This window comes from Manis javanica, chromosome X (assembly GCF_040802235.1).
Source record: "Manis javanica isolate MJ-LG chromosome X, MJ_LKY, whole genome shotgun sequence".
NCBI classification, from domain to species: Eukaryota; Metazoa; Chordata; class Mammalia; order Pholidota; family Manidae; genus Manis; species Manis javanica.
In genome coordinates this window covers 92,112,070-92,181,245 of record NC_133174.1, presented here as the reverse complement: position 1 = coordinate 92,181,245, position 69,176 = coordinate 92,112,070, and the positions used below count along the sequence as shown (strand labels likewise).

At 41.2% G+C, this 69,176-nt stretch overlaps 1 long non-coding RNA gene across 2 annotated transcripts; it reads right to left on the bottom strand.

Moving 5' to 3' along the window:
* Positions 1 to 49,671: 49,671 nt before the first annotated feature.
* Positions 49,672 to 67,687, bottom strand: LOC108408074 (uncharacterized). Of its 2 annotated transcripts, XR_012127328.1 has the most exons (4): positions 66,800 to 67,687; positions 63,660 to 63,694; positions 55,938 to 62,715; positions 49,672 to 51,703 (listed from the first exon to the last, which is right to left on the bottom strand). It is a non-coding gene; the product is annotated as an uncharacterized lncRNA (long non-coding RNA). The 2 variants fall into 2 exon arrangements; XR_005059356.2 differs by lacking the exons at positions 63,660 to 63,694; positions 66,800 to 67,687 and having other exon boundaries at positions 55,938 to 63,646.
* Between the last annotated feature and the right edge of the window lie 1,489 nt (positions 67,688 to 69,176).

The window sequence follows — 69,176 nt, the reverse complement described above, 5'->3', positions numbered from 1 at the left end:
CCAGGCTGGTATACTGTAATAGGGCTTGAGTGAGTCTATCTAAGAACTCAGAGGGGGTTTCGTCTCTCTTTTGAATTATGTCTTGGAGCTTTTGAAAATTGACTACTTTACGAGCTGCCTTTTTTAGACCTGCTATTAAGCAGGAGGCAAAAATATCTCGAGAGTGGAGACCCACAGCGGTGTTATAATCCCAGTGTGGGTCTTGTTCGGGGACAGCAGTGGGACCAGGGGGACAGGTGGTGTCAGTCCTGTGGGTTTCGGTAACATGCATTTGGGCGAAGTCCCAAGCTCGTCTACGCTCCTCAGGGAGGAGAGTATTGGTTAGGAGCATGAAAATGTCATGATGCGTGAGGCTGTAAGACTGGAGGGTCCATTGAAACTCCCTGATGTAGGTCGTGGGATCAGTGGAAAAGGAACCTAGGCGTTTCTCTAGTTGGGCTAAATCTCCTAAGGAGAAAGGGACGTGAACGCGCAAGATGCCTTCAGATCCTGCTACTTCCCGGAGCGGGGTGATAATTTTGGGAGGCCCTCGGGACCGAGTCTGAGGGGGACTGAAGGGTTCTGGCTCAGTCTGTGCAGGGGAAACAGGTGATGGGGGCAAAGCTGCGATAATTTTGGGAGGCTCTCGGGACCGAATCTGAGGGGGCAAAGACGGACGAGGCTCTTGGAACTTAGAGGGGGGCTGAAAGGCTCAGGCTCGATTTGCGGGAGGGGGGAAGGTGAGGGGGATGGAGGAGGAGGTGGTGAGGTGGAGGAGGAGATGGTGGAGGAGGGGGAAGGGAGAGGATGGGAGGCTTCTGCGGGGGTGGAGGCAGCGGCGGCGATAGAGGAAGGGGGAGGGGCTGTTGTAGGAGAAGAAGGGGAAGGGAGAGGATGGGAAGCTTCTGCCGCGGGGAAAGAGGCAACGGTGGCGGCGGTAGAGGAAGGGGGAGGGGCTGTTGTAGGAGGAGAAGGGGAAGGGAGAGGACGGGACGCTTGGGCCGGGGGGAAAGCGGCAGCGGTGGCGGCAATAGAGGAAGGGGGAGGGGCTGTTGTAGGAGAAGAAGGGGAAAGGAGAGGACGGGAGGCTTCTGCCATGGGGAAAGAGGCGGCAGCGGCGGCGGAGGGTGGAGGGGTTGTAGGAGGGGGAGGGGCTGAAGGGGGAAGTCTGTATGGCGGAGGCTCGTCGGCCGGGTCAAAGGTAATTGAAGAGGGACTGGGAGTGTGTGGAGGGGAGGGAGACGGCTTGCAGGCTAGGAGAACTTGGGGCGGGGAGCAGGTGGTGCAGAGGCTGGGTTTTGAGCTAGGAGGCGAAAAGCTTCGATATAGGGAATCTCCTTCCATTTTTTCAGGCGCTGGCAGTAGTTAAAGAGATTGCGAGTGATGTTAGGATCAAGAGTTCCCCCTGCGAGCCATTGGTTGTTGTCGGCCAATACTGTTGGGGGTATGTCGGCCAATCTTGGGAGCAATATTTACGGAGAAGTTTTGGTTTTATATCAGGCGTCAGGGAGAGGGTAGCCAGATGCTTAAGCAGGCATTCAAGAGGTGAACTTTCAGGGAGGGATGAGGAGGCTCCCATGGCTAAAGGACAGAGAAGGAGACAAACAGGGGAAGACAAACGGAGATCCTCGGACTGGAGGCAGACCACAAGGAGACAAAATGGCTAAAGGACAGAGAAGGAGACAAACAGGGGAAGACGAACGGGGATCCTCGGACTGGAGGCAGACCACAAGGAGACAAAGGGCGTCCCCGATGATCCTTGGTGGTCTGCGGAAACTCGTATACGAGTCGGAATTTCTTGGGAAGTGTGGGTCGTCACCCAGACTTCCCTAAGAAGGCAGAGTGCCGGAGTCACGAGGTACCTAGCGCTAGGCGTTTTTGGCAGACCGAACAGATTTCGGCGGACGGAACAGAAGGAGGAGGGGGCGGGAAAGGGAGCGTTCTCATCCGCAAAGGAGTCACCTCATTTATGGCTGTTGGAGGGGGGGGGGGCTGAGAGTCTGCTGCAGCTGTGAAGGCCTGAGGTGGGGGTTTATGGCTTTTGGAGGAGGGGCCTGAGGGTCCGCTGCAGCCGTGAAGGCCTGAGGCGGGGATTTATGGCTGTCGGGGGAGGGGCCTGAGGGTCCGCCGCAGCCGTGAAGGCCTGAGGCGGGGAGCGTTCCCTCCTCGTCCCCAAGCATCAGGGCCTTGCCGGACGATCACGGTCAATGGCACTGCGATAGCTTGGAGAAGAGTGGCCCACCCCGGGGAAATTTTGCTTAAAAAGTTTCAGCTGAGGAGGGGGTTTATGGCTTTTGGAGGAGGGGCCTGAGGGTCCGCCGCAGCCGTGAAGGCCTGAGGCGGGGAGCATTCCCTCCTCGTCCCCGAGCGTCAGGGCCTTGCCGGACGATCACGGTCAATGGCACTGCGATAGCTCAGGGAAGAGTGCCCCACCCGGTGGGGGGGGTGGGGGGGCGGGGAACTTACCTAAAGGCCAGAGAGGAGTGGTGAGTGTGATGAGCCAGCGCCGGAAAAAGAGGACGAGGGCAAGCTGCTGCTGGTGTTAGGGGAAGACGGGGCCCAGTTGGGGAGTCCCATCTCCCGGGTTTCGGCACCAATGAAAGGAAAGGAGCGACATACAACAGCAATTCACCGGAGAGTTCCGCTTTATTAGGGAAAGGTACTGGGTTATATAGGAAGGGGCATAGGGTGATTGTGGTGTTACTTCTACGAGGCTGGTGGCTGTTGGCTAGGTGCTGGGATTGGGAGGGGAGCGAGAGGTGATTGGGCTTCAGGTGGCGCCGGCGGGAACCGAGCACCCCCCCCCCCCCCCGAAAAGAAGCCGGAAGTTTGCCATCATACTGGTGGGGACCCTTCACCATCCTCACCCCCTGTTAGATCTACATGGAGGAAAAAGCTTCAACAATGAGGAAACAAAATGGACCTTGAGTGATTTGAGAAAATCCAGCTCTGCCATGCCTCCCCTCAGCAACTGCCCAGTCACCCTCGCTCCTTTGTCCACACCAGCCCTCACTCCTTTAACTATCGCTCCATTTAAAGAGAAGGAAGCCTGAGCACAAAACACGGGGAGAGGCCTGGGAGAGCCCACTACAGGGGGGAGGGGGTTAATATCCCTCTACAGAGTGCCCAGCTTACAGTAATTTACCTAGGACATATTTGTTTTTGAATGAGTAACTTAAATGGATGACTGGAGAGATGAACAGCAATCAGAAAACCCAGTCCCCATCCTCCTACACGAACATACTCACACTAAAAGCCCTAGTAGCTCCAGGCCAGGACCAAAGAAAAGAGAAGCATTCTTCTTTCCTCCCTCCATTTCTGAGAACAGGTTGTGATGAGAGAAATGGATTTGGGGTGGATTGCTTAACTTCACTGATTTGCCTCTAAAGACTTTAAAAGCTCTGGTGGCACTGGAATTTAGAATGCAAAATACTTCCTGGCCCAAAGGACCCGAGACTAATGGTTACAAAGTGTTTACAAGGACTGAGAATTGTTATTAGCATCATTATGACAATGATGTTGATGGAAAATCCTCAGTTAGGAAATAACTTGTGTGTATGTCTGTGTGTTTTCTTTTGAGATGAAATTTTTAAAACTTAAGCCGCTGGTTTCAGTAAAAGGTTATCAATAAGGCCTGATTGCCCCCTCAAAACAAGCAAACAAAACAGGAACCAATTGCCCCCTCCCCCAAGCTAGGCTTTCAGAGCTACATCAGTGGCCCCTCCTGCCTGGCTCAAGTGGCAGCAGCCAGGCCCCCAGGCATGCACAGAAAGGGCCTTTGATTTCTGAAGGGGCTTTTGCAATTACATCCAGCTTCTCAATCTACATACCGCCAACAAAGCATTTCTTAGCTACCCAGCCTAGCCCAGGCCTGACCCTGAGGCCCAGCCCCAGTCTTAGCCCTGGCAGCTTGCAGGGTGTCCCAACACCATCCAGACCCAGGGCCCCAGGAGTCCTTTACAACTGATTTGGAATGACTTAGAATGGGGAGTTGGCTAGAAGAAAGACCAGAGCAAACATTCAGAGAAATTGTTTGGGCTGGTACAGATGCGGGGTGACTACAACACACACACCAGACACATGGGAGCCTGACTCACAGCTCACCCCCTGGCACCAGCTTGCCAGCACGCCAAACACAACCAGTCTAGGTGTAGAAGGAGGAAGAAGAGTGAGCTAGGTGGGGTACTTGCTCCCCACTTTTGAGACAGCATGGGTGTAGTCAGAGTAGGGGGAGGGCCTCTGGGGAAAAGCAGGGCGGAATATTTACAGTGAGAGCAATGTAACAATGGGCAAAGAAGTCCCCCATTGAAACTCTGTTAAGCATTATGCAAAGTCAAGGTCACACTAATTCTCTAGGGAAAGATACCTAAGACTACAGACATCTTCAGTGAGATCAGTTAAAGGTCAAAAGGCCAGGAGCAACTTGGCCTGGAATGTTTGAGTGTTCTGCAAGGGTATCAGCATAACCCATGACTCCACTGTCAGCCCTAGCAATCAGACTACGACCCAGCCCACCTTGAGGACAGGGCAGGTGATGCAAGTCCACACCCCTAAGTTTTTTTCATGTTCTCAAAAAATCCTCAACTGCCTATAAAACCCCCTAGACAACACACCACTACGGGCTCTCTTGTCCCCTCCTGGCATGAGCCAGGAGCTCTATTCTCTCACTTTATTTATAAATAAAAGCCTGTACCTTGCTCTCCTACCTTGAGTGTTTGTGAAGCTCATTCTTTGGCTTCATGAACAAGAACCCCAGCATCACTTTGACAGCAGTTGAACTTGCCCAGATCACAAGGAGCATTTGGAAAAATCCTTTACTTTATTTTTTCTTCCTTTAGCGGAAACACTCGGGTTGCAGATACAAAAATACGGTAGCAGTGTCCATGAAAAGAAGCCTACAGAGTTTGTTTGAGGGGTGTAAACACAAGGCTTCCCAAAATCTCTCTCCCACTCATGCCGTCATGACAGAAAAGATCTCCCCTCCTTGTTCCTTTGCTTAATAAGGCACTAAGGGCTTCCTGTGAATATGAGAATATTACCTATGAGACAAAAAGACATTAAGCTATTATCAGCTAGCAACAGCGAGATTTAATTATTAGATTAGAATAATAACAATAATACTGGCTAACATTATTGAGCATTTACTACTGGCTATGCACAGGCTGAAGTGCTTTACACACATTATTAGCTCATTTCATCCTCACAGCAAACTTAACTTCTATTAGCAAAAATAGCTTCTGTTTTACAGATAAAGCAATGTAAGGTGATGTTAAATTGTTATGGAAAATACTGAAAAAAGCCTGGACTGGATCACTGATGGAAAAACCAAGCAGCACTCGGAGGTCTTGGAGTGTTGAGGCTTTATTTCACACCAGCGGGCTCAGAGGGGAGTAGTCTTCCAAAAAGTCTGAGCCCTGAACAAAGGCAAAGGGAGCAATTTATACCTTTCTGCTTCCTTATCTGTAACATTCCTACGTGCACAGCGAGCCAGCAGGCAAGGGGGAGGAAGTTTAGGGAGTGAACCTTGGGAACCAGTGCTCGGCAGAGCGGGAAACCAAGGGAGTGTTTTTTTTTGTTTGGGTTGAAGAGGGGGGCTAAGCGGAGGGGAGCCACCTTGTAAATTACTGTCCTTGTAGTGTTGTTTGTGTTGAGGCAGGGGGTGGGGGTGGGGTGGGGGGGCCGAGACAGAGTGGAGTCACCTGCTAGGTTGCTGTCCTTGTAAGTCTTCCCTATCACTCCCCCCTCTGATGCCCCTTCAAACACTTTGTTTTAGGGGACCTCATCTCCTTGGCTTATGACAGGGTCATACTGGCTCCGCATATACATGAGCTGTATGCAGGGAACGCGTTCTTCAATAAAGTTAATGAGCCAGTTAAATATACAGGGTCCCACTAATAGTTTAAGGAACAGCAGAATCGCTGGCCCAGCAAGACCAGTTAGAAGAGTTGTTAGCCATGGATTCTATTCAAACCATCCCTGGAACTAAGACTTTTTATTTTCTAACATTTTATTCCTATGCTGGATGTTTTCTTTTACTTTGGCTAGATAGTTCCTAACTATGCCAGACTTATTTGCATAAAAACAACAATCTTCTTTAAGGGCTGTACATAAGCTTCCCTGTGACATGAACAGGAGGTCCAGTCCTCTACGATTTTGCAACACCACTTCAGCCAGGGAATCAATTTGATCTTGCAGCTGAATCATGGTGGTTTCAAGCTGCTCTAAATCTTGATCAACTTCCTCTGTTAGGGCAGTGAGCCCCAAGTCTTCTTTTATTAGAGCTGCTGTGCCTACTGCAGCTGATCTGGCTCCACTGAGCCTGACTAGAGCAGGGATCAGTAAAGGGGCAGCCTGTTCTGCCTAGGAAACCTCACTGGGGAAACGGAGGTAGCTCTCTTTAGTCCCACTATGCACTTTATAACTTTTGTACAATTAAACATTACAGAGAGGTACTTTGGAAATGCAGGCTGAGACTTGAGTCCAGCTAGGAGAGATGGGTAAGCACAGTAAAACAGCTTAATGATTACCCAATAGACAATAGAAAGGGCAATATTTTTTTGAGTAATAGTCCAGTCCAGGGGTGCAACAGCACAGAGTCCAATGCCCAGAATAAAAGACACCACTCCAAGGAGAGCCAGGATCCACAGCACACAGGTGTCTATTAGTCAGAGGGCAATCGTCAGATGCGGAGGTGGAGAGGATCTGGAGGTCTGGCTGGGCCTCCAGCTGATGTGCTTCCCTGTCAGCATGACAGACCCTTTTCACTCTGGAATGATGGACCCCTGGAGTGATGCCTGCAACCTTGAGGGCAGTAGGAGTGGTTAAAACAACAATGTGGGGGCCAGTCTACTGAGGTTTGAGGGGTTCTTTTTTCCAATCTTTAACTCAGACTGAGTCCCCAGCCTGGAAGGAATGTACTGGGGATCCTAGAGAGATCGGGGCTCTATGGTGTATTGTTATAGTTTATTTAGGGTGTCTTCCAAGGCTTGGAGCTGTTCTCTTGCCCTCTTATCTCTTATTTGGTGTAGGTTCCCTGGGAGGCTTCCTAGACACAGGGGTAATTACTAATATACTAATTCAAAAGGGAAAAAAAAACCCTTGAGTTCCAGGTGTGCAGCGAGCATGTAGGAGAGCCAGGGGCAGTGAATCCGGCCACGGGAGGCCAGTTTCTTGGCAAAACTTAGCTAGGGTTCTTTTGAGGGTGCGATTCATTCACTCTACTTTCCCTGAACTTTGTGGCTTGTACGCAGTGTGAAGTTTCCAGGTAATATTGAGGGATTTAGTTAACATTTGCACTACATCTGCTACAAAGGCAGGCCCATTGTCACTGTGGATTGTGGACGGTAGGCCAAACCAGGGCACAGTTTCTCTCAGGAGGACTTTGGCTACCTCCCAGCTCCATTCTGTCTGGTTGGGAAGGCTTCGACCCAACCAGAGTATGTACACACTATTACTAGGAGGTATCTGAATCCCCTGCTTGGCTGGACATGAGTGAAGTCTATCTCAAGGTCTTCAAAGGGGGTAACTCCCATTCTTTGGACACCAGGTGGGAGTCATGGCACAGATCAAGCATTATTTCTGGCACAAGTTACACACTGTCTACTCACTGCTCGACATAGTGCTGGCAACTGGCTGATGTAGTATTGCTTTTTGAGGAGGGCCTCTAGTGCAATTTTTCCCAGGTGGGTGAGCTGGTGGTATTTGCTGACTAGTTGCTTCCTGGTTGCAGTTGGGACAAAGATACGTCTGTCTGGCAACATCCACCATCCATTTTCAGTTAAAGTGGCTCCTTCAGTTATGGCCCAATCTTTCTCCTTTTCAGTGTACTTGGGTGGAGGGGCCTCTACCGGGGGTGTTAGGGCCATAGTGAGGGAAGGAGCTCTCCCTGTCTCCTTACTGGCTGCTGCTTTGGCAGCTTCATCTGCCATTCGATTCCCCTGTGCTATAGGGTTGTTTTCCTTTTGATGTTCTTTGCAATGCAGAATTGCTACCTTTTTTTATGTATGAAGAGATTGAAGGGCCTTTTTATATCTGGCAGGCCTAGGGCTGGTGCCTGTTCTGAAGCAGTTTTTATTTCCACAAAGGTGGCTCTTGCCTCTTTTGTCCAGACAGGGGCTTTCAGTCTGCCCCCCACCCCCACCAAGGAGGTTGCAGAGGGGCCTTACCATTGCTGAGAATCCTGGAATCCAGATTTTTGCAGAACTCAGCGGCCCCTAGGAATTCTCGCATGCCCCCCCTCGTCCTGGGCTGGGGCAAGGAGTTAACAACCTTTTTCTTCTCTGACCTTAGTGCCCTTTCTCCTGGGGTGAGGAGGAAGCCTAAGTACCGGACTTGCTGTTGGCAGATTTGTGCCTTTTTTAATGAGGTTCGGTATCTTGAGACTGACAGGAGTTGCAAGAGGGCTTTTGTGCCTTTTGCACAATTTTCCTGGGTGTCACTGGCAAAGAGGAGGTTATCTACGTACCACAGGAGGGCGCAGCATGTGGCATCTCTTGGAAAGCTGGCCAAGTCTGCAGCCAATGCCTCTCCAAAGAGAGTGGATGAGTTCTTGAACTCTTGTGGAAGCCACGTCCATGTTAACTGCATCTGCTGCCCCTTATCCAGTTCAGTCCTTTCAAAGGCAAATAACAGCTGGCTTTGCGGGGCCAGCCAGAGGTGCAGAAAGGCATCTTTAAGTCTAGGCAAGTGAACCATTTGGCAGACTCTGGGATCTGGCTGAGAAGGGTGTACAGGTTCGGAACCACTGGGTGTAAAGAAACAGTCACTCTATTAATGGCTCGCAGGTCTTGAACATGCTGGTACTCTATTCCTGACCTTTTGACTGGTAGAAGCAGGATGTTCCAAGGCGACTGACACTCAGTTAGAATGCCTGCCTCTCTGAGTCTGATCAGGTGTTCCTGGATGCCTGCTCTTGCCACTGTGCGAGGGGATACTGCCGCTGTCTTTGTGCCTCCGAGAATAGTTGCAGCCTTTTTCACTGAAAGGGGCAACAGGGAGAGTGACCACAGAGTGTTCTGCCCCTGTGTCAACTACAAAAGTCATGTTTTGGCCCCCCACTTTCATTTTGGCCTTGGGCTCATGGGGACCGAGTGTGAGAGAGCCCATCCTTGTCAATCTGATTCTGCTCCTGCCAGGCCAATGAGCCTTTCCCCATGGGGCTCCTCCCGGCAGCAACTGGGCTTCGGGGCTTTGCCTCATTTGGGGCATTCATTCTTCCAATGCCCCTTTTTTTATAGTAAGTACACTGGTCCCTGGCTAGGGGGGTCCTGGGCTTCCCCCCTCTAGGTGGCTGGCTTCTCTCTGCCTTCTGCCCATCTCTCTCTTTCAGGGCAGCTGCCAGGAGACTTGCCTTTTTCTTTATTTTTCTTTCAGCCTCTCTGTTGACCTGAACTTCTCTGTTTAGATATATTTTGTTGGCAATTTCAGTCACCCCAGTGAAGCCCTCAAGCTTTTGGAGCTTTCATCTGATGTCTGGGGCAGCTTGGGCTATGAATGTGGTGTTTACTATCTGCTGGCTCTCTGGTGACTCAGGGTTGAAAGGGGTGTAGGTGTGATAAGTTTCACACAGTCTCTCATAATAGTCTCTAGGAGACTCTTCTGGTTGTTGAGTGACTGAAGAAACTTTGTTCATGTTCACAGTCTTGTTGTACAGTCCAGCTTTGATCCCCTGGAGGTGGACGTCCTGATATTGGTGGATCTGGTGCTGGCCCTCAGGGGTGGTGAAGTCCCTCTTGGGATGCTCCTCGGGGACAGCGATTTCAGCAGATGTACCCCACCCAAGGACCCCAGCTGCCTCTTCTCTTCCATTGTGAACAGGGTGTGGAGAAGGTGTTGACAGTTTTTCTTTAGGTTGGCTGATGGATTTGGAAGAGGGATTATATAAGATCAACCAGGGCTTGTGGCTTTTCTGACGGGGTTTCAGTTGTGGAGAGGGGTTGATAGTAAAACATGGACTGGCTGGGATGGATGGTTCCATGCTTATTATGTCTTTCAGGCTCCCGCATCTCTTGCACTGGCATCTGAAGGGCACTTGCTCCCAGCTGAGGGTGTAGTCTGGCTGCTGATGGGGGTGGGGTTCACTGGTTCTGGAGTTGGCAGGGAGGCTGATGGTGGTGGGGTATCAGGGACCGGGGGCTGGGTGCTGATGGCCTTGGGGACAAATAAGGCAGGGGCAATATTAGCTCTTCCTCTGCGTCACTAGTAAAAATGTGCAGAGGCTCATGCTTCTGTTGATTCTTTGCAGGTTTCTTTGTTGAGGCAACTAAGACCCTACCCTGTCCTTGCCTGTTGCAAGCGAATCGCACCCAAGGGTGAAGAGTCTGGGCAACTTCTAACCAGGAGTTAAAGTATGGGAACTGATTAGAATGACCTGGATCTCTAGGGATGACCTGCTGGACTCAGAAGATTGTTGGGGCATCTAGGGTTCCTTCTGGAGGCCACCCTACGCTAAAGGTTGGCAATACAGAGTCACACAGGGTTTTCAACCTGCCAGGAGTCAATTTTACTCTGTTGTTTCCTGAAAATCCCTTTCTGAATTTCTTGATCATAGTGTCAAGGACTGTGGGTTTACTATGTCCTGACCCCATGAAGTGTCCATGGACAGCGCCACAACAACAGACAAGGGAGGGGTGCCTCCTCTAGAGAGGAGACCAGTCAGATGCCCATCCATTCACATTCCTCGCGGAGACTTTGGCCAGCCTTGGCTAAGGTGCACCTGTATAAGTCCCAGGCCAGGTCAGCCGAAGCTGAATCATTGATATGCCGTAACGGCTGACCGCGAAAGTGGGTGAGGGCCCACTCAGATTCCATAGCGTAGGCTGTGGAAACACAGATTCAGTGCAGACTGAATGACTTCAGCCACCCTGCACACTCACTCACACACACACACACACACACACACACACCCAGGCAGACCAGAGTTTAAACATTCCCCCCTGGGAATGTCTACGTGTGAGACTTCTAATAAGTCTCTGGGAGGTAATCACGCTCCCCTTCCATCCCAGTGGGTGGGACTGGCTGGGTCAGGTGCCCTGGGGCCTTACCGGATTCAATGTTGGAATGAGGTCCTCACCTGCCAAGCCTCCTTGAGTCTGGCAGGAACAGTGGAGCGGGGCCGGCCCAGGACCACGGGATGGGAGACTGCCGAAAGATCAGGCAGAGTGTGCCTTCTCCATTGCGATCTCCTGTTCCATCACCGCCCCACTGTTGCCCCAAACCGGTGGCAACAAAGGGCCAGCGTGGTTGGGTTTCCTGGTCAGGGAACCAAATGTTACAGAAAATACTGAAAAAAGCCTGGACTGGGTCACTGACGGAAAAACCAAGCAGCACTTGGAGGTCTTGGAGTGTTGAGGCTTTATTTCACACCGGCGGGCTCAGAGGGGAGTAATCTCCCAAAAAGTCTGAGCCCTGAACAAAGGAAAAGGGAGCAATTTATATCTTTCTGCTTCCTTATCTGTAACATTCCTACGTGCACAAGCAGGCAAGGGGAGAGAGTTTAGGGAGTGAACCTTGGAAACCGGTGCTAGGTAGAGCAGGAAACCAAGGGAGTGTTTTTTTTGTTTGGGTTAAGGAGGTGGGGAGGTGGAGGCGAGCCACCTTGTAAATTACTGTCCTTGTAGTGTTGTTTGTGTTGAGGAGGGTGGGTGAGACAGAGTGGAGTCACCCACTAAGTTGCTGTCCTTGTAAATCTTCCCTATCAAAATGACTTGCCTAAGGTCACATGGCTAATGTGTTATGGAGCTAACACTTACTGTAGATCTCTCTGTGCAACGACAACATGATTGACCACTGCTCTAGACTGCCTCCATTCACCTAGTAGCACCTGATCAGATGTCAGGTCTAGGTAGGTCATGAAGACAAATGTCACTGGGGCAGAAGAATTCCCCAGATAGTTTTTCTGTCCTTTGCACCTTTTCTCAGGCTATTTCCTCCACTCTAAATGTCTCCCCTTTATAGAGCAGTGACACAAGGCACCTTTGAGATGAGACTTCTCTCTGTGAGGAGTCCCAACTGAGAAGACACCACAACAATTTTGGCTAAGGCTATGAAATGAGTATGAAAGGGAAAAAACAAATGCCCTTGAGAAGAGATGGAGCTCTCACAGCCCACTGTACTTCTCTACACAGTCCCCCTGCTTAGCTCCTATGGGCTTGCAGCCTGTGCCATCTTATAGGCCACTGAAGATGGCTGCCTTACTGTTGTTGGTCTTTGGGGGTATTTGGAGGAGGCTTGTTTGTTCTTGTTTCCTGAAGGATATTTGGAGGGATAGTTTCTAGCTGTGTTTCAGGAACAGTAATAGCTTTACTTACCATCACTACTGGATAGAAAAGTCCACTCTGACATTTAAGCACTGGGGAGACTCGTTTTCACCCCAGGGGTATCTGGATAAAACAGAGTAAGCACATAGGTTAGTTGCATTCAACTTTCTCTGACAAGGGCAAAGGAATATCAAAGTGGGTGGGTCCATAAGCTTCTACTGTGGTTCTGTCGTGGTAACCTGTAGTAGGATGCTTGAGACCCACCCTAGTATAACTGAGCAGGACTCTCCTAGGTGGACAAGGATAGGCTGGACCTTTCAGGTGGAGAGAAAGCATGTGCAAAGGCACAGAGGTCAGAGAAAAAAGCTTGCTAAGGGCCTGCAAGTACTAGTTAAGTATGCCTAAGTTAAGATAGGGTTAGAGGTGGGAAGTGGGAGGAGGTAGCAGGAGATAAAGCTATGGAAGCATATAAGGAGGAACTAGAATACCATACTAAGGATCATTTAAAAAAAATTTTCCAAAAGGCAGGTAACATGCTCAGATTTATGTTTTAGCAATATTATTTTAATGACTTTCATCCAAATAACAATTATTGAGTACCTATCATGATAGGTCTGTGTTAGACCCAAGGGGCACAAAGACTGAGAACCTGGCTTCAGGTTGCTCACAGCTGAATGGGTGAGCTAATTAAACATAAACACAATAGAGTGATCAGTGTTCTGAATGATGAACTGGAGGGGAGAAAGGCTGGAGGCTTGGATGCCTGGTAGGAGGCCGTTGCAGTACTCATCTGAGGAGGGCCAGAAGCAAGGTAGTTTGCAGGAAGGGTGAAACAGTGTCCCCCCAATGGGTCTTCCCCATATTGTCCTTTCCTTTTATTGCTTCTCCTAGCCTTACTACTTGCTGAGTTCCTTGTATCATTTCTCCCAGCCTTACTACTTGCTGAATTGCTAAAGGAGAAATAAAGTGGGTAGCTTTTTGGTCTTTTGGAGGTGGCAGAGGTGATATAGGTAATACCCTTTACTGTTCCACAATCTTATTCTTTGGCTCCATGACCATGTTTACCAAAACTACTACTTCAAATTATTTCTACTCTTCTCAAATGCCCAACCTAGGCACACCTACCTTAGCAAATAACCTCCATTTGTAAAGGGGTGCAGAGAGCATTAAGAGTCAGGAAAAAGAACTAATAAAACTTAGCTAAACCTTAACAGCAGACCATTCCGGAATAGTAAGAGATTCAATGTCTAAACTTAGAGAGAGACCAGATCAAAGGAAGAGAGAGCGAGAGGCCAGCCAAGGGCTATTTGAATCCTAGTTTACTAAATCCCCTTGGTTTACAACCCTGATATCCACCCTGGCAGGGCCCTTGCTTATTTTTATACTGCTTCTCACTTTAGGTCCCTGTATCTTAAACCGGCTAATAGCCTTTGTTAGGGAAAGAGTGAGTGCTGTTCAGGTGCTAATGCTGAGACCGCAGTATCATTCACTCACACAGCAGGAAGAAACAAACATTCCATGATTGGAATGGTCAAAGGAAAGTGGGGAAATGTAGAATCTAAGCATTAGTAAGATAGTAAATTAGCATAAGCATAGCTATCTTAGAAACCTAGAAACCATTTTCTGAGAGTGTGACTCAGAGGGAAAAAAAAACAAAAAACCCTGGGCCTGGGTAAGGCCTTGAAAAACAAGTTAATCATGAGCACCGGGTGGTGGGCAGCTGTGACCCTTGGTCAGCTAACCTTGGTCAGTTAATCTTACATACGAAGCTTATCGTGCAGAACCTCCCTAACCATTGAGGAGTAGTCTTACCCTGCCCTTGCTTAACCCCAGGATATATGTCTTGCAAGAATAATGTATAGTTATAGAAAATTGCTATGAGTTAAGTGCTTTGAAATTGCTATATAAACCCTTGGCTCTGAGTGCTCGGGGTCCCTGTTGAGACCCGCTGCATCGGGCTGACTTGGACCCCAGCTAGCTGGCTGAATAAAGACTTTGCTTGAATTTACATCTCTATGCCTGTGTAGTTTGTTCTCTGGGGAAGCCTCGGAAGCCTGGACCCTAACATATTCTGCTTCACTGAGAAGGTGGAAACTACCTGCTTTTCCCACTCCTCTGACACCAAATACTATGGTGTACTTTTTTACATATATGTATAACAGTAACAATATTACACACCGCAGTAATAGTAGTATAACTTCATTCAGGTTCCCGGGCCCAATTCCAAACAATGTCTGTAAGTATATGGAAGGGAGTCTTCCCACACATATTTACACCAAGGAATTCTCATGCATCAGCAGGGTGTCTGACTACTCAACTCAATTCTGATGCTATCTGCCTTCAGACAGCACCAGATTCCCCAACTTAAGGGCTCTGTCCTACAAGACTGTCCCCCACCCGCAACTCCAGACAGTGGTTGCAAGCCCCAGACAGTTCCCTATGCTTTTGACCTACCACATACAGACTGGAGGGTCCAGGACCTCTCCCTTAGGTTCCACTAATTTGCTAGAGCAGCTCACAGAACTCAGGAAAACACATTTACCAATTTAATAAAGGATAATATAAAGGATACAAGTTAACAGCCAGGTGAAAAGAGACACAGGGCAAGGTCCTAAATAAAGGAGCTTCTATCCTCATGGAGCTTGGGGCCTGGCTAGGTGGCACTGGATGCATTCTGGCTCCCCAAGCACAGCAGCTCTCCCTGACTGAGCAGCAGGATCCTACTGAGCAGAGCAGAGAGCAATAACCTCTTCTCAGGGGTTTTTGTGAGGGCTTCATTGCGCAGTCATGATTGACTAAATTATTGGCCATTGGCTGATTCAGCCTCTAGCCCTTGCCTTTGGTTGCTTTCCAAAAGTCTCTCATTAACATGACAAAACACTCATTTCACCTGTAAGACTCTGCAGTGTTTTCAGGAACTATGGATGAAGACCAAATATACCGGGGAAATACATATTTGGTCATATGAATGACCAAATATGTATTTCTTACGACTCATTATATCGCACTACCCTGCAAAATTCTTTACCTCAGAATTTCTTCCCCTTTTATCATTTCCAGACAAAGTAAAATCTCTCCTTTTTACTTCTCTAAGGTAAATATCTTGACCATAATCTCATACCATTCTCTGCCTATCTCCTTTGGGGCTATCTTCCTAAATTTTCTCTCTTGCTTTCATGTTCAAGCTTTTCCTCCCATCTGACACTTTTCTTGGTGTCTAAAAACATGGGAGGAGCAGAATGTTTGCAAATCCTGTAATCTGGGAAGTGGGAGGAAGTTTTCCCCACTAAAGAAAGCCCCTCACCAGACCACAACTGCCACACCTACCACATACACACAGCCAAGTCAAGGCTGTTTGACTAGAAAGTTTAGAGGGAAATAACATTATGAGGACAAAGAATTCCCAGGTTTTAGGTAAGCTTGGGAAGTAAAAAAGCAGCACGAAGAAAATACAGAGGGTAAGAATAATAAACTTATTCAGAATAAGAAAACAAAATCTTTGCAAAGCTATATGCACCCCTATGTTTATTGCCACATTATTTACAATAGCCAGAATATGGAAGCAACATAAGTTTCCATCAGTAGATGACTGGATAAAGAAGATGTGGCACAAAAACAGAATGGACTACTAGTCAGCCATAAGAATGAAATATTGTCATTTGCATCAATATGGATGGACCTAGAGGGTATTATGTTCAGTGAAATAAGGCAGAGGAAGACATACTACATGCTACATGATTTCATACAGTATGATTTCACTTATACATGAAATCTATAAACAAACAAAACAGAAATAGACTGATAGACATAGAGAACAGATGGGTAGTTGCCATAGGGAAGGGGGATGGGGGATGGGGTGAAATAGGTGAAGAGGGAAAAATTGGCAAGAATGCTTGATATCTTGATCTGGGTGATGGTTACATGTGCATATACACTCATCAAACTTCATCAAGCTATACACTATAAGATTTGTGTGTTTTATGGTATATACCTTAATAAAAAAGAATAATAAACCTTTGTCAGTTATTTGCAGTGTGATTTTTACCACATTGTTTTATTTATCTAGCAGAGATTACTTCCAATGAATGGGGATTTCATGCAGCAAAACTGAAAGGGTTAAGTAAGATGGGCAGACAGAGGTGAAATGCCTCAGAAGAAATTGGGATGTGAGAATGAGTCAGACAGTAGGAAGGAGGGAGTTGTACCAAGTGTGTATGATATAGACAAGGAAGCAGGAAATTGGGAAATAAGTTGGAGGAACATGTTAGGAATGTCGGGGGGCAATGTGTTTTCAGGCTGGATTTTGTCACTGCAGTTGATAAGCAATAATGCAAAGCCATAAGAGACTAAGGGTTGAGGAGTCAGTGTTGTCCCAGTCAATGCTCTGAGCACCCTCCACTGCTTTTGGTGAACGTCTCAAAATGTGGAATTCATCTTACACATTTGGTTACCTCCCACTCTCTTCTGCTGTTCTTCAAGCTTTTGCTAAACTAGACCCAGCAGCTGGGATGTTACATAACCAAATATTATGTTCTATTTATGTTTTCAAAGACATTCCATTTAGCCCCAAACCATTCAAGCTACAGTTAAAGTGGTATGGTGGAAAGAACACTGAATTGGGAGTCAGAAGACAAAGGTTCTAATCCTAATTTTGCTACTAAATTGCTGTTCATGTTTTGAGCTTTGTTTTTTTTCCTCCACCAGAAAGAGGATGATATGTGCTCTGTTCACTTGATAAGGTTGAAAATCAAACAGGATAATGGATGTGAATATATATTGAATATATTGAAATTATAAAGTGCTATTCAAATACAAGAGATTATTATTTCCATCACTTCAAGGTCCTGGTGGTTTGCCTATCTGCAGAAGACATAAAGACCCAGAATAGATTATAGCAGCTAGGGAAGCAGTGTCAGGAATGTAATTAGCTCCATGTTTCCATGACAGATCAGGTATGATAGTGATTTAAGAAGACATATTCACAAGGCAGTCAGACTTCTATTCACCACCCTTCACATGATCAACCTTCCCATCCTCCTGCCAGCCTGGAATGCTGGGCATAAATACATGCCTTAACAAGCTCCACATCTGAGATTCCAGGACAGGATGCACAGCACAGTGAGAAGTACCAGTTTTCTAGGCTAAAGAGAACAGCTACTGATTTTTACCTTGATCATGTTTAGGTTGCTGGGCAAGGTGGACGTTTCTCACTTGTAACTTGCATTGAAAGGAGAAGGGAAGTAACGCTCTTTGAACTCACTGTACTCTGTGCCAGAGTATAAGGCACTTGACATCTGTGACCTCTTATGATGCTCACAACTTGGGGAGGTAAGGATTATTGTTCCTGACTCTACAAATAAGGAAACTGCAGCTCAAAGATGTTCAGTAACTTGGTCAATTTCATTAAGCTAATAAGAAATGTGAGCTGGGCCTCCATCCCAAATTCATCTGACTCCGATGCTGATGGCCTTCCCACTTTGCTCCTTCTCCCAGGCAGGGCCTCAATATGAAAAATAGGGCTCATCCTAGAAATTACCACTTCTTGGTACACTCGGAAGCACATACTGGCATAATATCTGGCAAGTACCTTGGCCACCAACAGGTAGAGGCCCCTTCATGGATACCTTTAAATCCTGAAGTTGTTTTGGAATCTAAAGCAAGCCTGGGCTTAAAAGACAAGAGCTGTCTATCTTACACATCTAACAGTGAGCTCTCCACATGTCACAAAAGAAAGGCAAGATAACTGCCTGGCAGAGGCAAAGTGACAATTTCAAGGTGAGAATCTGTCAGTGACAAAAAGGATGGCTCACACAGTGTTGTCTGGCCAATAACATAAAGTCAGAGCTACCACACCGGCCCCTCCTAATGTCAGTCTTCAATTCAATCTTCTAGGAATGCAAAGAGTCAGTAGGTACCTTCTTGGTGTGATTTGAGGAGGACTGAAATGCTATCACTAATCAAAATGACTTCTCCCACTGACCTTGCCATGAGGCCTGCAATTCCCCATTAATCACTTCTTTCAGGTTAAGGCGTCTGTCAACATATAAGTGCTACCTTCAGTCACTATACATTATACTCATTAGTTTATCACTTTCATTCTAACAACCAGACAGGTTCAGGATACAGGGAGAATGAGTTTCAAGGGGAAGGCAGAAGGAAAGATTCAATGTGATGTATTATGGGCAGCTAGAGTTGAGCAGGGCCAGGTCAAGACATTTAGAAACCCCAAGCACTGAAGAGATGATCTTATAAACCTATACACCCATATATCATTCAAGATAAAAATAATAGTAACCTGTAAAGTAAGCATAAGGTGGTTCAACAAAACCTGATCTTTCCCATAACAACTAGTGTGATTCCTTTTTATTGCCATACAATTCACTCTGTAAAAGTGTTAAATTCAATGAATTTTACTATATTCTGAATTGTACAATGATCACCAGAATCAATTCTAGAACATTTTCTTTCCTGCAAACAAACAAACAAAAAACCAAAGCCATATCGGTCATCCTTCATATCCCCCCACCCACTCCCAGTCCTAGGCGACCACTAATCTACTTTCTGTCTCTGTAGATTTTCCTATTTTGTACATTTCACATAAATAATCATACAATATGTAGTCTTTTATGTCTGGGTTCTCTCAATCATTACACCATTAACAAGATTCTTCCATGTTGTAGCAGATATCAGTACTTCATTCCTTTTTTTAATTATTTTTATTTTGGTATCATTTATTTACAATTACATGAGGAACATTACGTTTATAGACTCCCCCCATCACCAAGTCTCCCCAATGTACCCCATTACAGTCACTGTCCATCAGCATAGTAAGATGCTATAGAATCACTACGTGTCTTCTCTGTGTTGTTGAACCCTCCCATGCCCCCCTACATTATGTATGCTAATTGTAATGCCCCTTTTTATCCCTTATCCCTCTCGTACCACCCATCCTCCACAGTCCCTTTCCCTTTGGTAACTGTTAGTCCATTCTTGGGTTCTGTGAGTCTGCTGCTGTTTTGTTCCTTCATTTTTTATCCTTGTTCTTATACTCCACAGATGAGTGAAATCATTTGGTACTTGTCTTTCTCCACCTGGCTTATTTCACTAAACATAATACCCTCTAGCTCCATCCATGTTTTTGCAAATGGTAGGATTTATTTTCTGCTTATGGCTGAATAATATTCCATTGTGTATATGTACCACATCTTCTTTATCCATTCATCTACTGATAGACACTTAGGGTGCTTCCATTCTTGGCTATTGTAAATAGTGCTGTGATAAACATAGGGGTGCACATGTCTTTTTCAAACTGGGCTACTGCATACGTTTTTTTTTTCACCACTGAATTAAAAAAATTTTTTTCTTAAAGTATGATTGATATACACTCTTATGAAGGTTTCACATGAAAAAACAATGTGGTTACTACATTTACCCACATTACCAAGTCCCCACCCATACACCAATGCAGTCACTGTCCATCAGTGCAGCAAGATGCCACAGATTCACTATGTGCCTTCTCTGTGCTACACTGTTCTCCCTGTGATCCCCCACACCATGTAAACTAAAAATAATACCCCTCAATCCCCTTCTCCCTCCCTCCCCACACACCCTCCCACACCCCTCCCCTTTGATAACCACTAGTTCATTCTTGGAGTCTCTGAGTCTGCTGCCATTTTGCTCCTTCAGTTTTGCTTCATTGTTATACTCCACAAATGAGGGAAATCATTTGGCATTTGTCTTTCTCTGGCTTATTTCACTGAGCATAATGTCCTCCAGCTCCATCCATGTTGTTGCAAATGGTAGGATTTGTTTCTTATGGCTGAATAGTATTCCATTGTGTATATGTACCACCTCTTCTTTATCCATTCATCTACTGATGGACACTTAGGTTGCTTCCATATCTTGACTCTTCTAAAAAGTGCTGTAATAAACATAGGGGTGCATATGTCTTTTTGAATCTGAGAAGTTGTATTCTTTGGATAAATTCCAGGGAGTGGGATGCCTGGGTCAAATGGTATTTCTATTTTTAGTTTTTTGAGGAACCTCCATATTGCCTTCCACAATGGTTGAACTAGACTACATTCCCACCAGCAGTGTAGGAGGGTTCCCCTTTCTCCACATCCTCACCAGCATTTGTTGTTCTTAGACTTTATGATGATGGCCATCCTTACTGGTGTGAGGTGATATCTCATTGGGGTTTTAATTTGCATTTCCCTGATGATTAGTGATGTGGAACATCTTTTCATGTGTCTGTTGGCATTCTGAATTTCTTCTTTGGAGAACTGTGTCTTCATATCCTCTGCCCATTTGTTAATCCAGTTATTTGCTTTTTGGGTGTTGAGGTATGTAAGTTCTTTATATATTTTGGATGTTAACCCCTTGTTGTATATGTCATTTACAAATATGTTCTCCCATACTGTAGGAGGCCTTTTTGTTCTGTCGATGGTGTCCTTTGCTGTGCAGAAACTTTTTAGTTTGATTTAGTACCATGAGTTCATTTTTGCTTTTGTTTTCCTTTCTTGAGCAGATGTGTTCAGGAATAAGTTCCTCATGTTTATATTCAGGAGATGTTTGCCTATGTTGTCTTCTAAGAGTTTTATGGTTTCATGACTTATATTCAAGTATTTAATCCATTTCAAGTTTACTTTTGTATATGGGGTTAGACAATACTCCAGTTTCATTCTCTTGCATGTAGCTGTCCAGTTTTGCCAACACCAGCTGTTGAAGAGGCTGTCATTTCTCCATTGTATGTCCATGGCTCCTTTATCACATATTAATTGACCATATATGGTTGGGTTTATATCAGGGCTCTCTACTTTGTTCCATTGGTCTATGGGTCTGTGTTGAGCCAGTACCAAATTGTCTTGATTACTGTGGCTTTGTAGTAGAGCTTGAAGTCAGGGAGCATAATCCCCCCCACTTTATTCTTCCTTCTCAGGATTGTTTTGGTTCTTAGGGGCCTTTTGTGCTTTCATATGAATTTTAGGATGATTTCCTCTAGTTAGTTGAAGAATGCTGTTGGTATTTTGATAGGAATTGCATTGAACCTATAGATTGCTTTAGGCAGGATGGCCATTTTGACAATATTAATTCTTCTTATCCATGAGCATAGGATGTGTTTCCATTTATTGGTATCTTCTTTAATTTCTCTCATGAGTGTCTTGTAGTTTTCAGAGTATAAGTCTTTCACTTCCTTGGGTAGGTTTATTCCCAGGTATTTTATTCTTTTTGATGCAATTGTGAATATAATTATTTTCCTGATTTCTCTTTCTGCTAGTTTATTGTTAGTGTATAGGAATGCCACAGACTTCTGTGTATTAATTTTGTATATTGCAACTCTGCTGAATTCAGATGTTAAATCTAGTAGTTTTGGAGTGGAGTCTATAGGGTTTTTTATGTACAATCTCATGTCATCTGCAAATAGTGACAGTTTAACTTCTTTCTTGCCAATCTGGATGCCTTTTATTTCTTTGTGTTGTCTGATTGCCATGGCTAGGATCTCGAGTACTATTTTGAATAGAAGTGGGGAAAGTGGGCATCCTTGTCTTGTTCTCACTCTTAAAGGAAAAGCTTTCAGCTTCTCACTGTTAAGTATAATATTGACAGTGGGTTTGTCATATATGGCCTTTATTATGTTGAGGTACTTACCCTCTATACCTATTTTGTTGAGAGTTTTTATCATGAATCGATGTTGAATTTTGTTAAATGCTTTTTAAGCATCTATGGAGCTGATCATGTGGTTTCTGTCCTTCTTTTTGTTGATGTGGTGAATGATGTTGATGGATTTTCAAATGTTGTACCACCCTTGCATCCCTGGAATAAATCCTACTTGATCATGATGGATGATCTTGTTGATGTATTTATGAATTTGGTTTGCTAATTTTTTTTTGAAGAACATTATATTTACTAGGCTCCCCCTTCACCAAGTTCCCCCACATACCCCATTACAGTCACTGTCCATCAGCGTAGTAAGATGCTGTAGAATCACTACTTGTCTTCACTGTGTTGTACAGCCCTCCCCATGCCACCCCCTATATTATACATGCTAATCGTAATGCCCCCTTTCTTTTTCCCCACCCTTATCCCTCCCATCCCACCCATCCTTCCTAGTCCCTTTCCCTTTGGTAACTGTTAGTCCATTCTTGGGTTCTGTGATTCTGCTGCTGTTTTGTTCCTTCAGTTTTTCTTTGTTCTTATACTCCACATATGAGTGAAATCATTTGGTACTTGTCTTTCTCCACCTGGCTTATTTCACTGAGCAAAATACTCTCTAGCTCCATCCATATTGTTGCAAATGGTAAGATTTGTTTTCTTCTTATGCTTGAATAATATTCCATTGTGTATAAGTACCACCTCTTCTTTATCCATTCATCTACTGAAAGACACTTAGGTTGCTTCCATTTCTTGGCTATTGTAAATAATGCAGCGATAAACATAGGGGTGCATCTGTCTTTTTCAAACTGGGCTGCTGCATTCTTAGGGTAAATTCCCATGGAGTGGACTTCCTGGGTCAAATAGTATTTCTATTTTGAGCTTTTTGAGGAACCTCCATACTGCTTTCCACAATGGTTGAACTAATTTACATTCCCACCAGCAGTTTAGGAGGCTTCCCCTTTCTCCACAACCTCACCAACATTTGTTGTTTGTCTTTTGAGTGGTGGTGATCCTTACTGGTATGAGGTGACATCTCATTGGGGTTTTAATTTGCATTTCTCTGATGACTAGTGATGTGGAGCATCTTTTCATGTGTCTGTTGACCATCTCAATTTCATCTTTGGACAACTGTCTGTTCAACTCCTCTGCCCATTTTTTAATTGGATTATTTGCTTTTTGTTTGTTGAGGTGCATGAGCTCTTTATATATTTTGGATGTCAAGCCTTTATCGGATCTGTCATTTATGAATATATTCTCCCATACTGTAGGGTACCTTTCTGTTCTGTTGATGGTGTCCTTTTCTGTACAGAAGCTTTTCAGCTTGACATAGTCCCACTTGTTCATTTTTGCTTCTGTTTCCCTTGCCTGGGGAGATATGTTCATGAAGATGTCACTCATGTTTATGTCCAAGAGATTTTTGCCTCTGTTTTTTTCCTAAGAGTTTTATGGGTTCAAGACTTACATTCAGGTCTTTTATCCATTTCAAATTTACTTTTGTGTATGGGGTTAGGCAGTGATCCAGTTTCATTCTCTTACATGTAACTGTCCAGTTTTTCCAGCACCATCTGTTGAAGAGACTGTCATTTCCCCATTGTATGTCCATGGCTCCTTTATTGTATATTAGTTGACCATATATGTTTGGATTAAGGTCTGGAGTCTCTATTCTGTTCCACTGGTCTGTGGCTCTGTTCTTGTGCCAGTACCAAATTGTCTTGATTACTGTGGCTTTGTAGTAGAGCTTGAAGTTGGGGAGTGACATCCCCCCCTCACTTTATTCTTCCTTCTCAGGATTGCTTTGGCTATTCAGGGTCCTTGGTGTTTCCATATGAATTTTTGAACTATTTGTTCCAGTTTGTTGAAGAATGTTGTTGGTAATTTGACAGGGATTGCACCACATCTGTATATTGCTTTGGGCAGGATGGCCATTTTGACAATATTAATTCTTCCTACCCAAGAGCATGGGATGCGTTTCCATAGTGTGCTCTTTAATTTCTCTTAAGAGTGTCTTATAGTTTTCAGGGTATAGGTCTTTCACTTCCTTGGTTAGGTTTATTCCTAGGTATTTTAATCTTTTTGATTCAATTGTGAATGGAATTGTTCTCCTGATTTCTCTTTCTATTAGTCCATTGTTAGTGTATAGGAAAGCCACAGATTTCTCTGTGTTAATTTTGTATCCTGTAACTTTGCTATATTCCGATATCAGTTCTAGTAGTTTTGGAGTGGAGTCTTCAGGGTTTTATATGTACAATATCATGTCATCTTCAAATAATGACAGTTTAACTTCTTCTTTACCAATTTGGATTGGTTGTATTTCTTTGTTTTGTCTAATTGCCACGGCTAGGACCTCCAGTACTATGTTGAATAACAGTGGGGAGAATCGGCATCCCTGTATTGTTCCTTATCTTAGAGGAAAACCTTTCAGCTTCTCGCTGTTAAGTATGATATTGGCTGTGGGTTTGTCATATATATCCTTTATTATGTTGAGGTACTTGCCCTGTATACCCAGGGCTGAGAGTTTTTATCATGAATGGATGTTGAATTTTGTCGAATGCTTTTTCAGCATCTATGGAGATGATCATGTGGTTTTTGTCCTTCTTTTTGTTGATGTGGTGGATGATGTTGATGGATTTTTGAATGTTGTACCATCGTTGCATCCCTGGGATGAGTCCCACTTATTCATGGTGAATGATCCTTTTGATGTATTTTTGAATTCGGTTTGCTAATATTTTTTTGAGTATTTTTGCATGTATGTTTATCAGGGATATTGTTCTGTAATTTTCTTTTTTGTCCTGGTCTTTGCCTGGTTTTGGTATTAGGGAAATGTTGATTTCATAGAATGAGTTTGGGAGTATTCCCTCCTCTTCTATTTTCTGGAAAACTTTAAGGAGAATGGGTATTATGTCTTGTCTGTGTGTCTGATAAAATTCTGACGTAAATCCATCTGGCCCGGGGTTTTTGTTCCTGGGTAGTTGTTTGATTACCACTTCAATTTCCTTCCTGGTAATTGGTTTGTTTAGATTTTGTGCCTTTCCCTTGGTCAGTCTTGGGAGGTTGTATTTTTCTAAGAAGTTGTCCATTTCTTCTAGGTTTTCCAGCATGTTAGCATATAGGTTTTCATAGTATTCTCTAATAATTCTTTGTATTTCTATGGGGTCAGTCGTGATTTTTCCTTCCTCATTTCTGTTTCTGTTGATGTGTGCTGATTCTCTTTTCTTCTTAATAAGTCTGGCTAGGGGTTTATCTATTTTGTTTATTTTCTCAAAGAACCAGGTCTTGGTTTCATTGATTTTTTTCTATTGTTTTATTCTTCTCAATTTTATTTATTTCTTCTCTGATCTTTATTATGTCCCTCCTTCTGCTGACTTTAGGCCTCATTTGTTCTTCTTTTTCCAATTTCGATAATGTGACTTTAGATTATTCATTTGGGATTATTCTTCCTTCTTTTAATATGCCTGGATTGCTGTATACTTTTAAAACTGCTTTTGCTACATCCCACGGAAATTGCAGCTTTGTGTTGTTGTTGTCATTTGTTTCCAAATATTGCTTGATCTCTATTTTAATTTGGTCATTGATCCATTGATTATTTAGGAGCATGTTGTTAAGCCTCTATATGTTTTGGGGCCTTTTTGCTTTCTGTGTACAGTTTAGCTCTAGTTTTGTTCCTTCACGGTCTGAAAAGTTGGTTGGTAGAATTTCAATCTTTTTGAATTTACTGAGACTGTTTTAGTGTTTTAGTATGTGGTCTATTCTGGAGAATGTTCCATGTGCACTTGAGAAGAATGTGTATCCTGTTGCTTTTGGATGTAGAATTCTATAGATGTCTATTAGATCCATCAGTTCTAGTGTGTTGTTCAGTGCTTCTGTGTCCTTACTTATTTTGTGTCTGGTAGATCTATACTTTGAAATGAGTGGTGTGTTGAAGTCTCCTAAAATGTATGCATTGCATTCTATTTCCTCCTTTAGTTCTGTTAGTATTAGTTTCACATATGCTGGTGCTCTGGTGTTGGGTGCATATATATTTAAAATGGTTTTATTCTCTTGTTGGACTGACCCCTTTATCATTATGTAATGTCCTTCTTTATCTCTTGTTACTTTCTTGGTTTTGAAGTCTATTTTGTCTGATACTAGTACTGCAACACCTGATTTTTTCTCCCTGTTGTTTGCATGTAATATCTTTTTCCATCCCTTGACATTTGGTCTGTGCATGTCTTTGGGTTTGAGGTGAGTCTCTTGTAAGCAGCATATAGATGGGTCTTGCTTTTTTATCCATTCTATTACTCTGTGTCTTTTGATTGGGACATTCAGTCCATTTGCATTTATGGTGATTATTAAAAGATATGTACTTATTGCCATTGCAGGCTTTAGATTCATAGTTACCAAAGGTTCAAGGTTAGCTTCTTTAGTATCTTATTGCCTAACTTAACTGCCTTATTGAGCTATTATAGACCCTGTCTGGTGATTCTTTATTTCTCTCCCATCTTATTCCTCCTCCTCCATTCTTCATATGTTGGGTGTTTTATTTTGTGCTCTTTTGTGTTTCCTTTGACTGGTTTTGTTGGTATTTGATTTTATTTTTTGCCTCTATTTAGTATTTGGTTGTTCTGCTTTCATTGCTGTGATTTTATTTTCTCTGGTAACACCTGTTTAGCCTTAGGAGTGCTCCCATGTAGAGCAGTCCCTCTAAAATACCCTGTAGAGGTGGTTTGTGGGAGGCAACTTCCCTCAACTTTTGCTTGTCTGGGAATTGTTTAATCCCTCCTTCTTATTTAAATGATAATCATGCTGGATACAGTATTCTTAGTTCAAGGCCCTTCTGTTTTATTGCATTAAATATATCATGCCATTCTCTTCTGGCCTGTAAGGTTTCTGTTGAGAAGTCTGATGATAGCCTGATGGGTTTTCCTTTGTAGGTGTCCTTTTTCCTCTCTCTAGCTGCCTTTAAAACTCTGTCCTTGTCCTTGATATTTGCCATTTTAATTATTATGTGTCTTGGTGTTGCCCTCCTTGGGTCCCTTCTGTTGGGAGTTCTGTGTACTTCTGTCATCTGAACGATTATTTCCTCCCCCAGTTTGGGGACGTTTTCAGCAATTATTTCTTCAAAGACACTTTCTATCCCTTTTTCTCTCTCTTCTTCTTCTGGTACCCCTATAATGCGGATATTGTTCCTTTTGGATTGGTCACACAGTTCTCTTAATATTGTTTCATTCCTGGAGTTCCTTTTATCTCTCTCTGTGTCAGCTTCTATGCATTCCTGTTCTCTGGTTTCTATTCCATCAATGGCCTCTTGCATCTTATCCATTCTGCTTATAAATCCTTCCAGAGATTGTTTCATTTCTGTAATCTCCTTCTGGACTTCATCCCTTAGCTGTTGCATATTTCTCTGCAGGTCCATCAGCATGGTTATGACCTTTATTTTGAATTCTTTTTCAGGAAGATTAGTTAGGTCTATCTCCCCAGATTCCTTCTCAGAGGAGGATGTCTCAGTTAGTCTGGTCTGTATCAAATTCTTCTGCCTTTTCATGGCGATAGAGGTAGTTGTGAGGAGCTGGTGCATGTGTTGGCTGGGAGAACGTCTCTTCTTGCTGGTTTGTGGCTTCCTCTCCTGGGAGAATGGTGACCCCTACGGCTTGTCCTGGGCAGCTGCTCTCAGATGGGGTCTCTGATTCTTGCCCAGCCACTGTGGAGTTAAGCTCTGTGGTCGCTGTGGGCGTGGCTGGCCTGAGGCTGCTGCTCCACTATGGCGGAGCAGCTTTGGAGGGGAAACGAGCCAGAGGCTGTTTATCTCCGTGAGGGGCCTCCACGCTGTCCTGACACCCAGGGGGTTAGGGTGCCTGGAGTTCCCTGGGATTCCCAGCTGCTGGGCTAAGTGTCCCAAGATGTTTCTGTCCAGCTGTGAGGTTCCTGTCCCTTTACGTCTTTCAAAAAGCACATGCTTTTCTTTGTCTCAGGGGCGCTGGCTGTGAGGAGCTACTCACAGGTTTTACTGTCCCATTTCCCTGGTATCCAGCACCCCATGCACTGTGTGTTTGAGCTCCCAGTGTGGATGGCTAGGGTATTTAGCAGTCCTGGGCTCCGTCTCCCTCCCTGCTCTGACTCCTCTCCTCCTGCCAGGAGCTGGGTTGGGGGACACTTGAGTCCCACCAGGCCACGGCTTGTATCTTACCCCCTTCACGAGGCACTGGGTTCTTGCAGGTGTAGATGTAGCCTGGCTGTTTTCCTCTATCTTCTGGTCTCTCTTTATGGGATAGTTGTATTTGTTGTATTTTCAAAAATATATATGGTTTTGGGAGGAGATTTCTGCCACTCTACTCACGCCACCATCTTGGCTCTGCCCCCCAGTTTGCTAATATTTTGTTGCATATTTTTGCATCTATGTTCACCAGGGATATTGGTCTGTAATTTTCTTTTTTTGTGGTGTCTTTGTCTGGTTTTGTATTAGAATGATGCTGGCCTCATAGAATGAGTTTGGAAGTATTCCCTCCTCTTCTATTTTTTTGGAAATCTTTAAGAAGAATGGGTATTAGGTCTTCATTAAATGTTTGATAAAATTCAGCAGTGAAGCCATCTCGTCCAGGGGTTTTGTTCTTAGGTAGTTTTTTGATTACCAGTTCAATTTCGTTGCTGGTTATTGGTCTGTTGAGATTTTCTGTTTCTTCCGTGGTCAGCCTTGGAATGTTGTATTTTTCTAAAAAGTTGTCCATTTCTTCTAGGTTATCCAGTTTGTTAACATATAATTTTTCATAGCATTCTCTAATAATTATTTGTATTTCTGTGGTGTCCATAGTGATTTTTCATTTCTCATTTCTGATTCTGTTAATGTGTGTAGACTCTTTTTTTCTTGACAAGTTTGGCTAGGGGTTTACCTATTTTGTTTATTTTCTCAAAGAACCAGCTCTTGCTTTCATTGATTCTTTCTATTGTTTTATTCTTCTCAATTTTATTTATTTCTGCTCTAATCTTTATTATGTCCCTCCTCCTACTGACTTTAGGCCTCATTTGTTATTCTTTTTCTAGTTTCATTAATTGTGAGTTTAGACTGCTTATATGGGATTGTTCTTCTTTCCTGAGGTTGGGCTGTATTGCAACATTCTTTCCTCTTAGCACAGCTTTGGGTGTGCCTCACAGATTTTGCAGTGTTGAATTATTGTTTTCATTTGTGTCCATATATTGCTTTATCTCTGTTTTTATATGGTCATTCATCCATTGGTTATTCAGGAGCATGTTGTGAAGCCTCCATGTGTTTGTGGGATTTTTCATTTTCTTTGCATAACTTCTAGTTTCATACCTGTGTGGTCTGAGAAACTTGTTGGTACAATTTCAATCTTTTTGAATTTACTGAGGCTCTTTTTGTGGCCTAGTATATGATTTCTTCTGGAAAATGTTTCATGTGCACTTGAGAAAAATGTGTATTCTGCTGCTTTTGGGTGTAGAGTCCTGTAGATGTCTGTTAGGTCCATCTGTTCTAAAGTGTTTCTCAGTGCCTCTGTGTCCTTACTTATTTTCTGTCTGGTGGATCTGTCCTTCAGAGTGAGTGGTGTATTGAAGTCTCCTAAAATGAATGCATTGCATTCTATTTCCCCCTTTAATTCTGTTAGTATTTTTTTCACAAATGTAGGTGACCCTGTGTTGGGTGCATAGATATTTATAATGGTTATATCTTCTTGTTGGATTGACCCCTTTATTATTATGTAATGTCCTTCTTTGTCTCTTGTGACTTTCTGTGTTTTGAAGTCTATTTTGTCTGATACACATACTGCAGCTCCTGCTTTTTTTTCTCTATTACTTGCATGAAATATCTTTTTCTATCCCTTCATTTTTCGTCTGTGTATGTCTTTGGATTTAAGTGAGTCTCTTGTAGACAGCATATAGATGGGTCTTGGTTTTTTATCCATTCAGTGACTGTATGTCTTTTGATTGGTGCATGCAGTCCATTTGCATTTAGAGTGATTATCGATAGGTATGTACTTATTGCCATTGCAGACTTTAGATTCGTGGTTAACAAAGTTTCTAAAGGTTCTTTTCTTTTCTCCTCGTTTTTCTTCCTTCTCCATTACTTATTTATTAGGTATCATATTCTGTACTCTTTGTCTATCCCTTGATTGACTTTGGGGATAGTTAATTTAATTTTGCATTTGCTTAGTAATTAGCTGTTCTTTCTTTACTATGGTTTTATTACCTCTGGTGACAGCTATTAAACCTTAGGAACACTTCCATCTATAGCAGTCCCTCCAAAATAGACTGTAGAGATGGTTTGTGGGAGGTAAATTCTCTCAGCTTTTGCTTATCTGGAAATTGTTTAACCCCTCCTTCAAATTTTAATGATAATCTCACTGGATAAAGTAATCTTGGTTCCAGGCCCTTCTGCTTCATTGCATTAAATACATCATGCCACTCCCTTCTGGCCTGTAAGGTTTCTGCTGAGAAGTCTGATGTTAGCCTGATGGGCTTTCCTTTGTATGTGATCTTATTTCTCTCTCTGGTTGATTTTAATAGTCTGTCCTTATACTTGATCTTTGCCATTTTAATTACTATATGTTTTGGTGTTGTCTTCCTTGGGTCCCTTGTATTGGGAGATCTGTGAAGCTCCATGGCCTGAGAGACTGTCTCCTTCCCCAGACTGGGGAAGTTTTTAGCTATTACCTCCTCAAAGACACTTTCTATCCCTTTTTCTCTCCTGCTTCTGGTACCCCTATAATGCGAATATTGTTCAGTTTGGATTGGTCACACAGTTCTCGCAATATTCTTTGATTCTTAGAGATCCTTTTTTCTCTCTTTGCCTCAGCTTCTTTGTATTCCTCTTCTCTAGTTTCTATTTTATTTATAGTCTCCTCCACTGTATCTAATCTGCTTTTAATGCCCTCTGTTGCACTCTTCAATGATTGGATCTCTGACCAGAATTCATTCCTGAGTTTTTTAATATTTTTCCTTACCACCATGAGCATGTTAATGATTTTTATTTTGAACTCCCTTTCAGGAAGATTCATGAGGTCCATGTCATTTAAATTTTTCTCAGGAGTATTATTAATAATTTTACTTTGTACCAGGTTCCTTTGCATTTCATATTTGTATATGGCGCCCTCTAGTGCCCAGAAGCTCTACTCTCTGGAGATCCTCAGCCCCTGAAGCAATGTTGGGGGTCACAGGAGAGTGGTATTGGTGCCTGGGGGGAGGAAAGCTGTTTCTTGCTTCCCAGCCGCTATGCCTGTCCCCACTGCCTGAACCAGTGGGCCAAGCACACAAGCATAAGCTTCTATGCCTTGTGTTTTCAGTTGCTGTAGACAGATCTTCCCTCTGGCTGGCCTAACGCCAGGGTACCATTTGCTGGTTTGCGAGCCAGGTGGGGCTGGCCGGGAGAAAGGCTCAGTAGCCTGCCTATAATGGAGGGGGTCCCTGGAGATTTGTAGGTAGCCAGGGATCTGGAGCACCTGAAAATCGTGAAAGTTCCCAACCTGCTGGGCAGAGTGCACTTGGACAATTTTGTCTACCTGTCCTTTCTCCTCAGCAGTAAGCTCTGTGCAACCCTTGCCCCTTTAACAGCCCTCCTGCTAAAAGCTTCCTTGTTAGGAAGTCTCTTTGACTGCCCGCCCTTCCTTTGTCCCAGAGCAGCCAGATATGGATCCCTGCTTTCCACAAGCGGCTGGAATCTCAGTCTCTCCAGGAATTCTGCCTATCCTAGCTTTCCAATCTCCCAATCACGAGAGTATCATGAAAGCACCATGAAATGTAGGTTTGTCTCCCAGAGAAGATCTCTGGAGTTAAGTATTCAGCAGTCCCAGGCCTCCACTCCCTCCCTGCTCTGTTTCTCTTCTTCCAGCCGGTGAGCTGGGTTGGGGGAAGGGCTTGGGTCCCGCTGGGCCACAGCTTTGGTACATTACCCTGTTCTGTGAGGTTTGCTCTTTTCTCCAGGTGTATTCAGTCTGGCACCGTCCTCCTTTCTGGTGTACTTCAGGATTAGTTGTATCAATTATATTTTCATTTTATATGTGGTTTTAGGAGGAAACCTCTGTCTTGCCTCTCATGCTGCCATCTTTCCTACTGCATTCTTAGGGTATATTCCTAGGAGTGGAATTCCTGGGTCAAATGGTATTTCTATTTTGAGTTTTTTGAAGACCTCCATACTGCTTTCCACAATGGTTGAACTAAGTTACATGCCCACCAGCAGTGTAGGAGGGTTCTCCTTTCTCCACAACCTCACCAACATTTGTTGTTGTTTGTCTTTTGGATGCTGGCCATCCTTACTTGTGTGAGGTGATATCTCATGTGGTTTTAATTTGCATTTCTCTGATGACAAGCGATGTGGAGCATCTTTTCATGTGTCTGTTGGCTATCTGAATTTATTCTTTGGAGAAGTGTCTGTTCGGATCCTGTGTCCATTTTTTAATTGGCTTATTTGCTTTTTGTTTGTTGAGTTGTGTGAGCTCTTTATATATTTTAGATGTCAACCCTTTATCAGATCTGTGATTTATGAATATATTCTCCCATACTGTAGGATGCCTTTTTGTTCTATTGATGGTGTCCTTTGCTGTACAGAAGCTATTTAGCTTGATATTTCATTCCTTTGTATGGCTGAATAATATTCCATTGCATGGACAAACCACATTCATTAGCTGTTTCCACATATTGGAAACCCACTACTTGGTTTATTTTCACTTTTTGCCTGTTATGAGTTTTGCTGCTATGAATGTGTGTGTACAATTTTTGTATGACTATACATTCTCAGTTCTTCTGCACATATACCTAGGACTAGAATTCTTGGGTTATATGGTAACTCTGTGTTTGACTATTTGAGGAATTGCCAGACCGTTTATCCCACAAAGTGGGTGTACCATTTTACATTCCCACAACACTAATTCTTATTATTGTCATTTTTATGACAGCCATCCTATGGGATATGACATAATATCTCATTGTGTCAATCTTTTTCTGAAATATCAAATATCCAATTATTTTAAAAAAATCTTTAATACCTCCATTTGGCTGGTTTCCTAAGCACATGTTTGATCTGCCTATTATCAAGCCACCCAGGAGTGGGATCAAGTTGAATTTATTTGGTTCCTGAGGTTGCAAGGCATGAAAGTGAGGGCCTGACATGTAAAACATTTCCAACACCAAACCAAAATACAAAAATGACTGAGCCACAATCCCTGTGTACTAGGGGAGGTAGACGCCTACTCAAACAACTAGAAAATGGCATAGAATGAGAGAAGGGCTGTAATGAGGCAAAGGAACTACATAGGGGAGTTAGGGCAAAGCACATGCGGTTCTCCCAAAATACAGTGCAAAATGGCCCCAAATGTCTCCAAAGCAGCCAGCCCTGCTCTCCTCCCCTTGCCCAGTCACCGCATGAAACCAGAGTCCCCTTGGGAAAAGCTCTAAGAGCCAAGAACAAGTTTCTTAGAGATACACTGCACTGGGCCTGAGAGGTAAATTTGTCATTTTCTCATTTCAATCACTATTTGTACTTACTGCCCACTGGCTGACTCTTTAAGACTTGGTCTCATTACTTCTAGTCCTATGTCAAATTGTAGGGCTGCACTGAAGAATGGCTGTAAAGTGCTTTGTAATTCTAAAGTACATTATAAATAATAATCTCCCATTGCAGCCTTCTTACCAACAACAGTCAAATCCTACTCCAGCAGTTCCTCGTTGCCTCCCTCTGATTTACTATTTTACCGGAATTGTTCCTATTATACTTCTTTGCTTCTGGAGATAATGCATACAATCAGCTAAACCCTCCGAGAGCTTTTACAGTCTTAGAAGCACTTTGATTCAATATTTGGAAATGAAAAGCAAGCTAGAGAGATTGTTCTGATTTTGTAACAGAGATGTTGAGGCATATAGCAATTAAGTGACCCAATAATTTAAAATAAATCATGTTATCAGACTGAAGTTCTGTGTGCCTTACCCCCACCTCTACCCACGAGAAAGCTGCAGCTACTAAGGCTATGAGTTTGGGGAACCTATTATACCCCAGGTTTAAAGTGTTTCTCCTGAGAGTAGCTATGAGTAAACAGCCTGCCTGAGCCCAGCTAACTCATGTTCAAGAGACCAAAGAAGGTAATTTCACTTTCAAATGGCTCTCCACTTTTCTGAAGTGGGACTCAGTTGTGCTTGAAAATGTCAAGCACAACCTGATTGCCCTCCACCATCTGTCTAGACCCTGCTCAGAGCGATGTGCCAGGGCAACATAAAAACATGCAATTCTGCCTGAGGGAGGCCTTGGGGGAAACCCTTTGAAAAATAGAGGTCTCTAATCATTTATTTACTTATTCAAATACTTATTGAGCACTTACTAATTTTAATACTTCAGAATAGTAATAGCATCATGGTTACCAGCATGGGTTCTGAAGGCCAACTGCCCAGGCTCAAATCCTGACCCTAATGCCTGCTTATTGACTTCAGTATCCCTCTCAGTAAAATGAAAATAATCAAATTACTGATGCCATAGGATAGGTATGAAGATGAAATGTGATGTGTATGGAAGGTGCCAAGCACATTGCCTGGCACATGGGAAGTAGTCCATAAATGTTAGCTATTATTGCATTCACACAGAATCAGAACAAACCTGTCAGGGATCAATGGGTAGAAGTAAAATTTTATCACCCTTCAGCCAGTTTCATGTGCCCGTTGTTGGAAGTGCTCTGGGGAAAAAACAAGTGCTGAGGAAAGTGGTAAGCAATGTGACATGACAGGATAAGATAAAATTGGATTCACACTTGGATGCCAGAGAACTGCTTGCCACACTACTGAAGTTTCAGAAGACTAGTGACACAAAAGAGGAAATTATTGCATGTCAGTATATTGTGTTCTAGGGGAGAATTATTCCTGCTGACACAGCTGTACCCATACCGGTTCTGTTTTCCATCCCACAACAAAGAACACAATGCTGGCTTAGGGCAGTGGTTCTTAGGTGCATAACCCAGAACCTAATAAATTATTATTTCTCCCAGCAGCTCTTTTCTTGGAATTAGTTCTGCAAGTTGGGGTGTCCCAATTAACCCCAAGAAAAGTCCATATGGTGACAGAGAGAAAGTCCAATTGATGAGCTGAAGACAGGACTGATTTGGGACAGAGAGAAAGTCCAATTGATGAGCTGAAGACAGGACAGACTTTGAGTGGGTAGGCGGGCTCTTGCTGGGGCAAAGCTCAAAAGGAGCTGGGGAGAGTGGGAAGTGAAGGCAAGAATACTGTTTTGACTATGCCCATGGCTGTCAAGCAGGACTTCTTTAATCCCATTCCCGGCCCTCAGGCATATTGCGTCTACGCTGTGCACAGTAGTGCTGACCATTGCAAGGGCCCCAAAAGAAGCAATAAATAAGCTTCCTGCTTTCAAACTGTGATTAAGCTGAAGTGGGAAAAACATTCTGAATTTTCTGCCTGTAACTTAATTCCAGATTGGAGAGTATAATGGTAAAGCTGCACTAACTGCTTTTATTTTATATACAGGGCTTAAAGTGGGGCCCTCTTGAACTCTGTTTACAAAGTGACATAAAACCATGAGTGGGAACTTCTGTTTGTTATAGGATTGCAGCCAGAATTGTATAAAATTCTATATTTATGTTCTCTCACTGGACTGGCATTCCATAGTCTTTAAACAACAACCAACTCAAGGAAATATCTCTGGTCCTCCCAGGGAAGGGCTGGAGTGCCCAAGGGCGTACACGCCGTGGGTTGACATCATTGGCCATTCCTGTGCCAGCTCTGCTGTTTTCTCTCCAATCCCTTTGCCATTTGAAGGCTCTGTTTTATTTTCCACTCTTGATGGACTGAACCTCATAAACAGTGGGCTGCTGAACAACATTTGTGAACAATCTAATTGTGAGGGAGCCAGGGCAATGGCAGGCCGAGCAGAATGAGCCCTGAGCACCAATGAGCTACCAATCCTCGGGTACACTCTTCACATTCCTGGGCTGAGTCCCTCCCACCTCCCACTTTGGGTAAAAAGGCTCACAGTGAAGGGAAGTACCAGGCAAGACAAATAATTCTCTATGATTATTTTTCTCTTCTATAAGACACTTTCAAAAAGTTCTCCTTGGCTAGTCTGGGGGTGGGGGGGTTAAGGGTAGTTCTGTTGAAAGCAGAAATGGCCCCTTCCAGCCACATGCATCTCCTGCATTCTTCCTGACTCCCACAGAGATGAGCCAGGTTTAGAGCCCATGCTGTCTAATCTTTTCTGCTCTTCTGTTGGATTCTCCCAGAGGAGGACGCCGCCCCAAATCACTCATGGAAGGCGTCTCTTGATGCAACAAGCAAGAGGAATGTATTCAGGAAGCAGCTAGCTGGGGTCCAAGTGTCAGCCTGACGCAGCGGGTTTCAACAAGGACCCCAAGCACTCAAAGCCAAGGGTTTATATAGCATTTTCAAAACACTTAACTCATAGTAATTTTCCACAGCTGCACATTATTCTTGCAAGACATACATCCTGGGGTTAGGCAAGAGCAAGATAAGACTACTCCTCAACTGTCAGGGAGGTTCTGCACGATAAGCTTGGTATGTAAGATTAGCTGACCAAGGTTAGCTGACTAAAGGCCACAGCTGCCCACCACCCGGTGTTCATGATTAACTTGTTTTTCAAGGCCTTACCCAGTTCCAGTTTTTCTTTCTAAGTCACATACTCAGAAAATGGCTTCTAGGCCTTTAAGATGGCTGTGCTTATGCTAACCTATTTCTGTTCTTACACTTCAAACTGCTAAGCGCCAAGCTACCCAAAAGCTCTCTGCTTATTGAAAGCTTGCTGTTACTGCTCTCACTACTACTTTTATCACTGTTTCCTCCTCTTAGGGAAGCTTAGCCTGATAGCAGAGCCACAGGCAAAGCAATTCAGACCCTAGAGGGAAAGAGTCTGTGAGTCTTCCAAGAGGGGCTGCTATTTAAACTGGTCACCAGGAGAAGAAGGGTGTCCTAGTTGAGAGAGCAGGATCAGCAAGGGTGTGGAGGTATGTAAGTGCATGGCATGTTCAAGCAAGTGAACGGCTGAGTGAGGAGACAGTGGAGGTTATCAGGACAGTGAGTGATAACCAAGAGATTGGAACAAGGTAGAGTGGGCAGACTGTGAAGGGCACTGAATGCCATGTTAAGGGGAGTGACTTACTTCTCTAGGCAAATGGCTTGTATAAGCAGATAAAACACAATCCAATCCACATTTACAGAGACAGCACTGAAGGGAGCATGGAGGCTTGACAGGCAGAGGTAAGGAGGCCATTTAGGAGGCTCTCGCAAAAGGCTGATAAGAAATGAGAGCCATATCTAGTAGAGAGGTCGCGAACTGAGAGGTGGCAGATTTGAAGAGCACTAAGAGGCAGCAGTGTGCTGGTAAACAACTGGATCTCAAAAAATGAAATACCATAGTCCTAATTTATAGTATTTGTTTATTACTATGGTGTAAATACTTCCCCATGGCTGATTTCAAGATACCAATGACATCACTGGATGTAGAGTTAGGAAGAGAGGTGCTCAACTGGCTCACTAGAGCCAGTGTGAGCCAGCAGACCACTATGAAGTGACTAATGAGATGTGGAGAGAGAGGAAAAAAATCAAAGATGATGGATGTGTATAATTTGGATGACTCCTTAGATGTTAAGTTAATGGAAAGTGGTAACCTAAGAAGAAAAAATAGACTTGTTTGTTTTTCTGGGGTGGGGAGGATTAAGAGGTAAGAGGAGGGAATATTGACTTTGGTCTGGACATGTTGAGTTGAGAGTGCTAGCCCTGGAATTCAATTTTCAGTGAAGCTCTGACTTGTAGCATTAATTCACATTAATGGAATACTTACATTGGGCTAAACACATTATGCATTTTCATGGTCTTTTAGCTTTACAACAACCCTATGGGTTGAAGCAGAATAGCTGGTATATAGTGGTTGCTCAAGAAATATCTACTAGATGAATGAATGAATTAGGTACTCTTGTTTTCTTTCTTTTACAAAGAAAGAGAAATGAGACACAAATTGGTTAAGCAACTTGCACAAAGGCACAGAGCTGGGATGCAAACTCAAGCCTGTGTGATTCCAAAAAAACCACTCTGCTATCTATGTGTGCTACAGAGACAAACCATGGAAGGGACCTTCTTTTTTATCTTTATAACTCTAGTCTAATCAAAATGCCTATACATAGTTTTATGACTGAATGTGTTCCCCCCATCTCAATTCATATGTAGAAGCCCTGACCCCCAATGTGACTGTATTTAGAGACAGGGCCTTTGCACAGGTGATTAGGGTTAGATGAGGTCATATGGGTAGGGCCCTGACCAGAGGAAATTAGTTCTTGTAAGAAGAGAATGAGAAACTAGAGCTCATGCTCTCTCACTCTCTAGCTCTCTCTAACCATGCACATGAACCAAGGGAAGGGCATGTGAGGACAGTGCGAGAAAGTGGTCATCTGCAAACCAGGAAGAGGACTCTCACTAGAACCTGAATCAGTCACCACCTTAATTTTAGATTTTCAAGCCTCCAGAACTGTGAAAAAAATGTCTATTGTTTGAGTCACCTGGCCTGTGGTAACTTGTTATGGTAGGCCAAGCTGACTAATGTAAGTACAGGATCAGTAAATATTTGTTGAATGCATAAAGACTGATTCTAACCTAATATTTCTATTGGAATTGCTATTTTTCAGACATAAAGCCTAATAGGACATAACAAATAAATAGGGGTAAAAAGAGGCCCTACATGAAAGATCTTTGGTGGTGGATGTTCTCTGATGGAAGCTTTTCTCTGTGAGGATAGTGAGGGGTTTCTTACCACAGTTTACAGAAATAGCACTAGCCGTGCCTCAAAAATATCTTTTCCTGAAGATCTTCATATTCTGCTTCTTCTAGTTTTGATTTACTTATGACATGAAGAATGCAATGGGAGAATTAGAAAAGTATTTATATGTATTGAGTATCTTCTGTGCTATACAGTATGGCCACTCTAGTATTAATATTTTACCACAAACCTGGGAGGTAGCTCATAATTGTCCCATTTTGCCAATGAGCCAATTGAGATTAGTAGTGGCTACTTTGCTCAAGGCTAATTTATAAGTGGACTCACACAGTATAAATTCATGTCTGACTTCTTAAAAAATTATCTTCTCTCTTTCTTTACTCCTACTAACCAGCAGGGTGCATCCTCTCCTCAATCATCTTTTCTCTGCCTCTTGGCTTCCACTTATTTCCACCCCAGGGGTACAGTGCTAATTGTTCTATATGCATTCTCTTATTTCTTTCTCACAACACCCTAGGCATCTAGCCTAGTATCTGTAAGTATTCAATAAATACTTTTTGGAAGGATGATGGTGTAAGATAATAGGAACTAACATTTATTGAGTTTTCTATGGGTCAGCATCCATTTGAAATACTTTACACGCGTTAACACATTTAATTTCCACAGCACCATGATAAGGTAGTGAATATTCCTATCCATATTTAAAATATACCTTCTCATTATACTTATTGAGTGTTTCACAGATATCCAAATTCAACATGCTTAAAATTAAGAACCTCTTTCTTCCCCATAGCTCCTTTCCATACAGTGACCCTTCCCCCTACATCCTGCATCTTACTGGCCTAGCTTCTGGAAAAAATATACATCATTCTTTGGGGAAATGGACCCCTCCCCCACATCATTAGTTCTTGTGGAATTATGACTCATACTACCCCACCTCCCAACCACAGTGGTGGGCATTTGATCCAAGCAAGGTCAGATTCTCTTTCTTAGGAATCTGAATCTTAAGTGCATCTGAAGATGGGAGTTGGCTAGGGCTCAGTTATTTAATGAGAGCACCCTAAGGAGACAATTTCCTGCTGCAGAGAAACCCCTAGTTGCTCTGATCTTATCCTTTCTAAGGTCTGGTAGGTCACAATTGAAGGAAGAGGTGAGCTATCTTACATCCTTCCAATATATCCTTTTTTGTTTGTTTATTTAAATCAGTTAGAACCTTTTTGGTTTTTCATTTTTATTTGTTTTTTGCTATTTGCAACCAAAAGACTCTGATTAAACCAAACTCAGTGAATGGTACCATTTCATTTGCCTAATAGCTTGGTTAGAAACTGGAGAATACTAGGCTAATAACACACTCTTATATTATGAGTCACAAAGTTTGATGTTGTTTCTACTTAAATCTTTCTAATCTTTATTTATTATTACTGCTACTGCCTTGATTCAGGCCCTTGTCTTGCTTTAACTGTGCCAAAAGCCTCTTAGGTGGTCTTCACGCTACCAGTTTATTCCCTTCCAATATATTCACGCGATAGTGTGTACTTTCTGAAAACCCAAATTTGGTCATGTTACTCTACTCTTTAATACCCTTTCTGGTTCCTGATACCATTTAAGATGAGTTTGAATTCCTTAGCTTAGCACAAAAGGCAATTTATGGGAAGGATTAAAGATGGCTGAATAGGAAGGCAAGATGGAAACCTCCTCCCAAAAACACCCAAAAGAGGAAAATTCAGCAAGTGCTACTAGACCTGAAAATGACCTGAAGACTGCAGACCATACCACCTACACCAGAGGAAAAAGAGAAGACCACATCCACACAGAAAAGGATTGGGAACTCTCAGGGGCCCCAGATGCTCCAACTCCCTGGCTGGCAATGCAGTGCCAAGGCACCTCCCTGCACACACTGCTGACAGACAACCCACTTGACCCAGCAGCAGCATCAGACTTTGCTGCCTGGCAGGCAGAGGGAGACTCTCCCAGCTTGCTTGGCTCCATTTCAGCCCAACTGGGAAGGTGCCCAGAAGAGCCCCAGGAACTCCTTCCTCCCTGCAGGTGTCCAAACCTGGTGCTGTGTGTCTGGCTGGGGAAGAGCAACACATCAGTTCACCCAACCCATTAACCCTGCAGCTCTACCATTGCTATAGACCTGGCAGAGGGTGGCCCCACCCACGGTGAGCTCAACAGAGATTCCTGAGCTGATCACAAAAGCAGCAGCTCAAGCAATCTGCTTGCTCAGACTTAGACCACTACAGAAGCCACATAGAAAGGCAATAGTTTAAAAGACTTGCCAGCAGTGGGGCGGGGGTGGGTACCAAAGGAGATGTGGGTTGGACATAGCTCTCTCCTCAGGAGAAAGGACAAGTAGACCACACTTCACTACTCCTCCCTTGGCTGAACAGACCATGAATTATCAGGAGCCCCAAAGGTGCCATACCCCTTCCTGGCAATGCAGCCATGAGACTCCATCCTGTGTGCACTGCTGACAGATAACACACTTGGCCCAGTGGCAGCATCAGACCTTGCTGCCTGGCAGGCAAAATGAGACTCTCCCAGCTTGCTTGGCTCCATTTCAGCCCAACCAGAGAGGTGCCTGGAGGAGCCATCCCCAAGAGCTCCTTCCCTGCAGGTGTCCAAACCCAGGGCTTTATATCCAGCTGGGGCATATGGGTCCACCCACCCCATTAACACTGCAGCCCCACAATTGCTGCAGGCCAGGCAGAGGGTGGCCCCACCCACAGCGAGCTCAACAGAGATCAGAGATTCCTGAGCTGATCACAAAGGTAGCAGCTCCAGCAAACTGCCTACCCATAGGCCACTACAGAAGCCAGACAGAAAGGCAAACCTGCCCATGGCATGCCAATGGCTGGGACCCCCTCAAAATAGAACCATGGACTAGAGAGTAAAGAATCTTGACCTTCTGGGCACCATAGCACACCGTCTTTATAAAGCTGTTACTGTTTAGACCAGAAAGCATAGCAGAGACATCTAATACAAAGGAACACAGAATCCCTGACAAAATGAGCAGGCAGAGGGATTTGATGCAAACAAAACTACAAGACAGACCCGACAGAGAGGGCTAAATGAAGCAGAGATCACCAATCTTCTTGATAAAGATTTCAAAATAAAAGTCATAAACATGGTCACAGATTTACAGAAGAGTATTGAGGATCTCAGCTAGGACTTTAAGAAAGAGAAAGAAAGCCTGAAAAAGAGCCATTCAGAGCTGAAGAATACAGTATCAGAAATGAAACATACAACAAAGGGATTTGAAAGTAGATTATATCATGTAGAGGAGATGGTAAATGAAATATAAATTAAAGAACAGGAAAACAAAGAAGCTGAGGAACAAAAAGAAGAAGGATCTCTAGGAATGAAACAATAAGAGAACTATGTGACCGACCCAAACAAAATGATATTTGCATAATAAGGGTACCAGAAGGAGGATAGAAAGTCTCTTTAAGGAAATAATTGTTGAAAATTCTCCAAATCTGGGGAAGGAAATAGACACTCAGGTCATGGAAGTTCAGAGAACCCTTACCAAAAGGAACCCAAGGAAGACAGCACCAAGACATATAATAATTAAAATGGCAAAGAGCAAGGATAAGGAATGTTGAAAGCAGCCAGAGAGAAAAAAAAGATTACTTATAAAGGAAATCCCATCAGGCTGATACAGACTTCTCAGCAGAAACTCTACAGGCCAGAAGGGAATAGCATAATATATTTAATGTACTGAGACAGAAGGACCTTCAACCAAGAATCCTGTACCCAGCAAGATCATCATTTAAATTTGGAGCAGGTATTAAACAATTTCCAGATAAACAATGTTGAAGGAATTCATCACCACTAAGCCAGTCTTACATGATATGTTAAAGGGTTTGCAGTAGATGAAAATGAACTTAAGATGAAATAGCTGTTAACAGTGAAAATAAACCAGTAGTAAAGGTAGTAGACCAACTAATTACCAAGCAAGAACCAAATTAAAACAAAATAAAAGAAGCAAAATCAACTATACACAAAATCAGTCAAGGGATACACAAAAAGTGCAGATTATGACATCTAACACAAAAAATGTGGAGGAAGGAGAAGACAAAGGAAAAAAATTCCTACAGATTATGTTTGAAATCAAGTAATTATCTATTTAAGATAGTCTATTGTATAGTAAAGAAGCTATCCTTGAACCTTTGGTAACCACAAAACTAAAGCCTACAATAAATACACACAAACAAAAATAAGTTAATTTAAAAAGAGAGAAAAATCCAATTACAACGTGAAAGAAAACATCAATAACAAGAGAAGAGCATAAGAGAGGAAGAAAGGAACAGAAAGGAGATATAAAAAACAGCCAGAAAGCAATGAATAAAATGGCAATAAGTACATATCTACGAATAATCACCTTAAATGTAAATGGACTGAATGCACCAATCAAAAGACATAGAATGGCAGAATGGATAAGAAAACAAGACCCATCTATATGCTGGCTACAAGAGATTCATTTCAGATGCAAAGACATACACAGACTAAAAGTGAAGGAATGGAAAAAGATATTTCATGCAATTAATAGGGAGAGAGAAGCAAGAGTAGTAGTACTTCTATCAGACAAAACTGATTTTAAAACAAAGAAAGTAACAAGAGACAAGGACATTATATAATGATAAAGGAATCAGTCCAGCAAGATGATATAACCATTATAAATATCTATGACCCAACATAGGAACCCCTAAATATGTAAAACAAATACTAGCAGAATTAAATAGAGGAAATAGATTGCAACCCGTTTGTTTTAGGAGACTTTAACACACCATTCACTTCAACAGACTGATCAACCAGACAGAAAATAAATAAGGACACAGAGGCACTGAACAATACATTAGATTGAATGGATTTAAGAGATATCTACAGAACACTCCACCCAAAAGCAGCAGGATAATCATTTTTCTCAGGTATACATGAAACATTCTCCAGAATAGATCAATACTAGGCCATAAGAAGCCTCATAAATCCAAAAAGATTGAAATTTTATCAAGTACCTTCTCAAACCACAGTGGTATGAAACTAGAAATAAATCACACAAAGAAAACAAAAAGACCTACAAACACATGGGGGCTAAACAACATGCTTCTAAATAACCAATGGATCAATAAACAAATTAAGACAGAGATCAAGCAATACATGGAGAAAAATGAAAACAAAAACACAATAGCCCCAAATCTGTGGGACATGGCAAAGCCAGTTCTAAGAGGAAAGTACATAGCAGTACAGGCTTACCTCAAGAAACAAGAACAATCCAAATAAACAGTCTAAAATCACAATTAAAGAAACTAGAAAAAGAAGAACAAATGAAGCCCGAAGTTAGTAGAAGGAGGGACATAATAAGGTCAGAGGAGATATAAATAAAATAAAATAAGAGGAGAATAAAAAAATAGAAAACCTCAATGAAACTAGGAGCTGGTTCTTTGAGAAACTAAACAAAATAGATAAACCCCTAGGCAGACTTATCAAGAAAAAAGAGAGTGTACACACATAAACAGAACCAGAAACAAGGAAGGAATAATCACAACGGATACTGCAGAAATACAAAGAATTATTACAGAATACTGTGAAAACTTATATGCAAATAAATTGGACAACTCAGAAAAAATGCACAACTTCCTAGAAAAATACAACCTTCCAAGATTGACCCAGGAAGAAACAGAAAATCTGAACAGACCAATTACAAGTTATTAAATCAAATTGGTAATCAAAAAACTCCCCCAAAACAAAACTCCAGGCACAGATGTCTTCACAGCTGAATTCCACCAACATTTAAAGAAGAGCTAATACCCATTCTCCTTAAAGCATTCCCAAAAGTAGAAGACAAGGGAAGTCCACACTCATTCTATGAGGCCAGCATCACTCTAATACCAAAATCAAAGATACCACAAAAAAAAGAAAATGACAGACCAATATCCCTGATGAATATAGATACAAAAGTCCTCAACAAAATATCAGCAAACTGAATCCAAAAATACATCAAAAATATAATCCATCATGACCAAGTGGGATTTATTCCAGGGATGCAAGGATGATACAATATTCATAAATCAATCAATATCATACACCACATTAATAAAAAGGAGAAAACAACATGATCATCTCAATAGATGCTGAAAAGCCATTTGACAAAATTAAACATCCATTCATGATAAAAACTCTCAACAAAATGGGTATAGAGATTATGTATCTCAACAAAATAAAGGCCATATATGACAAACCCATAGTCAACATCCACTTAATAGCAAAAAGCTGAAAGCTTTTCCTTTAAGACTGGGAACAAGACAAGGATGCCCATTCTCCCCACTTTTATTCAACATAGTTCTGGAGGTTCTAGCCATGGCAATTAGACAACACAAGAGATAAAAGGCATCCAAATTGGTAAAGAAGAAGTTAAACTCTATTTTCAGATAATGTGATATTATACATAGAAAACCCTAAAAAGTCTACCAAAAAACAACTAGAACTAATAGCTGAATTCAGAAAGTTGCAGGACACAAAATAAATACACAGAAATCTGTTGCATTTCTATACACTAACAATAAACTAGCAGAAAGAGAAATTAGGAAAACAATTCCATTCACAATTGCATCAAAAAGAATAAAATACCTAGGAATATACCTAACTGAGGAGGTGAAAGACCTATACTCTGAAAGCTATAAGACACTCATGAGAGAAATTATAGAAGACACCAAAAAATGGAAATATACCCCATGCTCATGGATAAGAAGAATTGATATTATCAAAATGTCCATGCTGCCCAAAACAATTTAGAGGTTCAACGCAATCCTTCTCAAAATACCAAAAGCATTCTTCAATGAACTAGAACAAATAGTTCTAGGATTCATATGGAACCACAAAAGACCCCGTATAGCCAAAGCAATCCTGAGAAAGAAGAACTAAGCTGGGGGGATTACATTCCATGACTTCAAGCTCTACTACAAAGCTACAGTAACCAAAACGATTTGGTACTGGCCCAAGAACAGACCCATAGATCAATGGAACAGAGCAGAGAACCCAGAAATAAACTCACACATGTATGATCAATTGATATATGATAAAGGAGCCATAAATATACAATGGGGAAATGACAGCCTCTTCGACAGCTGGTGTTTGCAAAACTAGACAGCTACCTGTAAGAGAATGAAACTTGATTATTGTCTAACCCCATACAGAAAAGTAAATTTAAAATGGATTAAAGATCTGAATGTAAGTCATGAAACCATAAAATTATTAGGAGAAAACATAGGCACAAATCTCTTGGAATTAAGGATAAGCAATTTTTTCCTGGTCACATCTCCTTGGGCAAGGGAAACAAAATAAAAAATGAACAAGTGGTACTAAATCAAACTAAAAAGCTTCATGTACAGCAAAGGACAACATCAGTAGAACAAAAAGGCATCCTACAGTATGGGAGACTATATTTGTAATGACTCATCTGATAAAAGTTAACATCCAAAATATATAAAGAACTGATATGCATCAACACCCAAAAAACAAATAACCCAATTAGAAAATGGGCGGAGGACTTAAACAGACATTTCTCCAAAGAAGAAATACAAATGGACAAAAGGCACATGAAAAGATGTTCCACATCGCTAATCATCAGGGAAATGCAAATTAAAACCACAATGAGATATCACCTCATACTGTTTAGAAAGGCCACTATCCAAAAGACAAGAAACAACAAATGCTGGCAAGGATGTGGAGAAATAGGAACCCTCCTACACTGTTGGTGGTACTGCAAATTGGTGTAACCAGAAAGCAGTAGGGAGGTTCCTCAAAAAACTAAAAATAGAAATACTGTTTGACCAAGTATTTTCACTTGTAGGAATTTACCCAAATAAAACAAAATCCCTGATTCAAAAAGATATATGCACACCTTTGTTTGTCACCTCAGTGTTTGCAATAGCCAAGATAAGGAAGCAACCTAAGTGTCCATCAGTAGATGAATGGATAAAGAAGAGGTGGTACATATACACAATGGAATACTATTCAGCCATAAGAAAGAAACAAATCCTACCATTTGCAACAACTTGGATGGAGCTAGAGTGTATTACGCTTAGTGAAATAATCCAGCAGAGAAAGACAAATACCATATGATTTCACTTCTTTGTGGAATATAAAAACAAAGCAAAACAGAAAGAACAAAACAGCATTAGATTCATAGACACTGAGAAGTGACTAGTGGATACTAAAGGGGAGGAGAATGGGTGGGAGTGGGTTGGAATGGGAGTAGGACTGTTCAACCACTGTGATGTACATTTGATACAAAAAAGGCAATTTATGACTAAGCCCCTCCTCATAATTGTCCCTTTTGAATAAAAGAAAATAAAACAACTATTTTTGTGTTTATATTCACTTATCCCCTCCCCACCACCACACTGTACACACCAATAGGCAGAAGATATTTTCAAAATATGCCCCCAAAAGACATTAACTCCTAGAGGGGGTGCAGTCTATGTTTTATTCATCTTTGTAATCACAGTGCCTATTCAGAATATAGTAGAGACACAATACTTAATGCCCTTCACTCTCTTTTCCATACTGGATATTCTGCCCACCCCACCCCCTGGCCAAATTCCTTATTGCCACTATTTCACTCTTTCGTTGTTTCTTTGACTCTTCTGTGCAAGCCAAATTGTACACATTTTTATCTTTTCTTCTTGTGGTGGCCCCCTAATGAGCCTGTGCCTCCCTGTATTCATGCCTTATGTGACCTTCCCATATTCCTCCCTTCCCCTTGAATCTTGACTGGTCTTCTGACTTTTTGACCAATTCATAAGAGTGTCTATGTGAATTCTGAGGTGAAGTCAGAAGCCTTATAGTTTCTACCTGAGCCACCTGGACTAGCCCCTCTCAAAACCCAGACATAATGGTGTGATAAGCCTAGGCCACATGGGATGGGCACCTGTAGTTGCTCCCATTGACAGCCCCAGTGGAGTTCCCAGCCCACAGCCAGCATCAGCTGTCAGTGATGTGAATAAGCCCCCTTGAACACCCAGCCCAATCCAGCCTTTTGAGGACTCCAACCCCAGCCAAGAATTGCCTAGCTGAGCCTCGTTATCCAACAAACATGTGAGACAAAAATAGTTTTACCTTTGGGGTGGTTTGTTATACAAGAGATAATCAGAACACTTTCCTCATTCCACCCCTTATATCAAAAAAAAAAAAAAAAAGAAGTGGTCATAGGTAAACTAGCTTATGTTGTGGGACTGAACTTTTCTTTCCTGGTCATACTATCATCTAATCTAACATGTTTTTCCTCCTAGGACAAGCATTTAGAAAAACTAACCTAAATGATTCAGCTGTAATCTACATCTGCCACAGTCCTGAGTTTCTCTTTAAAAGACTGAATATATTCATATAAATGTTTAATTAGTGAAGTATTTCGACATCCATCCTAAGTAATGGCCATGTACTTTTTCTTTCAACTCTAAATGTATGCCTTATAAACTCCTCTGTTGGTAGCTATCGAACAGAGACATCTACTCCTATGTGTGGTCTCCAGGAGCAAATCCCTCTTCTGTTTGAATAGAGGATACTTACATAGAAATATATATATTTCTATAGAAAGATACTTATTCAACAGAAAGATACTTAACAAGACTAAATCATTGATATCTTGTTTCCATTTCCAATACTTCCCTTTCCTTTTTTTTCTTAGTGGCTAGTCACTGAATTGTCCATTATATTTTTACTTGGTGTATTTTTTCTGACAGTATGTATCAATGGCAACCATTAACAAGAATCAAGTTAATTATTTTCTCCATCTCACCACTCCTTCCTGAAAATCCTCAACATCTTCTTGACTGAAGAGTCTCACCCCAAAGGAAAATTTCTAGGTAAGGAATACCGAGTCCATCAGTTATTATCATTTTAAGCAAAACGTTTCCTTCAAAACCAACTGGATGTAGGAAAAATGAAAGTGTATTGCCTTCTCCATGTTAGCATTTAATGGTGGTAAATTGGGTAAAGAAGTATTAATAAAATGGTTAATATTCATCGTGATCATTATTTCCTAAACAATGTTCTAAGCACTTTACATAATTAATTCATAAAATTCTGTAACAACCTCAAAAGGAAGGTGATATTATTACCCCTATTTCACAGATAAGGAAACTATTTCCTTATCTGTAATCTTAATCTCTAAAACATAAAGACATTAAATAACTTGCCTAGGCCACACACCTAGAGGGCAGCAGAGTCTAGATCTTAACCTAGGCACTCCAGCTTCAGAGTCTGCTCTCTTAACCACTATGCTATTAAGCCAAGTTTTTGTTCAAAGCTTCCAGACACTCAAACTTTAAATAATGAACTAGAGAAAAAAGAATTACCCAGTATCTATTTTACTTCTATTTTCTCTGTGTTAGAAAATTATTATTGATTGGTCTGGAAAGGGTGATGAGTTAAGCAACTCTTCAGACAACATCTCAACAATCTGTAAAAATTAAATTTTAGGCACCTGTGTCTGGTCCTTCAACCCATTACCCATGCCCCTCAGCTTTACTCTTATCATTCTATATTTTGCTCTGTACATTTTCCAGGCTCTCTTGTCAACTTAGTTTGCTCTTACAGTCTGCCAGGTGGAGCCACTGGCAAATCAGAAGGCAGGAGGAAGAGAGATGCTTCCTACTTTGGGCTCTCAAAGGTAGCAGTTGCTGACAAGAGTTACAGTGGCACCAAAAGTACAGTTTCTAGCCCTGGTTAAGGTGATACTACTTTGACTAACTTAGATTTGATAGTAATAATGTCTCTATCAGGGCAGTAGTAGGTACAAGCTTGTGAGCTTTGCTCCAGGAATATTAATTTCTGATCTCCAGGTATCATCCCTTCTTCCTTTTGTTCTATCATTCTTTTCAAAATCTTTCTAATTAATTCTTTTTATTAAATTCCCTGTTTGAAACATCAAGAGTAATTTCCCTTCACCTGGCTGGACCCTAAGACCCTAAAGAACTTACAGATGAGACTGTTGGATCTCTATCTAGGATATTTGTAGCCTGCTGCACGTTTTCTTTGGGTGACATGAGAGAACAAAAAACACAGACAACACAGACAGATAGACAATGGCTGCAGCCCCGATGTGGCGCAGCACCTTTATTTTTATACTGTCTTTCTCGGATCTCAGCCAAGTGAGATCTTTCTCATCTTTCTCTTCTCAGGGGGGGCAGGCCAGAGCACCTTGTTGATTTTCTTAGAAACTGCCTGGTAAGCAGGGGCGGTGTTTTCACACGTCCTTAAGGTCTCCCTATTTTCAGAGTGAGGTGTCTTGGCTCGTCTTTGAGGACAAGATATGTTTTTGTGGGCGGATAACTTCCAAGGACTGCACCGGTTGTTCTCAAGCTGGTGCTTTCCTATGCTGCTTTCAGACATGGGGGAAGGTGCTTTCCCATTCTGCCTTCAGACATGTGAGAAGACAAAGGCCTTCCCCTACATCTCCTCCTTTCTTTAAATATTACATGGCTGAGATCGAACATGTTGACAGACATAATTTGAATATATATATAGGTTTTAACAAACTACTAGTTAAATTGCATACACACATTAACAGAATAGGAATACAGATACATAACAAAGGCAGGCTTACAATTAATAGTTATATCTAATGAAATTACGAAAACCAGTTAGATAGCTCAGGCATTTGTAAAAACTTATTGACAATATGATGGCTATCATCTAATTGATTTTGGGTAGTTTGAGAAAAATCAGACAAATTAAAACAGCACATTCTTGGAAACTGCTTACATTTTTCATGTTCTATTAACAGCAGACAATCTATAGTAGCGTGATTCTGAAGTACCGCAACTCGCACTTCTCCCAGTTCTTGGTTGAGTTCAGATAATATAGAAGCAGTCAAATTTGTTGTTTTACTATATGCGCAGGCCAGCTTAGATATCTCCTTTAACATTCTAACGACAAGTCCAGGAACCTGCAGGAGGAACGCAGCTGCAACTGCAATAGCGGCAGGATCTGAAAGTTTCAAGTTTTCATCACAATCAGATGGCAGAGCTCGGAGAAGTCTATTGGGCTTATATCTTGGATGATTTATTATGGCAGGAAGAATGCATCCCACACCACAAACACCTTGATAGTGTGGAGAGAGGGCTTGATATGTTTCATTATCACACAAAAATACCCAACCATTCAGAAGTCTATATCTAGAAGACCATTTTACATTGATTGTAGAATCACAGTAAGAGGGTACATGAGTACAATTAATACAATCAGTAATTATAGTAATACTAACAGGTAAATTTAATTGGGCATCAGGAGCAAGCACTTCAGGGGGAAGAGTGATGTTTATGCCTGATATGTTAGTGAACACTGTAAGAGGAAGTCTTGTGCCTATTAAATTCTTCTTCAGCAGTTCACTGATAGAGGACTCTCTTGCTACACAAAAAGATGACATGTGCAACCCTTACTTGCGAGTTGTTGTAACCACAAATTAGGTGAGGAAAAATTATTTTCTGGCATGAGTGATATATTTAAATATACACATAATTACTCTATGATAGGAGTTCTTTTTTGAAACTTTTCACAGGTGTAATTGCCAATATCTTCTCTGGACAAAACTGCTTTATAAATACCACAATGATCACCATCTCTAACAGAATATCATTCCATCCAAGTTTTCCTCCATCATTTGTCTCTATATTTCTTCACCATTCTTTTTCCATACTATAGGGCCTATAGGAGTGGAGCAAGTAGATAAGCAATACAGAGCTACACCACGGCTTAAATAAGGAGGGTTGCTTACACTTGCTGTTATAATGCAAGCTTGTGTAGTATGTACATATGTAAGTGCCATTATTGGAAATAAAAACAAAGATACTATTATTTAGTTGGGCTTCAGTTTTCCATGTCTGATGTGCAGACTTTTGTTGAGGTTTTTTGATGGTCACCTTCTGGAATGATTCTTCTAGAGGATGTTGATGTTGGAAGTTCTTCTTTATATTGTATCTGAATTCATTCTCTGGGTAGCTAGATCAAGCGTTGATCCTCTGTAACAACACAGCAAACTCTTTGCCCCACACCTTGATATGACTTTTATGCCATAGTGAAGAACCTATTGGAGATTACCACACAGGAACTGTTGTGGTTTCAGAAAAGGAAATATTATCAGAAAAATGTATTTCCACTGCTGATCGTCCGTCACCTTTTAAAAGATCAAAATTAAGGATATGTAAAGCATGCATTGATCGTCAATTTGCAATTAATTTTGTCATATCGGGAAGTAATCCCCCCTCTTTGTATTAATAAATAATGTTTAAGAGTAAAATGACAATAGTCAATGAGAGCTTGGCCTGTAGAATTGTATGAAATGCCTGTTTTATGAGTGATGTTATATAGCTGAAAAAATGTATGTAACACAGAGGAGAGGTAAACTGGAGCGTTGTCAGTCAGCTTAAGAGAAAAAGCTTAAAACATTTTATCAGCAACCCTTGAAACAAGAAGCTACATAATCATTTTTCTTTAGTTTACTTAATTTTAGGTAACTAATACCTATTCTGCTGAAATCTAGTTCTTTAGTAGCTTAGGAGTAATTAAACAGTGATTATAAACAAGAAAAGATTCACAAATGACAATGGTTAAAGATCTGATGAGAACTTACTGTAAAATAGTTGATATATGGAAGTTTGGATATTTCTGTAACATAAAACACTCAGTAATAAAATTTAACATTATTCCTTTTGATAGCCCTTTCCAGGTAAGTATATATCAGGTAAATAAGCCAAATTAGTCAAATATTTTCCTTGATGAGGAGAAGGAATTTCTCTGACATGTTCCAGGGGCCCTCTGGAAAATATCAGAGTTAACTAGAGGTAAAAATACTTTTTTAAATTTTGTCTTGGGAAGTTGTCAAAAGTTTTTAAGGCACTTGCCTAAATAGAATTATAGTTATTAAATAACACTTGTTATTTAACTAGAATAATAATAAAAAGGTTTAAAAGCAAATACAGAGCTTTACATAGTTAACAACACTAAGCTTAGTCTTTTTAAAATTAATCTTATTTTCTTAAATACACAGACAATTCATTAAGTCTTTAAGCATAAGAAACTATTTTAATAACTAATTAGAAAACTTTCTACAATCTTTCAACATTAAAGGTAGTCTAATAGACTTTTGTTCTTTTAACAAACAAAAATTCTAGTCTTGCTATGTACGTGATATCAATATTTCTTTGCTTTAATTTCACATAGCATGATTATGTCAATCTTTCATAAACCTTTTACAACTTTTCAGTGTTTTTTTCTTGAACAAATAGCTGTACTTTTGAATTGTTATCTTCTTTTACTTTCAACACAATGCATTTCTATTCTTTATACCTTTTCTTATTAAAACATACATTCTTAGCATACAGAAATGTTTTCCTTATTATATTAAGTCAGTTTAATTAGCACTTAGAACTATTTGGTACCTTAACCTTCAGTGAACACTGAAAAATAGACTATTGTAAACTGTTACACCAGCATTCTTCAGATTGATACATTTATGAACATATTTTATCATTTTTGGCAATTGCCTTACAGGACAATTTCTCATTAAATACAAAATATGTCTATATAACTTAGCAAAACTTCAAGAATTTTGGTTACCACAAAAATTCTCAGGCTGTTTGCAGATATATACACCGTTATACATTAATACAGTATTATTATTAAGATGTTCATTTGCTACACTTGTTTCCTTATTTTTAGCAACCATGCTAGATTACTTACAAAACTTTTACTACACATCAAAGTCAAGCTTTTCTTTAAGCATCTTCTTGAAATGTTTAACAGGTAACATCAACTTAAATGACTTTAAGTAAACTTTGGCACCTGATAACTATAAGGGCATGTCCATTTCAGTTAAGCTTAAATTAGCATTAATGCTTAATATTTTTTATTAGATTTTCTGGAAGTTTTAGAATGCTCAATTTTCACAAGCGCTTATTTTTAAATCAATTTTTATTAATACCATCCTGAGGTAGAAAATATTTTTTATTTACACACTTAGACACACAAACATACAGACTGAGACATAATGACTTCAGTTAGCAACACTTTTCATATAAAAACATATACACAGAGAAACTGACATAAAGATTTGAGTTACTAATATTCAATTGTCTTCTTTCTTTTTAGCTTACTTGATCAAAGTACTTCAGTTTTCAATATTACACTCTAAGGGCGAGCAGTTTACATTACTGGGTTAAGGTTTAGACAGCCCCAGTCCAGGGAGCTGGAAATAAAATGCATGTACAATTCTAGCATGAGTTATTTATAGCCAGGCTGTATTGTAAAAGATAAATTTCTTCTATCTCAGGGACTCTAATTTAAAACTTCCCAATTTTCAAAGATAATGATGAACCCAGAAAGTAGAATAGATTTTCACTAAAAGAATTTAGAAAACTAGTTCTGTATTGTAGTAGTTCATGGGACTTATGACTATTTTCCTTGTGGCAAAATATATTTAGCTACATAACATTATATTGTATACTTCTTTAAGGGGCCAAGCCTCTCTAATCAGAGTGTTTGTATTGAGGCCAGGTTTGTGTGCAGAAGATAAGACACTTCCTTCTTAGAGTTTAGGGATTGAATTACGCTCAGTTAGTTTTCCTAGTTTTTTCTGCCTGAGCATTAGTCATTCTTTGAGAGCCCCCGGCCTGTCTGATAAGTGCAGGGACTGTGCGACCTCTCACTGCTAGAGTCTTGATTCGGATTACAAAAGCTTGTTTCCCTTTCTTGGGGCTGCAGACAAGTAAATGCCTAGCTCTAGGACAACTGCCTCTAAGGAAAGGAGTTAATAGAATAGAGCTATTTACATGTTGGTTTGAGGGTGTAGCTTGATTATTTTACAGGCTCTATTTACATTACCTTAGATGCTTTTTGTAAGAAATTATATTTTCTGTTTTGCATTCTCTTATTTGTCCACTTTTTCCACTATTAAAACAAGTTAGTTTTAGGAGTACTTTTTTGAAGTGCAGCAGCAAGAATTTCAGCTTGATAAGCAACTCTGCCTATGCCAGCACAGGCTCTTATAAATTCATCAACTGGAGTGCCGCTAACTTTTAACGGACAAAGCACTTTCTGGCACTCTGGGTTTGCATTTTCAAATGCCAGTACTTGAAGAAGCGTGTTAGCTGCAGGACTATCTCCTAAGCTGCGGAAAACAGCATCCTTTAAATGAGATAAAAAATCAGTATATGGTTCCAAAGGACCTTGGGTGGTTTTTGTGAATGAAGAGGCTATCTTTTCCTGAGATTTCAATTTTCATCTATGATTTTAACACTATGGACTTCACTTGGGTTAAGGCCAAATCACTAAGTCTAGCTTGAGCTTCCAAGGAGGCATGAGGCACTGTCCCGGTGAGTTCAGACTCCACCGGACCAGGAGGTTGCCGAGTGGCATTCCTCCTAGCTTGTGAGGTAGCTTCTTCATACCACCAGCTTTTTAACTGAACCATTGTGAACCTTCTAAAACAGTTTTACAGATATTTTCCCAATCTAAGGGTAGCAACAAATTTTCTGCAGAAACAGTCTTAAGTAGGCCTAATACAAAAGATTGAAGGCCATAATTTTGGACAGCTTGTTTTAACTCTTTCAGGACCTTATATGTTCCTGGGAGATAATTTGCCTCAAGTCCTCCTTGAGGGAATTGGATGTTAGAAGGGATCTCTCATCTAGTGATTGGGAAGACAGAACTTCATCACAAGCACCAGGACCAGGTCCTTTGGGAACAGTAAAGGAGCGTCCAGCAGCTGGCAGCGGCGGTGGAGGTGGGAGAAAAGTGGGAAAGGCAGAAAGCAGCGGAGCAGAGGGTGAAAGCTTGGGGGGACTGGTAGCTACTGTCAATTTCTCTAAACTCCATCAATATATTGTCTTCCAGATCAGACTCAGCCCCACCCTCGTCAGGGGGAGGTGGCAAACTCAAAACCTCTGGAACATCTTCATATAAGGACTACGTTTATCAGAGACAGCAGAGCGAGCATCTCTCTCAGAGTCCGTTTCTAACAGCTGCAAAGCTTGAGAAATAGAGGCACAAAGGGACCACAAAGTAGCAGGCATTGTGTCCCCCTGTTGATGAGCCTGGCGAAGAGTTTTAACAACTTTACGCCATGCTTCATTATTTAATTGCACCTCTGACTGAAAGTGAAACCAAAAGCAATGCTTCCGGACCCTGGTAAATAAATCTTTCAACAGCTTATCTTTGGCAGTTAAGCCAAGAGAATACAGAAGTCCCTGTATGAGCTGTTGATACTCCCTCTTTAAAGAGGGAGAGTTCCCCACTAGTACTCCTTATTTCTTCCAGAAGTCCAACTATCGCGGTTGTCGGCTTACCCGATGTTGGTCCCCTTCTGGGTCTCAAGTCACCCCTGGCATCCCCTCTCCAATTTCTTCAGGGTTGTGAGGTCCTGCCTCACAGTGGGGTCGTCCACTCGAGCCCCACGTTGGGCGCCAGATGTAGCGTTCCGCACGTTTTCTTTGGGTGACATGAGAGAACAAAAAACACAGACACCACAGACAGATAGACAATGGCTGCAGCCCCGATGTGGCGCAGCACCTTTATTTTTATACTGTCTTTCTCGGATCTCAGCCAAGCGCTATACTCATCTTTCTCTTCTCAGGGGGGGCAGGCCAGAGCACCTTGTTGATTTTCTTAGAAACTGCCTAGTAAGCAGGGGCGGTGTTTTCACATGTCCTCAAGGTCTCCTTATTTTCAGAGTGAGGTGTCTTGGCTCGTCTTTGAGGACAAGATATGTTTTTGTGGGCAGATAACTTCCAAGGACTGCACCGGTTGTTCTCAAGCTGGTGCTTTCCCATGCTGCTTTCAGACATGGGGGAAGGTGCTTTCCCATTCTGCCTTCAGACATGTGAGAAGACAAAGGCCGTCCCCAACAATATTCGAGAAACTGAAAGCAGAAAAACACTGTCCTTTTTTGAAAAACCTTTTCTGTTGTAAAGAAATACACTACAGAAAAGTGAGCCCACAGAAATATGTATCTCAAGAGGTTTTCAGAGAATCAGCCTGGTAACCAGCACCCCAGGGTCCCCCTTTTCCACAGAGGTAACCATTAACCTGATTTTTATGAGAATCATGTCCTCATCTTTCTTCATAGCTTTACCACCTAAGCATGTATCCTTGAACATTAACGCTTTAGTTTTTCTGTTTTTTTGAATTGTTATATACAGGAAATCAAACAGTATATGTTCTTCTGTTTCTGGTTTCTTTCACTCAACATTGTATTTGTGAGATTCATCCATTCTGACTCAAGAAACTGTAATCCATACATTTTATTGCTGTATAAATCTACTGTATGAACCAAGATGCCTATCAAACATGGTGCTTGAGACTGTATTAATAATGTAGGTAACATTAGATAAAATATCAATGAACTAGATGGCATGCTGTGAAGGATGACCAACACAGTACATGTCTAGTTGTTCATACTGGTTTGGAAAAAGAGAAGGCTTGGGGAATATAAGAAAAGGGAGCCACAGCTGCCTTAAAATTTTTAAAGAGCTACCATGTAGAAGAGAAACTGAACTTATTCTCTGCCTTTTCAGAGGGCAGAATTAGGACCAACATGTAGATGGTATAAATAAGTACATTTCAGCCATCTTGTCACTATATTCTTGTCCTTATCATCCCATAAAGTTCTTGGAGATAAGCTGGTCAGATAGGCAGGCCATAACACCTATCTAAATATGGAGAAACTAAAATGATCTGCATGGCTATTTGCCTAGGGTTTTCAAATGCAAAATATACTTATAGACATAACCCTTATCTCAGCATTCTCTGCAAGCTTTCTGTTCAGGGAGCCTTTTCAGCTGGAGCAAGCAGAGGCAAATCAATAGAAATGATGGGCTAGGAACTGTAGTAGATACTGACCATATGAGCAATGAAAACTAAATAATGTGAAGACCTGAACTGGAAAATTAGGATGCCATTTGGGTGTTATGCTAATCTTGAAAATCAATTCCTATATAGGTAATGTTGGGAATTTTTCCAAGGTGACCTGAAATATATAAAGTTAGAGGAAAGACAGCAGAAATTATGTGGTGCCTCTCTGTGTGTAAATGCTATCCGTCTTACAGAGTTACAAAGTTCAAATAAAATTAAGTAAATATAAGCACTTGATGAACACCAAGGAGCATTAAACTAGAAGATAAGCTTTTAGAAAAACAAGGTTTCAAAGAACTCTCAGAAGAACCAGGGTTTAGTCTGAATAATTTTTCAGAAATGAGGGTCCTAAAAATTTCCTGATGAGATTCTTGAACAGAATTAAAGATGCAAGAAGAATTAACCTCTAGAGTGGGAGTTAATTTTGTGAATATGAATAAAACACAAAAGGGTATACCATCAGGCTTTAGACCCTTAGATCAAAATTTTGCTAAGAAAAAGCCTCTCCTAGTCTACCACCTCCTTAAATACTCTACCAGGGGTTTTTCTTTTATAGGTGATAAAAGCATTAAAGTTGTTGCTTAAATGGTAATTGCAGAGAGATAACTGATAACCAAAGTGCTTTTGCTAAAATGTATTCTCCTGATATAAGCGTATTAAAGAAAGAGTTATGGAATCTGATGTCAACAGTAAATGGTAGAATAAAAAAGCTATCTTACCTATCTTAAGCTATCAGATTCTATCTTAAGATTTTGGTGAGAATTTTAGTCATTTGTAATAATATGGGTACAATGATTTCAATTCTACCTCCCTCAACCTACTATTAGCCATCATATGATGTCTCATTGTATTTAGGTGTGGGGGAAAATGGAGATAGAGAAGGAATACAATATTTAAGGGAAATCCATGTCTAATAGGAAAGCCAAGTAGATGCAGTCGTGTATTTTTTTCTTTTTTTAGTTAAAGAAAATGAAAACAGAATAGAAATAAAAGAATGTTATTTAAAAGTTGCAGCAGACAGAAAATTATAAAATATTGCTGAAATTTAAAAAAGTTCAAATAAATAGATTGATATATTATGTTTATGGGTTAGAAAACTCATTATTTTTAATGTGTTAATTTTACCCAGATTGATATATAGATTCAATACAATCTCAACAGAAGTGCCAACAAGTTTTGTTGTGTAAATCAAGATGGTTCTAAAATTTATATGGAAATGCAGAGGTCCTGGAAGAGCCAAAGCAACTTTAAACAACAACAAAGCTGGAGGGCTTACACTATCAGATATGAAGACTTGTATTATAATGCTACAGTAATTATGACAGTGTGGTATTTGTGCAATGATAGTCAAATAGACCAATGGGAAATGACATCAGCAAGAAGGCCATGTAAGATGCCCTTTACTCATATACTGCTCTCAACATCAATTTAGCACCCATCTAGAGACAAAAGTGCCTTTGTGGGAGCTCTGGGTTCTAAGTAAGAAATTGTGAAACCCTGATACAGTCTAAGAATGCAGAGAACCATTTTGAGAAGACAAGCTGCTGACTTGCCTACTACAGACCCAGCTATAGACAGAAACAACTCTAGACCCAGAAACAGCTCTGTAACCCTGAAGACTCAGCTACAGCCCCCATTTAGCTTTGGTTCAGTTACTAGCACCATCCTCCAAGGGACTCAGAAGGAGTCTTACCCATCTGTAAGTCAGATAATAGGCATACAAATCTCAGTCCAAACTGTGGCCTGTGGAATGAGTCTAGCCCCTCTTAACTGCAGTCTGGGAATCCCTAGAGAACATAACTTGGAAAATCACCCATGGAAAAAAGAGCCTTTGTGAAAGTGTAGAAGTCTAGAAGAGAAGTTCTAGCACACCACTTGAACAACAAAAAAAAATCCAAGATTGGATACACTGGAGAGAGTAAGATGAACAATATAACTTTACTTGTATTACCCGTACCTGCAGGTAGAATAGTTCAGTACCAAGAGAGCACTGGTCAGCCTGTGAATCCTCCCACAGGGGAAAATGAGAAAATGTACATAAGCACCCAGTTTCCCCAGCTATGCAGGACCTACCAACAAGGCCCATTTCTCTTTTGGCCCACCCAGAGTACCGAGGTGTGAGTTTCACAACTTGAGGTCAGTGATGAGCTGGAAGAATAACATCCAGGGCTAAGAATGGAATATCAAAGAAACATGGATCCTAATAACTGTGTCAGGAATTTTCCACAAGCCATTAGGGACCACTCACCCGAGATTACCCTGACTGGCCCACAGGTCCACAGGCATGCCCATAGCTCCATGCACCTCATAGTCATGCTCCGCCCCCCCCAAACCTTGGCTGGCTCCCTGAGCAAGCCCCTATTGACAGTGAGATTGAGCTTTTCCGGACAGCTAGGGGGCATGTGCAGAAAGCCAGAGCAAATCTGTGGGCCTGAGAGAGACCTCCAACTTGAACATTTAGAACCATCCTTGAAAGCAAAAGGCAGGCTGTTAGTATATGGCCTGATGCTTTGCAAGACCAAGGGAAGGTATATAAGCTTAAGAATTCTTCCACAAGAGGGAGCAAGAGGTGTAGAGTGGGCACATCTTTAGAAGGTCTCAGAATCCCTAGGATAGCTGACAGAAGGTATTTCTCTCCTGAAGTCACTGCAGGAGCGAGTGAAGGAAGTGAGAACTACTTCAAAGACAGCAGTGCAGGACTTCCAGGAATGTGAAAAATCAAGGAAACATGATACCACCAAAGGTCAATAGTTTTCTAGTAACTTACCCCAAAGACATGGAGATCTGCAATTTACCAGATAAAAAATTCAAAATAGCTGTTTTAAGGAGTCTCAATGAACTTCAAGAGAACACAGAAAGACAAACAAATTTATAAAAACAATACACAGAAGAATGAGAAGTTTAACAAAGAAGTAGAAATCACATAAGAAACAATCATAGAAATTCAGAAGCTGAAGAATACAATGAATTACATTAAAAATGCAATAGCATTAAAGTCAGAATGGATCAAACAGAATAATCTGCTAAGTATAATTATAGAATCTTTGAAATTATCCAATCAGAAGTGAGCAAAGAAAAAAGAATGAAAAAGAGTGAAGAAAGCCTACCTGAACTATAGGATGTCATCAAGAGAAATAATCTGTGAATTATTAGAGTCCCAGAAGCAGAGAGGGATAAGGGGGCAGAAAGTGTATGTTAATAAATAATGGCTGAGAACTTCACAAATCTGCGGAGAGATCTAGACATCTGAGTTCATGAAGCTAATGGATCACCTCAAAATTTCAACCTGAAATGATCATCTCCAGGACACATTATAATAAAATTACCTAAAACCAAACAGAGTTTTTAAAGCAGCAAAAGAAAACAGTCCCTCACATACAAGGGAACCCCCATAAGGCCACCAGTGGATTTCTCAGCCCAAATTTTGTAGGCCAAGAGAGAGTAGGATGACAATAAACCTAGGAAAAAGCCTTCCAACTAAGAATACTTTATCTGGCAGTTATCCCTCAGGAATGAAGGAGAGATAAGGACTTTCCCAGACAAACAAAAGCTGAGGGAGTTTGTGGGTAAAATTGTAATATTTCCAGAATATCTTGCCTGGCTTTAGTATATCTGCATATCAATAGGTGTTCAGAGGTGGAAAAAAGTATGGTTTATTGCGTTTGCATATCCTCAGAGGCACAGAGAAGTTTGTCTCCATATCAGTGGGTAATTACCTGGGCAACGGAGTACTTATCTGTACCTGAGAGGTGAGAAGGAGGGCCAGTTTTGCTTCCGTTGGAGCAGGAAAGAGAAGAGCGCGGACTGCAGTTTGTAAGCAATAAATGGGTTTTAAACTTTATTTCTCCCTTTGACTGATTTTGGTTTTTAGAGGTATTTCATCCCGGGATTTCCTCTGCCCGAACTTACAGAGTTCATCACCCTAGACCTACATTACAAGAAATGTGATGAAGAATTCTTCAGGCTGAAATTAAAAGATACTAATAAGTAATATGAGCATATAAAACACACTGGTACAGGTGAATATATAGTCATATTCAGAATATTCTAATACATAATATGGTATTGTGTTAACCACTTAACTCTAGTAAAAAGGTTAAAGGGCAAAAGTATTAAAAAATAAATATAGCTACAATAATTTGATAATGAATACATAGTATAAGAGAGGGGGCAAATTGTGATATTAAAAACAAAATACAGGAGGGGGCAATAGGCTAGAGTTTTGGGAAAACTGTTAGGGTCCGGGCTTCCGAGGCTTCCCCAGAGAACAAACTACACAGGCATAGAGATGTAAATTCAAGCAAAGTCTTTATTCAGCTAGCTAGCTGAGGTCCAAGTCAGCCCGATGCAGCAGGTCTCAATAAGGACCCTGAGCGCTCAAAGCCAAGGGTTTATATAGCATTTTCAAAACACTTAACTCATAGTAATTTTCCACAGCTGCACATTATTCTTGCAAGACATACATCCTGGGGTTAGGCAGGAGCAAGATAAGACCACTCCTCAATTGTCAGGGAGGTTCTGCACGATAAGCTTGGTATGTAGGATTAGCTGACCAAGGTTAGCTGACTAAAGGCCACAGCTGCCCACCATCTGGTGTTCATGATTAGCTTGTTTTTCAAGGCCTTACCCAGTTCCAGTTTTTCTTTCTAAGTCACATACTCAGAAAATGGCTTCTAGGCTTTTAAGATGGCTATGCTTATGCTAACCTATTTCTATTCTTACATTCCCCTCTTCTTCTTGTATCTATTTCAATCATGAAATTAGGGGTCATCTGTTTGGTTAACACTCTGATAGTTCTGTCTCAACACTATGATTTGCATGGTGCTAATGCGTTCTTTGATAAAGGTAACACATGGAGTGACTCTGGTCTGGCGGGCTTACTACTTGTTAGAATAAGCTGGGGTGGTGCTGATTACTTCTGTCCTGTTGCAGAGGGAGGTGTAAGTTTTAGGAACTCTCTCAATGAAGGTTCTTTGCTTACTTACAGAGGATAAAGTGAGTCTTGGTCTTTGTCTCATTCTCTCTTCTACAGATAGGGACTCTAGCTGCTGCTAGGGAAAAGGGGCGATGACCGCTCTGGCTGCTTCGTGCTGAGAAGGGGGCGCAGTAAAGGGTGCAGCTAGGTCTCTATCACTGGTCAGTTGAGAGGGCCTCAGAAGGCTGGCGCTTCTATTCTGGGTTTCATTTCTATTACTATTTGCAGTTTTGTGGCTTCTAGGCAAGATAAAACAAATTGTGTTATTAGGTTATGTAGCAACATCTGGAGTTGGATTTTTTATTCGGGAAGGAGGCTGCCATTATTGAAACAATACTTTTCTCTAAAATCACCTTCATTTTTATTAGAAGTAACCAGGTTAAGAAAATAATTAACAGCTGGCTTGATCATTTGCACAAGTGCAGCAAGAAGAGCAATTGATTACACAGGCTCTTTTAAATATGCTTTGCTGGAACTTTTTGTAAGGAATTTCAGATTGAACTTTTAAAGGCCTCTTGAGACCAGACAGCCAAGCTAGACTTGCCATCAGGCTTTGCCTGCAGTACCTGTAGATTTGGATGAATTCTTCTCTTCTCGAGGTCTCTGCACCTACCAGGAAGTGACCTTCTTTACTCACCTGGTAAGGCTGCTGGGAACTCTGTAAGCAAGGTACCAGGCCAGTTCTTCTAAGGGGCTTTGTTGGCTTTATAAAGTCAATCTTAGTTCCTTAAAGTTGTTCACATCTGAGTCCATGCACATGTCTCTCAGGTATGACATTCCAGTCAAAGCCCTGGCAGTATAACCAGTGTTCTTAAGTAGTCTTCTCACAAGGAAAGCAGATTCTTATTGAACTCGTGCAAATAAACATACTGCCATGGAATACAAAAACAGTCACTGAAAGTTTTTAAACTCTGGAGGGATCAGGTAGAGAGAAGGAAGTTTCAATTCTGCTCATAAAGATAGTCATTTACTAAACTGTTGTCAGTTTAAGAGAACAAGGTTAAAACACTTTATCAGCAACATTTGAAACAAAAAGACACAAAATCATTTTCTTTAGTTTATGTAATCTTATGTAACTAATACCTGTTCTGCTGAAATCTAGTTCTTTACCAGTTTAGGGATAATACTATAAATGACAAAAGACTTGCAAATGACAATGCTTAAAGATCTGATGAGAGCTTACTGTAAAACAGTTGACATAAGGAAATTCTGATATTTCTGTAATACAAAACATTCAGTAACAAAGTTTAGCATCATTTTCTTTGACAGTGCTTTCCTGGTAAATATATATATATATATATATATATATATATATATATATATATATATATATATATAATAAGCCAAATTAGTCAAATACTTTCTCTAATGAGAAAAAAAATCTTCTGACATGTTCCAGGGGCCCTCTGGAAAATATCAGAGTTAACTAGAGGTAAAAGCACTTTTTTGCATTTAATTCTTTTAGAAATGTCTATCATTACACATTTATTATCTATATACCCAGCACAGTAAACGAGCTACCTTAAAAAGATGGGGCAGCAGGGGAGACTGCTGCTGTCAGTTTTAAAAGACAATATATAGAAAGTCAAAATAATTCTAGGTTACCAAGCATTCTTGAGAGAATGGTAGCAGATGGTAGATTCCTCTGCTTTCATCTTCAGGAAGAGAAAAAAAAGCTACAATAAGAATTCACATTTAGCTGGAAGAACTGTCTAAACTCAAGACAGAGTATAATATCACCAGGCATACAAAAGACCTGTTAGAGATACATACAAAGAATGAATATGGCTATAGTCAAATTCAACTTAAAAGTTTAAGCAGAATCTCAAATTTAAATGTCTCTTTCCTTCACACAGATATTCAAATCTGACCAGAAATATGCTTTGAGATGAAAGAGATCAGGCATTTTACCTCTTCATTTAGGGATTGAGAAATGATGACCTTTGGCTTTCTAACCAGCATTTCATTCATGGCGTCAATAGTGGGTGGTGGTGACATGGAAATGTATGCTGGATATTTGGATGGTTTAAAGATCATATACAATCAATAGCTTACAAACAGTGAAAATAATAAGAACATAACTCAGCATAAGTGTCTAAGACCAGATACAAAAGCAGAGAAAGTGCTTAAGTCTACAGGTCTTCCCTGAAAGCTTCAAGAATGTTTTACTCTTTAATAGTAGATAGAGCTTTTAATAGAATTTGCATAGCAGCTTATAAGATCATTTGCATTAAAAAAATATGGAGAGTCCTCCATATTTTTTAAAACATAAAAACATATCCACAGCATATAAATTAAACAAGAAGACCTGGTGGTTCTCAAAAAAATCTATTACAACTTTTCTCAAAAGTGGTCACACGTTCGTCCATCTAAACCTTTACAGTGAAACCTGTTTTTCTGGGAGAGACATAATCTTGTCCAGATTCTACACAGTTTAATTTTTAAGAATAAATTTTGGTTTGTTAACTAAGTGCATTTAATCAGCTGAAAAAAGCTTTGTTACCATTATGCTTAGGATAAATTAAGAAAACAAATAATCAGTAACAACTTTAATCATTTGTTGGTTAGAGATTTTTCCACTTATAAAAATATATGGAATAAATAATTCAATTTCTCAGGCCATGCAATCATTTTCAATAACAAAATATTTCAAAGGCAAATAAAGGTTATACAGTTGTTAACAAACTTTAGCTTTTAGTCCCTTTAACATTATGATTTCATTTTTTTTTTTTTTTTTAATATTCTGGCAACTCACTGAGACTTTAAGCATGAGAAACCGCTTTGATCTTTCAACATTAAGAGCAGACTAACAGTTAAAGAAAACTGTTTAACTGGAAACAAGATTCTAAGTTTGCTGTGCACTTGATATCAAGACTCACTTGCTTTAATTTCACTAGGCACGACTATATCTGTAAGAATATAGTAATTTATTCTTCATTTGCCCCATGGTCCCAAGCACATAAGCCGGTGAGAATTATGCCTGGGCTTGCCTGCGGCTTGACTGGGTTTATCTCACCTTATCTCTAAACATCCTGACCCTCCCCCCAAGCAACAGGCTGAGCGGATCTTCTACAACAAAAGGCACCACGCTGTTTTCTCTCTTCAAATAAATAGCTGTACTTTAGAACAAAGTTACTTTCCTTTATCACAAAACACATTCTTTAGCATGCAGAAGACTTTTCATTCTTTATACTTTTTCTTATTAAAACATACATCTTTTAGCATAGAGAAATGTTTTCTTTATTACTTTAAGTAGTTTTAATTAAAACTTAAAACCATTAGAAACTTTAATTTCCAGTGAACACTGAGAAGCAGGCCATAGTAAATTGTTAAACTAACATTCTTTAGATTGACAAATTTATGAACACATTTTATAATTTCTGTAACCATGAGCTTTACAGCACAATCTCTCATAGAGTATATCTTCTTAACTTAGCAAAACTTTAAGGTTTTAGGTTACTACAAAGATTTTCAGGCAGTAGGTAGGTATACACACTGTAACACACAATTAAAAAGGTGTTCACTTGTCACACTTATTTAGTTCACTCATTCGTAACAACTATTCTAGATAACTTACAAGACCTTTACTGAATATTAGACAAAGCCAAGCTTTTGAGCATTTCATTCTTAAAAGATTTAGCAGATAACATGACTTAAATGACCTCAGGTAAATTTAGGCAGCTGATATCCACAAGGACATGCCCGCCTCAGGCAAACTCAAATTAGCATTAACGCTTAACACTTTTTATCAGGTTTTCTGGAAGTTTTAGAATACTTAATTTTCACAAGCGCTTGTCTTTAAATCGATTTCATTAATACCATCCGGAGGTAAAAAGATATGTTCATTTACACGCTTAGGGGGTCGTCTGAGTCTGTCCCATGGTGAGAAAGAAGAAGGAAAAAGAATATGAGGGAGACAAAGGCGAAGGATGAAGATGCCACTTCAAACAAAATGACTGTTGTATGTGCTTGTGAACGAGTGCCTGTCGTTGCACAGTTTTCCTTCCACGGGGGACGCGAATTTATCTGGGATTCGCGGCTGTGACCCCCTTATCCTGTCACGGGAGTCTTCTAGCGGCGGGCGCCCTAATGGCTCTTAATTGCCCGACCCGTGCCCACGGTGAATGATGTAGTGGCAGAAAGGAGGAACGGAGAGAGCAGGAGAACCTTAGAACAAGGAAACTTAAAATGAGAAGCGCAAAAAAATATATAAACCAAAACCAAAACACAGTAAAACAATTAATAACACCAAGCACACACACCACATCTGATCGCACTCGTTCGGACCGGTCCTTCTCTCACTCTGGTGCGCACCACACTCACCACTTTCAGGGTCCTCAAAAAATCTCGCAATTCTCCTGAAGGGCATCCACTCGGACTGCCGCAGGGTGACGAGCTCGATCTTTTCCTCCTCGGGCGCCAGTTTTCTGCCGATCGGATTTGCCTTCCTAAGGCCGAGTCACTCGGACCCTAGGGCCAGGATTGGTTACCTGGGCTTTTACCCAGGGTCGCTAACCTGGGGGCCGGGACTACCAGCCCGGACTTCCTCACTCGGGACCACTAACCCGAGACCATACACGGGATGGCGACTCCCGCTTTATAATGGATTTATGCAGACACGAGGGGGCGACCCTCGAATTACACTGCCCCGTCCGGACAATTAGACCTTGCCTCCAGCTGTCCTTTGTTCTCAGGGAAGCCGCTCATATCCCGGACGAGCCCCCAAATGTTAGGGTCCGGGCTTCCGAGGCTTCCCCAGAGAACAAACTACACAGGCATAGAGATGTAAATTCAAACAAAGTCTTTATTCAGCTAGCTAGCTGAGGTCCAAGTCAGCCCGATGCAGCGGGTCTCAATAAGGACCCTGAGCACTCAAAGCCAAGGGTTTATATAGCATTTTCAAAACACTTAACTCATAGTAATTTTCCACAGCTGCACATTATTCTTGCAAGACATACATCCTGGGGTTAGGCAGGAGCAAGATAAGACCACTCCTCAATTGTCAGGGAGGTTCTGCACGATAAGCTTGGTATGTAGGATTAGCTGACCAAGGTTAGCTGACTAAAGGCCACAGCTGCCCACCATCTGGTGTTCATGATTAGCTTGTTTTTCAAGGCCTTACCCAGTTCCAGTTTTTCTTTCTAAGTCACATACTCAGAAAATGGCTTCTAGGCTTTTAAGATGGCTATGCTTATGCTAACCTATTTCTATTCTTACAAAACACCAACTCAAAAAGATATCTGTACTACCATATTCATAGCAGCATTATTTTAAATGGCCAAGACATTGAACAAAACTTAGGCAAAACTGAAGTGTCCATCAATGGATGAATGGATAAAGAAATTTATACACACACACATACAATGGAACATTATTCAGCCATAAAAATAAGGAAATCATACCATTTGCAACAGCATGGATGGACCTTGAGGCATTATGGTAAGTAAAATAAATCAGAGAAAGACAAATATGTATGATCTCACTTACATGTGAAATATAAAAAATAAACCTAAAAAAATAGAAAAAGAGATTTGACAGATGGTTAAGAAAGGTGGAGAGTGGGAGGAGGGAGAGCTGGAGGAAGATGGTCAAAATGTACAAACTTCTAATTGTAAGATAAATAAATACTAGGGATGCAATGTACAACATGATGATTATAGTTAACACTGTTGTGTGATATATAGTAAAATTGTTAAGACAGTAAATCCTAAGAGGTTCTCATCACAAGGAGAAAAATTTTCTTTTTTCTTTTCTTTTAATTACATTTACATAAGATGATGTATGTTAGCTTAATCTATTACAATAATCATTTCATAATATATGTAAATCAAACCATCACACTGTACACCTTAAACTTATACAGTGATGTATGCTAATTATTTCTTATAAAAGTGGAAAAAAGAGATTTGAGTTTTTGTGTGCTAAGTTGTTATCAGTGGAAAATAAACTGTTATATCTGTAAGATGTTTTATGTAAATCTAATGGTAACTGCAAAGCAAAAACCTACAGTACATACACAAAAGATAAAGAGAAGGGAATCAAAGTATACCACAATGGAAAATGCTCTACAGAGGACAAAAGCAAGAGGAAAAAATGAACAAAACAGCCAGAAAACAATAAATTAGTAAGTCCATACCTATCAATGATTATTCTAAAATTTAAATGGAGTAAATCCCCCAATAAAAAGGTATAGAGTGGCTGGATAAATAAAAAACAAGACCCAGCTATATGCTGCCTACAAAAGACTCACTTCAACTTTAGAGACACACACAGGCTCAAAGTGAAGGGATGGGAAAAGATATTCCATGCTAGTGGAAACCAAAAGAGAACAGGGTAGCTATGCTTACAACAGACAAAATAGATTTTTACTCAAAAGCTGTAACATGAGACAAAGAAGGTCATTATATGATGATAAAAGGGTGAACTCATCAAGAAGCTGTAACAATCATCAATATATATGCACCCAACATCAGAGCATCTAAATATATTAAGAAAAGACTAACAGATCTGAAAGAAGAAATAGACAACAATATAATAAGTGTAGGAAACTTCAGTACTGCATGTTCAATAACAGATAGATCATCCAGACAGAAAAATAATTACAAAACTTTAAATTTTAACTATGCTGAAGACCAAATGGACCTAAAAGACATATACAGAATGCCCCATCCAACAACAGCAGACCATACAGTCTTCTCAA